The sequence below is a fragment of the Malania oleifera genome, chromosome 10 (assembly GCF_029873635.1).
Source record: "Malania oleifera isolate guangnan ecotype guangnan chromosome 10, ASM2987363v1, whole genome shotgun sequence".
Taxonomy (NCBI): domain Eukaryota; kingdom Viridiplantae; phylum Streptophyta; class Magnoliopsida; order Santalales; family Ximeniaceae; genus Malania; species Malania oleifera.
This window is the reverse complement of record NC_080426.1, coordinates 20,055,192-20,127,280: the sequence shown is the minus strand read 5'-3', so window position 1 is coordinate 20,127,280 and position 72,089 is coordinate 20,055,192. Positions and strand designations below refer to the sequence as shown.

Sequence of the window (72,089 nt, the reverse complement as noted above, 5' to 3'; positions counted from 1 at the left end):
TTATTATTTTTCTTAATCATTATTATCATTGTTATTATTTTTAAACTATTTTTAGTATTTATTTATTTATTATTTATTTTTGAACAAGAATTAAATTTAAATTTTAAAAACTCATGTGGGCCCCACATGGTCTTGTGGACCCCACGTAGTCTTGTAGGTCCCACACAACTTCGAGACCCAAATGGATCGTACGTAACTCCAATAATCCTCATACGATTTTATGAGCCCTACCTAGTTTCGAGACTCGTGTAAACCTTCATACGATTTTATGAGCCCTACCTAGTTTCGAGACTCGTGTAAACCTCCATACAGCTTCGGGACTCATGTGGGCCCCACACAGTCTTGTGGGCCCCACATAGGATATCTATATTATTATTATTTTATCATATATTTCTATAAATTATATCAGTCAAAACATTATTTTATGTACTTATTTGCGTATGTAAATAGTGTCTTGTGGCTCTGGGACTCATGTGGACCCCACATAGTCTTGTGGGCCCCACATATGATACCTATATTATTATCATCTTATTATGTATTTTTACAAATTATGTCTGTCAAAATACTTTTTTATGTATATATACTTATTTACGTGTACAAACAATGTCTATCCTGTTTATCCTATGAAATTCCATTTTGACCAGGCAGATCTCCAAGAAGCGACTGAGCCGCAATGGTCTCTGAGCACTCGCTAAGACAAGGTCTTTCTTAGGCATCAAACATGGAATCAAAGATCCTACAGAAAACACTTCTGTATTGATATTAACTTAATGACTATTTTTATTATTTTATTATTATTGTACTTTAATTATATATATATATATATATATATATATATTTTTGGGTCATCACACGATCTATTTGATTAGCTCCAGGGCACACAAGTGTATTCCAAGATTGACCTTAGATCAGGTTATCATCAAGTGAGGGTAAAACTAGAGGATGTCTCGAAAACAACCTTCAGGACCAGGTATAGGCTCTATGAATTACTTGTTATGTCATTTGGTTTGACGAATGCCCCAACTGTGTTCATGGACTTGATGAACAGAGTCTTTCATCAGTATTTAGACCGGTTTGTTGTGATTTTTATTGATGATATACTGGTCTATTCGAGGAGTTTTGAGGATCATGAAACACATTTGAGGCAGGTACTACAGATGCTCAAGGAGAAGAAGTTGTATGCCAAGTTTAGTAAATATGAATTTTGGCTAGAGAAAGTGTCGTTTTTGGGGCAAGTGATTTCAGGGGATGGTATTTCCGTGGATCCCAGTACAATTGATGCGGTGGTGAATTGGGTCAAGCCGAAGAACGTTCAGGAAATCTTTCTTAGGACTGACAGGTTATTACCGCCAATTTGTTGAGGGGTTTTCAGCCTTATCAGGGCCTCTCACGTGTTTGACCAGGAAAAATTCCAGATTTGCATAGGATGATGAATGCAAGCAGAGTTTTCAGGAATTAAAGCAGCGTCTCTACACTGCACCAGTACTGATGATTCCATCAAGAAGTGATGGTTATGAAATTTACAGTGACGTGTCTTTGAAAGGGCTAGGTTGTGTATTGATGCAGCATGGTAGGGTGGTAGCGTATGCTTCTAGGCAATTGAAAGAGTATGAAAAGAACTATCCTACTCACGATCTGGAATTGACTGTAGTGGTACATGCGCTAAAGATTTGGAGGCATTACTTGTATGGTGAGAGATGTGAAATATTTTCTAACCATAAAAGTTTAAAGTACTTCTTTACGCAAAAAAGTTGAATATGCGGCAAAGGAGATGGTTAGAACTCATCAAGAATTACGATTGCACCATCAGCTACCACCCAGGTAAAGCGAATGTGGTGGCTAATGCACTGAACTGTAAATCAGAGGGTACAGCGCACCCAATTCAGATGGACTTGGAGAGGCTCGATGTAGAGTTAGTGGAGGATGATCCTCAGGTATTTATTGCCAGCTTAGTTGTGCAGCCTATGTTATATGAAAAATTAAAGCCGTTCAGGGGAATAATCTAGAATTAGTAGAGGTAATAACCCGAGTACAGGATGGTTAGGGAGAGGAATTCAGCATTTCTGATGATGGGGCTTTTAGGTTTCGCACCAGGGTATGTGTGCTTGCGGATGACGATATTAGGAGAACGATTCTAGAGGAGGCTCACAAAATCTCTATATACGGTTCATCCTAGTAGTACTAAAATGTATAGGGATTTACGAGAGTACTTCTGGTGGAGTGGCATGAAAAGAGAGATTGTAGAATTTGTGCAGCAGTACTTGACATGTCAACAGGTTAAGGCTGAAAACCAGAGTCTGGCTGGGCAGTTGCAGCCACTCTACATTTCTGAGTGGAAGTAGGACCATATATCCATGTACTTTGTTACTGGGCTACCGCCAGTGCCGTATGGTCAAAATGTCATCTGGGTAGTGGTTGATCAGCTGACAAAAATAGCCCATTTTTTACCCATTAAAGTCAACTGCTCTATGAATAGATTGGCATAAATGTACATTCAGGATATTATTCGAGCCCATGGAGTACCAGTATCTATAGTCTTAGACCGTGATCCAAACTTTACATCACGATTCTGGAAGAGCTTGCAGGAAGCTTTGGGGTCTCAGTTAGCTTTCAGCACCACTTTTCATCCTCAGACAGATGGTCAGACAGAGAGAACGATCTAGATACTTGAGGATATGCTGCGAGTGTGTGTGTTGGATTTTAGGGGTAGTTAGACCCAGTATTTGCCATTGGTGGAATTTTCCTACAATAACAGTTATCAAGTTAGCATAGGCATAACACCTTATGAAGCCCTTTTATGGTAAGAGGTGTCGTTCTCCTTTATACTGGAGTGAGTTAGGTGAGAAGCGAGTTTTGGGGTCACAAATAGTGCAGCAGGTGTAACGACCTGCTATTTAAATGGTTTTTTTTTTTCCATACTATGACATTTAACATACTTTGATACCATACTGGATTAAATCCAATCATCAACCTAAGCAGCGAGAAGTAAAAATCAAATAAACATAACCATATATAATTATATACAATACCAGAGTGCTAACATGTTTTCCAAAATATACATATATGACTATTCCCCAAATATCCTCACTGGTGAGGGCTATACAAAAATACTCTCAAAAATATACTCACTCTTAACTGACAGGGCAGTACTGAGGCCCCTCTATCTACGAGTCTGATCTGCTCACCTACCTGGATCACCTGAAAAATGTTAAAATAATTGGGATGAACCAACGCTCAGTAAGACGAAATATGTTATCGCTAGTGTGTGGCAAATGAATTACAATATTATGAAAATATGTTGCTATATAATCACATATAACTAATTCTGTAAATGCAGTACAAGTAATAGAAACCATCCCCATTTCCATGTTACTTAACATATCTGTATTTTAAGTTTCTACTCAAAGTACTTCTAATATAAATAAGTATACTTTCTGTCTCTGTAAATCTGTACATACATAATAATAACTGAAAACTTTCTTGTGGATAACTGTGTGTCATGATTTAACTCTCATGACAGGGTTATGCGGCCCGTAGGCGGGATCTACCATGGCTGGTCGACTAGGGTAAGCCACTATACTCCCTCGGTTTGATCTGCCCTCCTCAACCCATATCTAATGGGGAGTCTGTCCATGTCTAGGGCACTATACGATTGACCTACTACCACGTATTATCTGAATAGGTGGTTGCACTCTGTAAACTGTATGTAGCTACAGTACTGTGTGTAGACACCCTATTTTTGCCCTAACCAGATTGAACAAGGGGTCTATTCTTATTTTCATTATTATTATTATTATTATTATTATTATTATTATTATTATTATTATTATTATTATTATTATCACTATTATTTTTAGTATTTATTATTTTATTATTATTATTATTAGTATTTTTATTATATTTATTTTATTATTACTTTCTTATAATTATTTTCATTATTTATTATTATTTATTACTAGTAGTATTATTATTATTACTTTACTATTATTATTTTGGATATATCTATTATTATTATTATTATTATTATCACTATTTTTTATCATTATTATTATTATTATTACTATTATTATTTTTTATTATTATTTTTAGTATTTTTTCTATTATTATTATTGTTATTATTTTCCTATATTATTATTTATACTTTATTATTATTATTATTATTATTATTATTATCATTTTGCTATTATTATTATTATTATTATTAATTATTGCTTTTAATATTAGTATTATTACTTTATTTACTAATTATTATTATTATTATTATCATTATTATTATTATTATCATCATCATTATTACTATATCTATTATTACCACAAAAATATAAAAAGAATAAGAAGAAAAAGGAAAAGAAAAGAAGGATTTTTAGGGTTTTGTTTTATAAATAGGAATGCACAGGGCAAAGGCCAAACAAAAAGAAGGGGGGGGGGGGGGGGGGGGCGGAGACCCAAAAGCTAAACAAAAAAAACCTAGCCACCCAAAGTTGCTCGCACTCACGCTGCCCCTCCTCAGCCCTCTCTCTGTTCTTCCCCTCAGTTCTCCCTTTCTCTTCTCTGTTCCTACATGGATCCTCCTCTATCTCTTCTCCTGCTCCTCCCTCTGCTCCAGCCTCCATCTGAGCCTTTCTTCAGCCTCTAGCAACACCATCACAGCCCAACTCCGGCAAAACCATCACAGCCCAGCTCCGGCAATACCATCACCGCCAGCTACGACCTCCATCACAGCAGCACCAGTAGATCCGTGGACTTCCCCCACGGTGGCACCCTACATCACAGCAACCAACCTTGCTGCCGTCGTCATCTCTCACTCTCACAAATCCGACCACCGTTTTGACACAGAGCAGCGTCCTCATATCTCCGTCCGTTCTCTAACTGTTTCCTTTGTACGCAGGGCAACAACCTCTATCCTCTCATAAACTAGCACCGACAGGCCTCCCCGACTCCTTCCCCTCCTCGCAGAACCTCGGCTCCATCCTAGCTGCCGTGAGCCGCTCCATCACCGACTAATTATCACCGCCGGGCCTTTGCTGCATAGCCCTATTAGCCGTGAACTCTCCGGCAGCAGTTCCTCTCTCTGGTAAGTCCCTTGCCCTTCTGCATGCAAACACGCAAACACACACACACACCGACATGCGATTCTATTTTATTTTATTTTACTTTATTTCTTTCTTCCGTTGCTGATTTTGGTTTATATTGATATATAATATTTGGGTTTTTCTTATGGAGATATATTTAATATTTTGAGTTTTCTTCTTATAATGTTTTATTTAGTGTAATATATATTTAGTTTTCATATTTAAATTCTTATTTTACACATTAAAGTATCTATAATATTGTTGTAGGATTCTTAACGTTTGTTAGTTGATATTTTTGTTTGTATTTTGGTTGTGCATATTATTTAATGATCATTATTATTATTGTAGAAGTGTAACAGTTAAAATTTGTTTTAATGTTCAAGTTTATATTTTTGTTGTATTTAGGGTATGTATTAAATTTCATATTCATTTTTAGGGTTTCCTTATTTGGATTTTTAGGGTTTCCATTTAATCACATATTGATTTCCATAGTTCGACTATTTCTATATTATCACATATTTGTATTTATTGTTTCCATATTACTACACATTGATTTTTTTTAGGGTTTGATTACTTCCTTATTATTGTATATTATTGTTTATGATCGGATTAAAGTTGTATAGGGCTTGTATTGTTATTAAAATTATAATGTATACACGTTATTATTCTAGCAGCATTTATTATTAGTAATTATGTGCTATGATATATATATATATATATATATATATATATATACATACATATTGGTAATGTTATTACTATAGTAGTATTATAAAATGTTATGGGTATTGTATTATTTTCTTTATTTATTTTTATACTTTTTTTTTTCAAGAAAACTATGAAAAGAACCATAAAAAGGAGGAAATTAGAAAAAAATTCGAAAAATATTTTTGACTTGACTTTCATTATTTGTCTTTTCGTTATTTAATTGTTCAAAATTTGGGATATATAGAAAAATATAAAATAAAATAGAAAAAGTTGGAAAAATATTTTGAGACATGAAACTTTTTTTTTAACTTTTCATCCCGAATAGCATCCAAAACCTCCCAAACTAGTATTTTCATACTTAGAAAAACCCTATAAGATTTCTAAATTTTGGGAGTGTATTTTGTATATTATTTTCGATTTTATCCCTATGATTTTAATGCGGGGGTATGAGCCTTCGGACTTCACATACCTTTAGCTCTGAGGGAATATGTAAATATTTATATATTACGTATATTTTTGTATTATTTATTTGTTTATTTTTCTTGTGTATCAGTAAATTCACTAGAGGAGTAATTTTAAAGAATTTTTAGATTAACTTAGGGATAATTCTAAATTAATTAGGTACCGTTCGTAAGAACGGGCGCGTAGGGGATACTCGTACCTTCCCCTCGCATAACCGAACTCCCGACCCCAGTTCTGGTAACGTAGACCCATTCTACCCCTAACGAGATAGTAATCATGTGTTTCAACCACACTAAAAGGTTAGTGGCGACTCCGACATTCTCTATTTTTCCTTGAAAATTAAAATTGATTTTTATTTCGCTGCTCAGGCAAGCGCGCCGGGACGTTGCGACACCGTGCTCTGTAACTGTATAGTCCAACAGTGTCTGATACTATATAATACATCTCTATATACAACTATCTGATTTACCAGGATTTTGAAATAACTGTATAAATCATGACAATGAAATAAACTGTAACTGTATCATCTGTATCTCTGAACTGAACTGTAATCTGTAAGTCATGGTCCTGAAAACTACATAATCATGATACTGAAAACTATATAATCATGAACTGTATAATCATGGTACTGAAAACTGTATAATCATGACATTCCGTAATTGTTATAAAACATAACCATTGGCTGTATATTCTGTAAAACTTATCCTGAAAATACTGTAAAACATGTTTCTTTACTATATCCATATTCTCAAGCCACATAGAAATTTTGAACATATTATACATAAATGGTAAATTGTATAAATTTCTATCGTGAATAATCATCTGATAAAAACGTATAGTTTATACTGAAACATAGTAAAATTGCCTAGCATACCCTTACCCGATTTCCGCTAAAATCCCTCTACTGTAATGGGTCCTACACCTGCAGGGTTTTCCACTCAACACCCTAAAAACCACATTTTTCAGAATAGAATATCAATATTTCTTGGCCTACATCATTTCCTACAACTGTTAGAAGGCCCAAAATTGAATAAAAGACCATACCCTGGATTTGGGATGAATTCCAACTTTGTTCCACCGAAGATTCGTTCCGGCAGACTTGTGGAGAACTTCGCCAGGAGCGTCGTGGTGGCCTCAGATCATCGATCCGGCGACTGACGGGGCCGAAATCAAAGAGAAAAGAGGGAGGAGCCGTAGGGGTAGAGAGAGAGAGTTTACGGCAAATTTCTGCAATTAAAAATCAGTTTAGGGCTATTTATACTGTGGGATTCGTCGATGAGCCACGTCATCTCTTTGATGAGTCCTTAAGTAATTTCGTCGAAAAACCTTACCCTTCGTCGACAAAATTTAGAGTAGCCCAATTCTTCTCTCGGTATTTTCTCGTTGACGAAGCTCGCCCTCTTGGACGAGGCCTTAGTAAATTTATTGGGGTATTTTTCCCAAAGTTCGATGTCGTCGACATCGACGAAGTCAACTGCCTCCTTTTGTTACTGTTTCCATTTCTCTCCCTCTTTATTATTTAAATACCATTATTCTTTGGGTCGTCACAGCGGGCGTATGACAAAGTCTGACTTATTCGAGATAGAATCAGTGCAGCACAGAGTCGGCAGAAAAGCTACGTAGATACTCGCTGCCGAGAATTGGAATTTGGAGTGGGTGGCCATGTGTTCCTGAAAATAGCTCCACTAAAGGGAGTCATGAGGTTTGGGAAGAAAGGTAAGTTGAGCCCTAGGTTTATCAGTCCATTTAAGATACTTGAGAAAATTGGGCCAGTTACTTATTGGCTAACTTTACCACCAGCTCTATACAGAATACATGATGTATTTCATGTTTCTATGCTAAGGAAATACGTCCCAGACCCTTCCTGTATTATCAGTTACGCAGAATTGGAATTCAGTGATGCTCTAGTATATGAGGAAGCTCCAATACAGATCTTGGATAGAAAGGAACAGGAACTGCGCAGTAAAAAGATACCACTAGTAAAAGTCCTGTGGAGGAATCACGCGATAGAAGAAGTTTCTTGAGAGCTTGAAGATAAGATCAAACAGAAATACCTCCATTTTGTTTAGTGGGGTATAGTTATGATTTGTAAGCTAAAGTAATGGCAATTTTATTTTGATTTAGTCCAGTGCAATTGTAATGTAGAGTATAGGATAGGTAGTCTATTCGGTTTTGGGAGAATTTTTTTTTTTTAATGGTATAATTGTAATCTCCCAGAACTACCTATGTAACCACAGTATTCCTTCGCCATAAGTGAGGGTGAGTAATAAAATAAGTAGACCGTTTATCTTAAAGGATGATGAATCATATGGATAGCAAATTTCGAGGACGAAATTTTTATAAGGAGGGGAGAATGTAAAGACTCGAATAATTATCATAATTTAATAACAGAAGAAAGAGAGGAAATAAAAATTAAAGAAAGAATATAGTAAGGTCTCGTTGAAAAACACAGGGGATTCATCAACGAGCACACATGAGGGGCTCGTCAATGAGGACGTGTCTCATTGATGAGAAGATACCGAGAGACTATATGTCAGATTCTAAACTTCGTCGACGAAGTGACGTGTCTTGTCGACGAAGCTCAGAGTATAAATAATCCTAAACTTGGATGTTTACGCAGAATTATTCAGCAAAATCCTCTCTCTCTCTCTCTCTCTCCTCTACGGTTTCCCTCTTCTCTCTTCGATCCCGACCTCGTTTCTCACCGGATCAACAATCTGAGGCCACCACGATGCTCCTAGGAAAGTTCTCTCCAAGTCTGCCAGAGCAGATCATTGGTGGCGTTAGGTTGAATTTCATCACAATCTCAGGGTAAGACATTTTATTCAGTATTTGCATTTTTCCACAGTTATAAGAAATGTAGCATACGAAGAAATAATGATATTTTGTTCTTGGAAAATGTTGTCTTCAAGGAGTTGAGTGGGGAACCCTACAAGTGTAGGACTAGTTACAGTAAGGGGCTTTTGCAGAAATCAAGTAAGGGGAATATGCTATGTTAGTTTAAATAGAAATTTTACCAGTAAAATATAGTATATATTCATGGGTTTTTTTTTTTTTTTTTCAGAGTAGGATCTTAGATAGTTTTATAAATTATGTTTAATGAATTTTAGTTTGTGTGGCATAAGAATATTGAAATAATACAAGACATTACACAGTACTTATAGAAGCATGTTTTACAGTATTTCCAGGATCATGTTTTTACAGTGTATATAGACAGGAAAATGTTTTTACAACTTTCATAGTACCATGATTTTATAGGTTTACAGAACCATGACATATAGATTTATAGTTTATTTCAGAAATATAGTTGATATAGATACAATTTATTACAGTGTCATGGTTAATATAGTTAATATAGAATCATGGTAAAACAGATAGATTGTATATAGAAATGTATTATATAGTATCAGACACTGATGGACCATTACAGATTAGGTTACAGAGCACGTACCATAGTTATTTACAGTTCAAAGTGCAACCACATAACTCAGATAGTATGTGGATTTATAGCAGTCGCTCGTGCCTATGAAGTGGACAGGCTCCCCGTCAGTTAGGGTTGAGGAGGCTGATCTAACTTTCGTAGAATAGTGATTTAACCTGGTAGGCCAGCCAGTGATAAGTCCCACCTAGGAGTCGCACAACCTTGTCATGAGGGGTTAAATCATGATATACAGTTATCCATTCAAGGAAGTTTTCTCAGTTATTATATGTATATACAAATTTACAGAAACAGTTGATGTATCTACGTATATTAGAAGTATTCAGAATAGAAAATTTATAAAGACTGTGATGACCCAAAAATATATATACGATTAAAGCACAATAATAATAAAATAATAAAAATGGTTATTAAGTTAATATCAATACAGAAGTGTTTTTCTGTAGGATCCTTGATTCCATGTTTGATGCCTAAGAAAAACCTTATCTTAGCGAGTGTTCAGAGACCATTGCGACTCAGTCGCTCCCTAAAGGTCGGCCTGATCAAAATGGAATTTCATAGGATAAACAAGATAGACACTATTTGTACACGTAAATAAATACATATACATAAAAGTGTTTTGATAGATATAATTTGTAGAAATACATAGTAAGATAATAATAATATAGGTATCATATGTGGGGCCCACAAGACTATGTGGGGCCCACATGAGTCCCGAAGTTGTGTGGGATTCACATGAGTCCTAGAGTTATGTAGGGCTCATAAAACCGTAGAAGGATTATTGGAGTTATATAGGACCCACTTGAGTCTCGAAGTTGTGTGGGGCCCATAAGACCATGTGGGACCCACATAAGTTTTTAAAATTCAAATTTAATTTTTTTTAAAAAAATAAATAAATAATAAATACTAAAACATAGCCTAAAAGTAATAATAATGATTTTAAAAAAATAAAATAATAAAATAATTAATTAATTAAGTAATTAATTAAAATTTTATTTAATGGGAATGGTGGCAAACACTCCCACATGGCCTCCATCCCCATCCCATACTCAACCCATACCTTGCCTGTAACAACCCGAAATTTTTGCACAGGGTTCGTCGACGAATACAGGGGATTCGTCGACAAGCGCATAAGGGACTTCGTCGACGAAACCATGTCTCGTCGACGAGAAAGTACCGAAAGAGGTTTTTGAGCAGACTGAATTTCGTCGACGAGGAGTGGATTTCGTCGACAAAATTATTGAAGGACTCGTCGACGAGATGACGTGGCTCGTCGACGAATCCAATCCTATAAATAGCTAAAACTAAGATTTTTATCCATTTTTAGTGCTCCTCTCCTCCCCTTTCTCTCTCTACGTCCCTCTCTCACTTCTCTCTTCTTTTCCAGGCCTATTTCTTGTCGGATCGAAGATCTGAGGCTACCACGACGCTTCTGGAGAAGTTCTTTGCAAGTCTGCTAAAGTTGATCGTTGGAAAAGTTGGGTTGGATTTCGTCCCAATCTCAGGGTAAGACATTTTATTCGGTATTTGTCTTTCCCTTAGTTATAAGAAATGTTGTAGGTAAGAAAATACTGATATTTTGTTCTGAAAAATTTTGTTTTTAGGATGTTGAGTTAGGAACACTGCGAGTATAGAGTCAGAATTTTATAAGGGCTTTTCAGAGTTAAAGTAAGGGAAATATGCTATGCTAAGAGTTTTAAGAATGTTAACAGAGATTTCATAGACATATATATATATATATATATATATATATATATATACCAGTTTATTATACAGTTTTTACAGAATATGACTTTAAATGCTTGTGTGACCTGAGTAGATTTTCATGTGATGAAGAATTTATACATCTTTTATAATATATCATACTATACTGAATGCCCAAATAAAGACAGTATATATAGTTTATATAGTTTTTCCTAGTATATGAAGTTATACAGAATATACATATATAGATATATATTCACAAAGATTATACAGAGAAATTTACATGCATATACAGCTTTTATATGAATAGTTTCATGAAACAGATATATATATATATATATATATATATATATATATATATATACATATACAATTATACATGTATACAGTTTTACTCAGATCAGTGTATATATATTACAGTTTTATACAGAACAATATATACAGTGTTATAACATGTCATGTTTCTTATTACCATAACATACAGAGTATACAGACATAGTATATAGAGTCATAGACAGAGTATACAGACAAATATATAGAGGTAGCATCAAGATGCTACAGATACAGTATGCAGAGATTACAATATTTAGAGTACAGAAAGATAGCGTTATGGTAATTTTGGAAACATGATGAAAACAATAAAAGAGTATATATGTATATAGTATCAGATCCCTTCGGAAAGATTACAGACAGATACAGTACAGATATAGATTACAGAGCACGGTACCGTTGCTATATACATATAGAGTGCAATCACATATTTCAGATAGTGTGTGGGTACTGTCAACTGTGCTTGAAGAGTATGCAGCTCCCTAGTTCACTAGGTGGTGGGGGCCGATTTGACGAGGTAGTAGCCAGTCCCGAGCCTAGGAGTGGATGCAGTTTGGCCGGACTGAGGTAGTGTAGAGTATATTGACTTATCTGGAGGACTGATCAGATGAAGTCCCGCCTACGGGCCGCACAACCCTGTCATAAGGGGTCAAATCATGACGTACAAAGTCTTAGAGATAAAGCACAGTTATGTATATGTATACAATTTTACAGTATATGATGAGTATAGTATGATATTATCAGTATGAAAAGTAGAAAGTACAGATGATACAATTATATTTTAAATTGTGAAAAGAAAGATATGTTTTACAGATTATTTATTGCATTACAGTTCAGTTGCTATTTAAAAAGTATTCTTAACTTAGTTGTCACACACTAGTAATAATATATTTCCACTTACTGAGCGTCGACTCACCCCATTACTTTAACATTTTTCAGGTGAGTCAATTAGGCGAGTAGATCAGGCTCGCCGATAGAGAATATTTTGATTACCCTGGTTATAGGGTGAGTTTTTAACAGAGTTGTGTACATTTTTGGGTAGATGATGCTAGAGGGGTATTTTTGTATGGCTATGGTCTGTGTATACTGAATTATGGTATTGTATAGTATATATATGTGAATGGTTGTATGATGTGTGTTTCCACTGCTTAGGTATGGATGTAGATACGCAAACATATAAATAAAAAAAATTTATTAGAATTATATAAGAGTTTTGAGGATGTTACATTTAACATCCCTTGCCCATTTTTTAATTTTAAAAAAATTATAATTTCACCCCTCTCCCCACACTTTTACAAATTCCACTTCTTCCCCAAAATTTTCCTATAAATAGGAAACTCTCAACCTTCATTTTTCACAAAAATTTTCAAAGGAAGAGAAGGATTAGTGAGTGAAAGAATTTATGGTAGAGAGAGAATTTTTGAGTAAGTTCTCACTCACCCACTCTTTCCGATCTCATTTCTTAGAGATAGTTACTGTGTTCGTAGTATAAGATAAAAGAAGAGGTAAGAAAATTTGATTATGTTAGTTTTTTTTTTTATTTAAAATTCATACCCGAGTTTATTTTGTAAGTAAATTTCAATTATGTTAGTTAGTTCCATAAAATTTCTATGAGTTTATTTTTACGTATATTTAATTATATCAGTTCTATCTTTAATATACTTGCATTTATTTTAGGGTTAAGAAATGTTCTAATCCCCTCGGGTAAATTTTCAGCATTTATTTCTATTCAAAAAAAAATTATATATATTTTTAACACAAAAATTGTGTGGCATGAGTTTATTTTTACGTTACATTTTTTTCATAAAAATATGAGTAAAAATGAGATTTTCACAATATTATTTTAAATCCCATAAATTATAAGAAGATGATTTTAAAACCCCTTATGGCAACGAAAGTTCAAAGTTATAGATGCTCGGTACCGCAGCTTAAAGTTTAAACGGATTAGTGTGCACTCACTGTAACGACTTGCTTCTCTTATCACATAATAAACATAAATAACAATAACATCAACCCGAACCCGTGGGTAGTGGGGATAGCCTGACATAAAACAACGGAAACCTAAGCAGCAGTAAGTATAAAATATCAATCATCCAACCATAAAACATAATACAAGAGTTTACTACATCATCAAAATATTGTATTTATATATAACCTCCAAAACATCAAAATAACCATAGGATCATTCAACGAAAATCTCCTGATCCTAGGTCAAAATCTTACCCTCCTAGTGGGGTAACTTAATAAGCTCAACGGCGGCCTTGACCTGCCGGTCTCTTTGGGTTTCTGAAAATCATTTAATATTCGGGGGTGAGACACTTCTCAGTAAGGGAAGATAAACTAAATACAGCTGTGTGATAACATAAATATTTAAGGAAATTATACATATACAGTACATTTCATATATTTGTAAACATTCATCATAACATACTGAATCATCATATACTTTCATATTTACTCATAAATCATATCGTACATAAAACATCTGTTATAACTGATAATATTGAAAACATACCCAGGATGAATAGTTAGCTGATGTCATGTATTATCCCCCATGATGGGTTGTGCAGCTCAAAGGCGGGACCCGACAATGGCTGGCCGACCACTACTGAGTCAAAAATGTCTGTAAGTACGATGGGCCCACCACACCCTGGTCCGGACTGTCAGGTGTCTACAACTCTACACTAAAAGCCACATCGACTATCCATCTCCCACCCCCTCGTGGGGTGGTTAGCATAAGTCTGAACATAGATATCTAATCTATATAGCTACAATACCGAGCTCCTGAAACTGAACTAAACTAACATCCGAATTCTGATAACATATAATACATGATAATATAGCATCTTTCATAATATCATAAATACGACCTCGCACCGAACATTTCATAAATACAACCTTGTGCCGATCGTTTCATAAATACGGTCTCACCCCGAAATCATACATAAATACGGCCTCACACCGAAATCATTTCATATATGTATATCATTCTGAAAATAATCAATTTATCATGTAATTTCAACATTATAATGTACTGTATTCTTTCATAATTTCTCAAAACATATTTCATTCATATCATTGTCATATCATGATATTTCCCCACATAAAATAATATTCATGCCATATATTTGCTGTATAAAACCATACATTGTATTCTAAAATCATAGTTTTTGACATCTCATACATACATATTCATTTCAACATATTAGTAGTATTTTCCCAAATGTATAATTCCTTCATAATATATAGATATAATACATGCTTCTTTTGAAAGTAAATTTGCTCATACAATATAATAATTTGCATGAAAAATAATTGCTTTAGTTTATTCCCTTACCTGACTACTGAGAAAAGCCCCTATAAATTCTAGACTCACACCCGTAGGATTTCCTGATCAATACCCTGAAATGAAAACTTGCATAACTAAATTTCAGTATTTTCACGTGTATATCATTTTCTATAACTATCGCAAAACTAAATTCGGCATAAAAAGTCTTACCTCAACTCAGGGATGATTTTCAACGGGGTTCCATCGACGATCCACTCTGGCAGATATGCAGAGAACTTCTCCAAGAGCATCGTGGTGGCTTCAGATCGTCGATCCGGTGAAAATTCGGCCCAAAATCGAAGGGAGAAGAGGAGGGAGCCGAAGGGTGAGAGAGAGAGAGAGAAAGAGAGAGAGAGAGAGAGAGAGAGAGAGAGAGAGAGAGAGAGAGAGAGAGAGAGAGAGAGAGAGAGAGAGATTTCTTAATTTTGAAGTAAAAATCTAGATTTTTGATATTTATAGGACTGGATTTGTCGACGAGCCATGTCATCTCATCGACGAGTCCTTTAATAATTTCGTCGATGAAATCCACTTCTCGTCGACGAAATTCAGACTGCTTCAAAACCTCTCTCGGTATTTCCTTGTTGACGAATCTTGCCTTCGTCGACAAGGTCCTCTTATACCCTCGTCGACGAATCTCCTATGTTTGTCGACGAGGCCCTGATAATTTCCCTTCCTCTTCATTTAAATTACATTATTATTACTCAGGTCCTCACACCCACACTGTTTACAGAGTAGTTATTTATGTTAGTGGATTTCTTCTGAGTGCACACTTGGTTTCGGACCAGAACTCAATAAGGAAAATATCACTTAATGTTTACGTACGTTGATTTAGTTTGGTCGGCCAGTCAGCTAAGTCCAGTTTTCGGATCGCACAAGTCAGTCATGAGGGTAAACATGCCTTACGGCAAACAGGCCTAAGTGTGGTTTTTACAATATATGTTTATACATATTTAATTACATGTACATAGTTATTAATGATTTGAAGGAAAAGTATAAGTTTATATGAAAATGGTCATTCTTGTGCCTAGATGACGATTTAAAGGAAACGTATAAGGAAAAGTATATGTATGTATATAATTAAATATTTTTTTTTATAGTTTTAAAGTTAAAAGTTTAATTTAACGGTCATAGTATATGGTTATTAAATTTTACTATTATAGTTGATGGTAAAAGTTTTATACAGAAAATTTTAAATTTACATTTATTTTAGCAGTAGTTTTGAAGTTATAGTATTAAATATTGTTTTACGGAATTTTTAAAAGCTCATTTTGGCCACACACTAATAATAATCTTATTTACTTACTGAGTGTCGTCTCACCCCAATCATATTTTTACATTTCAGATAACTCTGAAGGACATATCGAAAATCAGACATAGCAAGCATGCGGGTGGGAATAGAATAGAGAAAAATGAAGCTTGATTATAGATATTAGTATGATACAAGATATTTAGGCTTATGTAATTTTTCTTCTTTAAAATAAATGATTGTAAAATGGATAATTAGCGCTCTGGTTTAATAATAATTGAGTTTATTTACTTCCGCTATAAATCAATGGTAAAAAGTAAATATCCCAGACCCTTCGGGGTTGGGCTATTACAAAGACAGATATGTTAAGCAACGTAGATGAAAGCTATATTGTATGTTATTTATACATGTATTCTCCGATTTAGTTATTCATGATATTTTTAAATTAGATATTTATAGAAATGTAACTCATTTGTTATACACTAGTAATAGTATATTTCGTCTTACTGAGCGTTGTCTCATCCTAATAATTTAATATTTTTCAGGTGATCCAGTTAGGCGAGTAGATCAGGCTCGCAGATAGAGGAGGCTACTGTATTGCCCCATCAGTAGGGTGAGTATTTTGAGAGGTTATTTTTGTATTGCCCTTGTTTCAGTTGAGGGTATTTTTGGGAATAGTTGTATATGTATATTTTGGGAAATATTCTAGCACTCTGGTATTGTATATATATGGTTATGGTTATATGAATTTAGTTTCTTGCTGCTTAGGTTGATGATTTGATTTAAATTAAAAGGTATTGGAGCAATGGAATTTTATAGTATTTATTACAAGGAAAAAAAATAGCAGTAGAAATCAAGTCGTTACATATTTGGTGTGAGATTGAGGTTTATCTATATATGAAGTAAGATTTGTTTGATATTATTGTAATTGAATCATAATATTGGTTATATTGTTGTAATTTTGCAATATTTTATTACACGTGAAATTATTTTTTTCAACATTGAAAATATATTATAATGGAAATAATATTTTTAACTGACTTGAGAATAATTATTCATTGAAATTTTGTTAGAAATAATGTTCAATTGAAGCAAATATGAATTAATATTTGTTGAGAAGTTTTTATTCAGATATTTGTTTTGAATAGAAGTTAATATTTGTTCCAAATTTGTCACTAGCACCGAAATTTTGTTAAATAAGTAATTTCAATTAAAATTTTTTAAATAAAAATAATAATTTTAGGAAAAAATAATTCTTAAGTTGCAGTTAAAGTTTATTTAGTTGAAATTTCGAGTAATAAGAATTTGATTTGGAACTAGTTATTAGGTAAAATATATTAAGTTGAAAAATTAGTTGTTACATGGGAAATAATATTTTATTTTGTCAAATTGAAATAATATTTAAGCTTTCATTAATTTTTAGTTTTTCTGAGAAAAAAATATTTACATTAGTTTAGTTAAAAATTATAAATATCTTATTTTGTATTTGAATTATAGAGTAAAAATTTGTGATTTCAATTATGTAAAGCACAGTTAATATTATTACTATATTAAATTGTGACTTTGTGACAACATATATTTTTTTGAGTTATTGTTATAGCGATAGTTATTTATTATTTTAATTTTATAATAGTATCGACAAACAATGTTTGCGTTTGGTTAGATTAAATATTAGGTGATTTGAACATGTTATAAGTAAAAGTAATAATTTTGGCACTTACTAATTAATCATTAGAACTTAGTTATAGTGGTAGTCAATTAGTGTTTATAAATTGAAAAGTGACTGAGATTTAGAAGAGAAGAATCTATAACAGTAGATATTGGAGTAAGAATATATACATACATATATATATATATATATATATATATATATATATATATATATCAACACGATAGTAATCAACATATTGCGATTTTGAAGAGAAGAATCTGTTAGATACAATTGAGAAGTGATTGAGATTTGGTATTAAAAATTTAGAATGTTGTCAAATTTATTAGCTAACAAAATTACAATTTATTATACGTTGATCGTGAGATTATACATTGGTCGATTGGTATTGAGTATATAATACTGGGCTAACTAATGGAGTACTTTCAACACAATTCTTCGAAGAAAAATTATTTTCGATTGGGGAGAGATGATGAAAAATCAACATGCACCTCAATTATCTTTTGCAAAAATTGTGACAAATGGACAACTACCCGAAGCCTGCCATTGAATGTGAGCGTTATTTGTAGGTACTTTGAAGTCAAGCACAAATGATCACTTAATGAATTTTTACATTGGATGAGCTTGAATAATGAGATAAAGGGCTTAAGCTTGGAGCATGGAATTCAAGACCACTTGGAGGCCCATGAAATAATGGACTAACATCGCCCCTCCCTCCACCTTAAATTTGGCCACTTTGTCCCCCACCTTAAACTTTGGCCACTTTGTCTCCCACCTGTAGCCACTTTGTATCCCACCTTAAATTAGGTCACTTTGTCTCCTCCTTGAATTAGGCCACTAGCATGTTTTTAATATTTTTTTTTTAATTTAAGAAGTCATATTCATATAAGGCTTTAAATAAGCCATCACTTGTGTTGTATTGAGGATCAATTGCATTATCAATTGAAAGAAGTCTTTGCTTGAGCTTGTGAAACTTGTACCTCTCCTTGTGAGTGAGTAGCTCGAGGCTACCTTTTGTCTCCCCGGAGATAAAGTGGTGAGAGACCACGACAACATTAGTAGCGTGAGGCTACATTTCATCTCCCTGGAGATTGAGTGGTGAGAGATCACGACATCATCAACATCATCATCAACACCCTACGTCCGACACCACTTTCAAAGCTCATGACCACAACCTTTCTCAATATTCATTCTTGTCTCAAGATTCCTAAGGATCAACAAACTTCTTCATGGTGAGATCGAGTACTCGTGTGCCTTGGTGTTTGTCATTCCGAACCTCTTTGAAAGCTTGTTTCAATTCCTTATTTGTGACCATCTAAAGCAACCCCTAAAAATCCCTTATAAGCTTTGAAACCTTACTTGAATCTTGGATTGAAAACCTTTTTTTCATTCTCTTTGAATCTTCCTAGATTTTCAACATGAACATGCTTTCTAGTACCGTGCTTAGGAATATTTGATTTGTATGCTAGTACTTGTGATATAAGACTTATAATAGAACATCTTTTTTATTTTTGTGAACTTGATCACTTGAATGAAATGTGATACTAAGGACTTTTAACCAAATCATATACGTTTTCAAAATCTCAACAACTTGTGATCACTAGCATATATTTGTGATGTTCTTGCTTGGTTAATTCAATTCTCCCCTTAGATTGTGATTTTGTATGTGTGCTAAAAATAGGGTCAATCGTAGGACTAGGCTACTCAAAACCGTCCTACATCATATTGGTATTAGAGCCTAGGTTAGGTTCACATTTGACCCTACTTTGCGTGACCAAACACCATTCCAAAGGGCTGCCCTAGTGTTGGCCAAATCTTTCCCCAACCACTAGGATGTAGACTCGAGCCGGGAATGCTTACCGAGGTCATAGGACTGATGTTGAGAAAGATACCAGTAGATGAGTTTTCAAGTGAGTCTAATGAGAGTGCCCGGTTGAGTGTGATAAGACGCATTACGATCATTCCCAAGGATCAGGAGGATTGACGTCGCACTTCTATTTTTCATACTTACATCAAGTGTGGGAGTAAAAGTTGCAAGATGATCATAGATTGTGGAAGTTGTATGAATGTTGTGTCTAAATACGCAATTGAGAAGTTGGAATTGAAAGTTGAGCCACACCTACAACCATATAAGGTAGCTTTGGTTGACACCACTACCATGCCTGTTAGCCATATATGCCTAGTCCCCATTAAGACTGGTGATTATGAGGATGAGATTTGGTGTGATATCCTTCCCATGGATGTTGCCTATATTTTGTTAGGACGACCCTGGTTGTATGATTTGGATGTCTTACATAATGGGTGTGCCAACACTTATTCCTTTAGGCGTAATGGCAAAAGAATTATTTTGAGTCTACTAGAGCCAAAAGGTGAGAAAAAGAAGAAGGAAAAGATAGAAACTAGTGGAAAATCATTGAATATCATTAGTAAAAAGTTGTTTTGAGTTGGAAAGTCGAGATACATAGGTAGTGTATGTAGTTGTTACTAGGGAGACTGAGACACCCTTTCCTGAGCATGAAACACCATTGGAAGTATCACCTATACTCTCCGATTTTGAGGACGTCATCTCTGAACCACCTAGTGATTTAACTCTCACGAGAGACATTCAACATGTCATTAACCTTGTTCCTAGTTCATCTCTACCTAATTTACCACATCATATAATGAACTCGAGAGAACATGAGGAGTTGATGAAACAAGTGAATGAACTGAGGGAACATGACTTTATTCAGGAGAGCATAAGTCCATGTGTCTACCCTGCTCTCCTTACTCCCAAGAAAGATGACACTTGGAGCATGTGCATTAGTAGTAGAGCAATCTACAAGATTACCGTCAAGTATAGGTTTCCCAAAACCATTGTTTCTGATGGGGATATGAAGCTTGTAAGTTACTTTTGGAAAACCTTATGGGCATTACTAGGTACCAAACTCAAATTTTCTAGTGCCTATCATCCACAAACTGATTGGTAGATTGAAGTGGTAAATAGGAGTCTTGGCGACTTATTGTGAGATGTTGGTTAGGTGAGAACGTCACAATTTGGGATCTATGTTTTCTTGTGGCCTAGTTTGCATTCAGTAGTTTAGTGAATAGGACCACAAGCCTTAGTCCATTTCAGGTTGTGACTGGTATAGTCTTAAGAAACTTGTAGATCTTATCCCATTACACCCGAGTCTAGACTGAGTGAGCAGATAGATAAATTTGTAAGGCACATACATGATTTACACTCTTAGGTAAGAATGAAAATTAGTTTAAGCAATGAGCATTATAAATCTACTGATGTACATCGCAGGTTGTAGGAATTTTCAAAAGGTGATATGGTTTTGGTTCGAATTCGCCCCAAATGGATTCCTTCAGGAAAGGTAAGAAAGTTTCATGTGTAACGCCCCAACCTGGGTGTAACGACCTGCTATTTAACTTGGAATTTTTTTTTTATACTATAACATTTATAGTATTCTGATACCAAACTGGATTAAACCTCATCATCAACCTAAGTAGCAAGAAGCGGAAATCAAATAAACATATCCATATATAATTATATACAATACCAGAGTGCTAACAGGTTTTCCAAAATTTACATATATGACTGTTCCCCAAATATCCTCAACTGGTGAGGGTTATACAAAAATACTCCCAAAAATATATTCACTCTCTACGGACAAGGCAGTACTGTGGCCCCTCTATCTGCGAGCCTGGTCTGCTCGCCTACCTGGATCACCTAAAAAATGTTAAAGTAATTGGGATGAGTCAACGCTCAGTAAGACGAAATATATTATTGCTAGTGTGCGGCAAATGAGTTACAATACTATGAAAATATGTTACTATATAATCATGTATCACTGAATCTATAAAGTACAATACCAGTAATATTGTAATGTCCCTCAATAAAATATAACATAACAAATAAAAATGGTCAACTCGAACCCGTGGGTAACGGGGACACCTGTCAATCACAGCGAAAGCCTAAACAACAGTAAAATAAAATCTCAATCATTCAACCATGAAACATAATACCAGAGTTATTTACATTCCCAAAATACTGTATTTATTTACAATCTTTCAAAAAGTCAAAAATGACACTAGGACCTTACAACAAAAATCTCCTACTCCTAGTTCCACGTTTACCCTTCTAGTAGGGAAGCTCCACTCACTCAATGGCAGCCTTGTCCCGCCGGTTTCTCTGGGTTTCCTGAAAAATATGTTAATGTTGGGGGTGAAACACTTCTCAGTAAGGGAAAATAAACTAAATACAGTCGTGTGGCAACATGAACATTTAAAGTACTTATACATATACAGTACATTTCATAACTCTGGAAATAATCATAATAACATACTGGATAATCATGTACTTTCATATTTGTTAATAAATCATAACATACATAAGCATCTGTTATAACTGTAATACTGAAAATCTACCCAGGATGAATAGCTAGCTAGTGTCATGTATTACCCCCCATGACGGGTTGTGCAGCCTGAAGGCGGGACCCGACAATGGCTGGCCGACCACTGCCGAATCAAATATGTCTGTAAGTACGATGGACCCGCCACACCCTGGTCGGGACTGCCAGGTGGACGTCCACACTCTACTAAAAGCCATATCGACTATCCATCTCTCATCCCCTTGTGGGATGGTTAGCACTAATCTGACGTAGATATATGATCTACACATATAGCTACAGTACCAAGCCCTAAACTGAACTAAACTAACATCCTAGTTGTAATAACATATACTACATGAACATTCATAACATCATCACGGCCTCGTGCCGAAAACATAGATACGGCCTCGTGCCGAAATCATAAATACATGGTCTCGCGCCAATAACATAAATACGTTTCAGATATTGACATTCTAAAAATAACTCATTTTTCATATATTCGTCAAACTCAGTATAACATAACTCGTCTTTTCAAAACACCTGGAAATATGTTTGCTCGTAAAATCAATCATATCTTTGATTTACTTCACATAAAAATAATGTTCATGCCACACATATGCCGTTTAAAGTCATGCTTCATATTCTAAAAATCATCATTTCAGGCATCTCATACATACATATACATTTCTATCATAATAGCAGTATTTTCCAAATATACATTTCATATGTAATATACAAAGATAGCATAGGCTTTTATGAAAATAAAAGTGATCATAATTAATAATAACATGCATGGAAAATAACTGCTTTAGTTTATTCCTTTACCTAACTACTGAGATAGTCCCCAAAATATCCTAAGCTAACCCCCGTATGACTTCCTGATCAATACCTTGAAACTTAAAACTCCCAGTATTAAACATCAGTATTTTTATGCGTACATCAATTTTTATAACCACCATAAAGTCTAATTTGACTTAAAAAGTCTTACCTCAAACCAGGGATGATTTCCAACTTCGTTTTCCCAACAATCCGCTCCAGCAAACTCGTAGGGAACTTCGCCAGGAGCGTCGTGGTAGCCTCAGATCTTCGATCCGGCGTAAAACTAGCCCAAAATCGAAGAGAGAGAGTGAGAGGGCCGAAGAGGAGAGAGAGAGAGAGAGAGAGAGAGAGAGAGAGAGAGAGAGAGTGAGAGAGGAAGCTTCAAATGAAATAAAAATCGGATTTTTCATATATATATATAGACAGCAGAATTCGTCGACGAGCCCGATCTTCGTCGATGAGTTCTTCACAAATTTCGTCGACGAAATCCAGTCTTCGTCGACAAAATTCAGTCAGCTTAGAAACCTCCTCTCGGCATTTTTTTGTCGACGAAACCCTGTTTTCGTTGACGAAATCTTTGAAGCCTTCGTCGACGAAACCCTGTGTTCGTCGACGAAGCTTGGCAACTTCCTTCCGTTCCTTTTTCCAATTTCCTTTTCTCCTTTCTTTTATTATTCAAATTCCACTTTTAAAATTCGGGTCGTTACAAATATAATCTTCATTTTTATTTGAAAATGAAAATTTATTTTAATATGATTAAAATATAAAAAAATTCAAATATTAATGATGTATATAATTAAAATATTGTTCATAGATTTGTCTCTATGTTTGAGGCATTCTAAAAATGTCTGTAATTGAGTAAATAACTTTATGAACGGATGGATCAATACGAATTGAAAAATTAGTATATTTTTTTATTTTCTTTTTCATTTTTCTTGGAAACCAAACTTAAAAATATGAATTCTTTGATATATATTTTTTTTTAGTATTTTCTAAGTTCCAAATGGAGCCATAATAGAGAAGGAAAATATAAGAAAAATGGGTTTTCCCTCATTTTTTTTCTTTTCTTTTTTTCAAGTAAAATTCTTGATTCAAACAGATCCTAAGAGTTAAATTCTATTGAAATGGTTCTTTTTGAGAGAAAAAAAAAAAGAATAAATTTTAGCCTCAAATTATGCAGAGATAATTTTTATATTTGATGTTTCAAATTTAAAATAAATTATTGGTAAAAAATTCAAATGGGCGATATCGCTATAGCGTAACTCAATGTAGGCCTTCAATAAATTTTTAAAAAGAAAAAAAAAATCTACTAGTGCTAGATAAATAATACATTTATACAATAAGGTTTGACCTCCATTTAATAAAATTATGCAAGTCTTGAAGAAACTATTAAATACATTGGGGTTATACACCAAATTTAATTTAGTTTCATCATATGTATGTATTAAACTAATTATGTACTTTTTATAAATGTAGAAAAATATTTACCTAAAAACCCAATTAAGTTGGCTAATTAAATCCGTCACCTCAAGATCCGATGCATATCCCAAATATACCTAATACTTTTACGTAAAAGTTCAATTAAGTTGGTTAAAGTGATAAGAGTGATTTGTAAATTTTATGACTTTAAGGTGACGGATTTGATTTTTCATTTAGAGTTTATCAACGTTAAGAATTCGTGAATGGGCAGACTAACTTTACCTTAATATATATATATATATATATATATATATATATATATATATATATATATAAGAGTTAGTTAACTTTTTACCGACCGCACCACAACTAATGAAGGTGACGGGCTTGTACTCCAGTTAGTACTGTTGGTTGTACTACCTCTCGCAGGCATTTGTACTATTTGGTTATTAAAGGAATTTCAATATTAGAATAGGGGCATGTTGGTGATGCTCGTTTCTTATGGAAAAATAATTATATGGAACCATTTCTAGAAGTAACAATTAAAATTTACAAATTATATAATATTATATTAGCATTTGAAAATTTATATCAGTGAAAGATTTAGATTGGTATGAAATTTGATGATGTAAGTATTATAACATTTTATTGAATCTAAAAATTAATATTATATTTTGTGATGGATAGGGTTCAAATATTATGCACAAAAATTATTTTTTTTTAAAGTACTTTTGATGTGATAATAATACTCATGGCAAATGAAAATATGCAAGTGAATCAACAAATAAAATGAATGCAACTTGTGACTTTGGTGTCGTATCGTAGTATTCAAAGTGGTGCGATGGTGGTTGGAGTATTTGATTTTTTGAAAGATTGAATGAAATAAAAATGAAACAATTGTTATGTAAAATAATGATTTATGAAAAAAAACGTAATGTGATTTAAGTTAAATGATTATATAAAAATTGACATTATTTTAATGAATATGGGATGATTAAAGAACAAATATTTTTATTGTAATATTTTTCAACAATAATCTACTAACTCAGCCATCAAGTCTCCTTTCACCCATTTCTTTGTAAAAAGAAATTATTAAATAGTCTAATAACATCACATGTTGTTGCATGATAAAATTCAAAGATTTGGTTGATTGTCATGAGTAATGTCATTAGGTAATTTAATATAATAATTTTTTGCCAAGGCAAAATTATGGGGTGAACGAATTAAAATAGAAAATGCCATGCATGAATCACAAGAAAAATTTGGATATTAATAATTAATATCATGTTTGAGGATTGCAAATAACATAATCTAGAGTTCTAATTAAGTTTCAAGTAGAATTACTCTAAATTGGAGGCTTTGATGATGTATGAAATCAATGAGTATGAAATACCATATCGATTGCAAGTCAACAAAAGTTTTAGGGCATCTTTGGTGTCGTCGTTGTTTCTTGTTTTCATTTTTCCACGATGAAAAAACAAATTATAAAAACGCGTTTGTTTATATTATCAGTTTTTTGTTTCTATTGGCAGTTTTTTAGTTGTTTGAAAAGAAAAACTAAAAATTAGATTTTATAGTTTTAAGTTGTTTTAACAACTTATTGTCTGAAATTTTAATATTCAAAAATTATTGTTTTAGATTAAATGATTAATTTTATACACTTATAAATCAAAATTATATGATCATAAGATTTTAAATATATTTAAAATAAAAATATATATAAATTTCAAAAAATAATAATAAAGTCAATTACAAAATACCTTTACTATTTTTCAATTGTCAAGTCCGCCTGTGATACAATTAATGTCCTAATTTTTTCACACACAGTTGGTCCCAAGCCCGGGTAAAGGATAAGGGTTGCGTTAAGTAGCTGACAGTCAACATAAAATTTGTCAAATCACTATGATATGAATCCTTAGCAAATATTTGCTGGAGCGTCCCCAATGAGCGACGCGTTGCACTTGAACCACCTAGGTATAACGAAAAGTGGGCGAGGGTAGGTGTCACGGTCCGACTCTTTTCACACCGTTGTGAAGGGCCGTGCAGTGCTAGTTAAAGCACTCTTGCTTAACTAGCCAGCCTATTATTTTCCAACATTCATCCACAAAGCACTTTCACTAACACTCATTCAGATGGCAGCGAAAATAATAATCAATTCATGAAAGTCGTGACAACCAAGCAGTAAACATTGAAGCAAATGTAATTCATTAACAAATCCTCCGTTGACATGTTGTACTTAGCGAGGGAGGCAAGTAGGCTAAGCATGTTGACAATTGCTAGTAAGTTTTACAATGACTGATGAACACTCACCCTCCCCTAAAGAGGTTTTTATGTAATTATCATCCTGGCACTAGGAAACATCAAAGTGACCAAGGAGTCATACTGCCTTATTTGGCTTACAAAGACTCTACTAGCAGAAAATAACCCTACACTAGTATTTATATGATGGAAACTCATCCCAAGCACATGAGATAAGCGGTCATAGGCAAGCGTAATGCCCTAAACAAGCTTAGCTCATGACAGTAGGCTAGGTCGTCGCCCCAAAGCGATGCGCCATGTCGGTGCCCGTGTACGGTGTCAAATATGCGAGGGTTTTTGCATCGTTCTCGACGTGGGCAGATAAAGACATTAGTTCAGGAAACTAGGATTAGATTAGCAACTTGGAAAGAAATGCTTACGGGTAAAAACATGGAAATTGTGGATACAAGGATCGGAAGAAGAATTAATATAATTTGCATTCAAGAAACTAAGTGGGTGGGGGAGAAAGATAAAGAAATTGATAAATCAGGTTTTAAACTTTGGTACACTAGAAAAGAAAAACATAAGAAATTATAGATAAAAACTTAAAAGATAGTGTTGTGGATGTAACTAGAGTACGGGATATAGATTTATAAAAATCAAGATGGTATTAGGATAAAACATAATAAATATCATTAGTGCTTATACTCCTTATGTCGGCTTAGTAGAAAATCTTAAGAGAAAATTTTGGGAAGATATGAATAGTATTATACAAGGCATATCAGAGACTGAGAAAATATTTATAGGAAGAGATTTGAATGGACACATTGGAAGAGATAATAAAAATTATGAGATGATATATAGAGGATATGGATATGGAGACAAAAATGAGTTTGATAATATTAGATTTTGCTATGTCTTATGATTTTAGTATAATGAATACTTGTTTTAAGAAAAGAGAAGAACACTTAATAACCTTTAAAAGTGAATAAAATAGAAGTCAAATAGATTTTTTTTTTTAACTAGGAGGGTAGATCGTTTACCATGTAAGGATTGTAAAGTTATTTCAGGTGAAAGCCTAACTATATAACATAGAGTTTTAGTGTTTGATATATATATATATATATATATATATATATATATATATATATATATTAAAAAATAGAAAAAAAATGATAAAATAAACTAGTATAAAAAAACTAGATGGTAGAACCTAAAAAGAGAAAATATAATAAAATTTAAAGATAAAATGATCAAAATGGGGATTGGACCATAGAGGATGGGATAAATACAAATACTTTTTGGAATATATTAGCTAGTTCTATTAAAAAGATAGTAAAAAAGATTTTAGATAAATCAAGGGAAAGATTCTCGAATAGCAAAGAAAGTTGGTGGTGGGATAAAAATGTACAAAAAAATCATAAAGACAAAAAGAATTTGGTATAAAACGTGACAAAAATATAGAAACAAAGATAATTTTGAAAGATATGAGGAGGCAAGAAAAGATGCAAAAAAACCCGTTAGTGAAGTTAAATATAGATCATTTAATAGTTTGTATAATAGATTAGGTACAAAAGAAGGGGAAATAAATATATTTAAACTTGCTAAAGTTAGAAAAAGGAAGAGTAAGGACTTAGGAAATGTAAAATGTATAAAAAGTGAGGATGATATTGTCTTGGTTAAGGATGAAGACATTAAAGAAAGATGAAGTTACTTTAATAAGTTGTTTAATGAAAACCAAATAGAATGCTTAAACTTAGAATTGTCAAATGAGAAAAAGACTAAAAATATGAGATTTATTCTCAAAATTAGAGTTAACAAAATTAAGTTTGCACTAAAAAAAATAAAAAATGGGAAAATTATGAGACTAGATAACATCTTAATTGAAGTTTGGAAATGCTTAGGTGATAACAGAATTATATAGTTAACTAATTTATTTAATACAATTTTAAAAATTAAGAAAATGTCAGATGAATGGAGGAAAAACACTTTAATACGTATGTACAAAAATAAATGAGACATTCAAAATTATAATAACTATCGTGGAATTAAACTTATGAGTCATATAATGAAACTATGACAAATGATAGTTAAACAAAGATTAAGGTTAGAAATGAAGGACTTAGAAGAATCAATTTGGTTTTATGCATGTAAGATCTACCACATAAGTTATTTATCTTTTAAAAAGATTAATGGAAAAGTTTAGGAAAAAGAAGAGAGACTTGCATATAATATTTATTGACCTTGAGAAAGTATATGATAGGATACTTAAGGAAGTTTTGTGGTAGGTTTTAGAAAGAAAAAAAAAAAAAAAAAAGGTGTATGTAGTAGGTATATTGATGTCATTAAGGATATGTACAATGGAGTAATGACTAGTGTAAGGACTATAGATGGAGAAATTAGAGAATTTTCAATTACCATAGGTGTACATCAAGGATATGCTTTGAGTTTTATCTTTTTGCTTTAGTGATGGATCGACTGACTAAGAGTATTCAAAAGGAGGTTTCATGGTGTATGTTATTTGCAGATGATATTGTATTAATTGACGAAACTAGGGACGGAGTAGAGGCTAAGTTAGAATTATGGAGAGAAGTTTTGGAATCTAGAGACTTTAGGATAAGTAGAAATAAGATAGAATATATGAAATATAATTTTAATAATGATAAGAGAAATATTGAAGACAAAGTTAAACTTGATAATGAAAAAATAAATAGCACTTGTAGATTTCGGTACCTTGGATCTATCATGCAAGCTGAAAGAGAAATTGAAGATGATGTAATGCATAAAGTTAAAGTAGGTTGGGTAAAATGGAGAAGTGTTTCAAGTGTACTCTGTGATCGTAGAATACCTTTAAAATTGAAAGGGAAGTTTTATAGGACAACTATAAGACCAACTATACTATATGGATCGGAATGTTGGGCGAGGAAGAAACATAATATTCAAAAAGTAAAAGTTGTCGAAATAAGAATGCTTAGATGAATTAGTAGTATAACATTGAAAGATAAATTAAGGAGTGAACATACTCGTGGTAAGTTAGGTGTAACTCCTATAAAAGATAAGATAAGGGAGAGACGACTCAGATGGTATGAGCACTTGCAATGTAAGTCACATAGTACACGTATGAGGAATAGTGACTTAGTTACTATGGGGGGTAGTAGAAAGGGTAGAGGTAGACCTAAAATAACTTGGGAGGAGATAGTGAGTAAGAATTTAATATCCTTGAATATATCAAAAGAAATAGTTCACGATTGCATAAATTGACAGAAAATGATTTATATAACCAACCCCACCTAGTGGGACTAAAACTTGATTTTGTTGTTGCTGTTGTTGTTATATTTTTCAATTGTCATGTTCAATAAATATTTTTATTGTAAATTAAAATTCTAAAGTAAAACAATTAAGTAAAATAATTATAGTAAAATTTTTAATGTGTATTATTTAAAATATTATTATTTTAATTGTATTTCTATAACATTATTTTTATTTAAAGATGAAACTAAGTATTTTTTTTAGTTAAGTTTTAAATTTGTATTTGTTTTATAAATGTTAACCAAATAGGTTGTTGGTTTTTAGTTTTTAATTTCTATTTTTGTTTTTTGATTTTCATTTCTAATTTTTGACAGTGATACCAAACCACCACTTAGTTTACAAAGTCGAAGCTAATCCCACCTAGGGTTTATAATTTTATGACCGACGAATTGTAAATCCTAAATGGAGAAATCGCTCAATAAATGTATTTGCTAGAGATACTACTTTCATGAGATACAAAGTAATTTAATGAAAACTTTAACTCCACTTACAATACAAACACACCCTGAACCTAAAATCTAAAAACTATTTATTTGCAAAATAAGTGAAGAATATTGATATCGCTTACGATTAAGCAAAAAGTCGCAAATTTCTCTTGAGATTTTATAAATCTGTTCTCATTTTTATAAATTTTTAAAATTTCATATACTTCCTCTTAGCCCGAAGAGATGAGCTCATATTAAAAAAAAAAAAAATTAAAATACAAATATCTAAGGCAACATACAAACCTAAATATCTGTGTTTAAATGAATTTTAAAATTTGAATTTTGATTTATTTAAATTTAAATAATATATAACATTAAATTATATTATTTTAAAAAAAATTATTCAAATTTAAATCTAAATTAGAAAATTTAAAAACAATCTCTTGGAGGTCAATATATTTGCCCTAAAGTTATCTTATTAGTTAATCATACCATATTACCAAAGTACCCTTATGAACATTTGACTAATTTTACAGCCACCGAATAATTTGTAGTTGTTGACACCCTAAGCGACTATCATATTGTAGGGGTCAATCCATTACCCACCGACCGATCCCTCCCTCATCGTCTCCTCAACCTTTCTTCTATTTAAATACCAATCTAGTGTCGGCAAGTACGTATCTCTTCTGCAATTCAGCCAATTCTTGAGCTTTATTTCAACCTACAGACATGTCTCAGGTATTCATACTCTTTCTGTTCTTGAAATTAAATACCCGTCTTTGCCGTTCGATTTTTCTTCTTTTAATGACTGCTCTTGCTGGATTGATTTTACATGGGCATGTCAAGAAAAGGGGTTTTCTCCTTTTTGTCTGATTCTTGATTAACGTTGGAGTTTTATGGTTTTATTTATTTTTATTTTTTTAAGTTTTTTTGACTTGCTGGATTGATTTTACATGGGCATGTCAAGAATGATATGTTTGTTTGCTGCTGTAATTATACGCTTATGCAGTTTTTTTTTTCTCTTGGCGTTTTGGATTATCAATATAACTTTTTTGAATTTAGGTTGTTATTAAAATTGTGATTGTTGAATTGGGTTATCAGTTTCATTATTAATAATAAAGTTTTGCGATTACTTGTGTAAATTTGGCAGAATTGACGTTAAATTTGGGATGGAAAGTTCCTGTTGTGTATTTAGAAGTTGGCTGAGGAATGAACTTCTGTTAGGATTTGAGTTGGGAGATTGTGTTTAGACTTTAGAGTTGGATTTGGATTAAATGGTCTACAAAATTGTATTGGGTTTTGCTGAATTTCATGCAGTGCCAAATCCAATGTTTGAACTCCATGCTCCCAAATCAAACGTGGTTTTAGATAATTTAGCTGTTTCTATGTTCCTTAACTCCCTCGGCTGGACAGGTGGTGAAAAATTTTTGGAGGTTTTTTTGTGAAAGGGGGGAGGTTAAAAATAAAATTGGGACTACCTAACCAGCAACTTTTTGGAAAAAATGAGGGCGAAAATGAGGGAAGATCCTGCAAGTCATTTTTGGTATGTAATTTGTGGAAAGTGAGAACACTGGACTAATCATAAGATTGTTCTTTGCGGTTTTATATAGTGATCATTCTTTGGTAATTGTAAAAATCAAGTTGGTGTGTAGAATTTATAATTTTGTTTTTGTCCTTACATGTCAATGTTTTAAAAAGTAAAGTAAGGTGGTGTGTTTTAATCCTTAAGGGGTGAGGTGTAAGCCTTAAGGCATTGGGGGTAAGTCTTTTGAGAATTTAATTTTTAGATAAACTATGCAAATAAATTACATATATTTTAAAAATAAATAAAAATTAAGAATAACACAAATATTATGTAAAATAAAATCAAATATAATTTGCATATGATTTCTTGGCCATTCAAAAATTGCTAGTGTGAATTCATAATGTAAATCATGACAAGAGATAGCTATAACATTACAGAGTTCAATTGGTTTTCAAGATCTAAGCTACAACTCTCAATTATTTTGGAAAGGTTGATGTTTTTAGAGTTTTAGAAATCAACCCATATTATGACATTTTTTTTTTTTTTTTTTGTTAACATGGAGTTAAAATTTTCTAGCCAAATCTAACTTGAGAATCACACACTAAAAATGCGTAAGCTCAAGTAAAAAGGTGGAAAGGCGTGCCTTATTTTTATAAGCATTAGTGTGTAATGGGTGTTTTTTGGGATTTGATATTTTAGATTGAGTCTTAAGGCTTTTAGGCATGCCTTGCCTTGAGGCGAGCCTCATTTAAGCCTTTTAAAATGTTGTTACTTATAATGTAGTTTTATCTTGAATCACTTTCTAGTATTTGTGTGCATTGTGTTTGTTGAAAGAGTAATGCAGCTCACATGGCTGAGCAAAGAAAAAGGAAAAAAAATGCAGTGCACTTGCACATGTGAGGAGCATTGGTGGTAAAAAAAAAATGTTGATAAAAAAAGTGGGGTTTTGGAAAACATTGTAGATAGTGGAAAGTGGAATTTGATTATAACTATGATTTTTTTTTCAAAAAAAGAAAAATTTTAAAGTTTATTGCATGCCCATGAAGCTCTAAAAATAAATGGTTTTAATGAAAAACTCTTTTGTGAGATCCATGTTTATATGTAATCAAAACTTAGTTTAAAGTGGCTGATGACTTTCTATTCTGTGAAGTTTGTCTGTCCTCTTTTTTTTTTTTGGGTTTTTCACTTCGTTTTCTTTTTTTTTTTTTCTTCCAAGAAAGAGTTACTTTTCCCATAATTATTTACTTTGTCCATGGTTTAGTTGTCAGATATGTGACTTGAGGCCATCTTGATTGAATAGTGTTTTGGGAGGAACAATTGGCATCAGTTGAGTGAAAAGCATATTAGTTCTGCTGACCTTGTCATAAAGGATTCTTTTACTTTTAACATGAATTGCAGAATTTGTGTCTAGAAGATTAATTGTGAGTGTATTTGTGGTTGTCATCCGATTCTTGGATGCTCACCCTTAATAGTAGTCATAAATCATTAAATCAAATTGTCTGTTAGAGTTGCACCATTTGTGATTCTTAAATCTTCAACCAATAGGTTGGAAGAAATAGTCGGTGCACTTGAATGCTAAGCAAGCAACTTTTTTGTTTTAAAAATCTGTGTAAATGTTTTTCAATCCATTCATATGTGTAAATGCTTTCCAATCCATTTTCATCCCAAGAACTGGTCCAAGGTTGACAACAGCAATGAAAATTTTGACGAATAGATGAGTTGTTTTTTTGTGCGTTAATGTGTGGAAGAGATTCTGACATTCATGCTATTGTTGAGCACAGAATGGCAAAATAGTATGCACATATTTTCCTCATTTATGCTGGATGCTAGGTAACTTGCTGAAAATGTAGAGATGCCTTGATTTAATGTAGAGATGCATTGATCTGAGGGGTTACCTTATGTACATAGCTCTACTTATCTAAACTAGGAAATTGTGCACATGCTATGCATGTGATCATACCAATTGCAGCAAAATAAAAAAAATAAAAAATTGTGAATAGTCTATATAAATTATAACAAACATATACATCTTATCTTTCATATATATATATATATATATATATACTATATAAATAATTTATAATTAATGAAATAAAACAAAAATTAAAGGAACAATCTCTTGAAATCTGAGAAAGTAAAATAATAAATATGCATCCAGAGCCACTAAAAAATTTTAGATTAAAGAGCTTATGTAACGAAATTAATGATAGATGCCCAGGAACATAAATGTGTGCACAAGGGATCTCTGAAGCTAATCATTTAGATCCAAATCATCTGGAAGACTTTCTACTTACATTCCATGTAACTACAAAAAAATTGTTCCAAAGAAACAACAAAGAAGTTAGAAGCTAATGCCATGTAGGGAATATAAGGGAATGGACATGCCTATAATTCTACACATCCATAGCTCCGGATCAGTTCATTCTTGCTTATTTTCTCTCAATCTCTCTGCATCAAAATGAGAAAAGAAGAAATCAGAAAATATATAAAACATTAAGGGCCAATATAGATCAAAGATTTTGTTTGAGGAAGGGAAAAGAAAGGAAAATAAAAAGGAAATACATTTTCCATCATATTTTCTCTCCACATCAAATACAATTAAAAATGAAAATATGTTCTAATATGATTAAAAATTAAGAAAAATCAAATGTTAATCATGTATAAAATCAAAATTTTATTCATTGATTTACTATATATTTTTTCTTTCTTACTTTGCTCAATAACCAACATGAAAAAGTGGATTCCTTTATGTTTTCCTCTTCCCATCATAGTTTCTGAGTTCCAAACGAGGCCTAAGGAATTAGAGGATGATTGTGCAAATAAAAAAAACTTAGCCATTATGATAATGAACTTGTTTTTTTGTTCTCTCTCTGAGAAGCTAATCCTAATTCTACATCAACTTCCACCAAACCCCTATTTATTAATGCATCAAGCCATTATTTTAAAGACAATAAATATATTCTAAAAATGAAGGCGCACTTTAAATTCAGACGAAAGATAGCCCTGCAGAAAATATCTTTATTTGGTGCTAGAAATATTATAAATGAATTTGAAGAGACTATGTTCGAGAGTATCACACTTATCACTTAAAATAAGTACTTGTGAAAAAAAGTGTTATTTGCCTTTGTTCGAGAGTATAGCACTTATCACTTAAAATGAGTTCTTGTGAAAACAAAAAGTGTTATTTGCCACATTCCTAAAGAAGTGTTTATTCAAATCTAGGCTTATTGTGTCATGTCGCCTTCTCCTCCTTGTGAGCTCTTGCCGCCTCCTCATGCTGTCACCTCCACCTATTTCCCAATGAACCCTTGCCTCCTCTCCTCCTCCACTATCTGACACCTCTTGTGGTTCATCCTGCTCGTAAAACATGTAAATCCATTTATAATTCAATTGATAATGACTGAGATAAAACCAAAGTATAAGGAAATGAAAGTGTATTGAGAAACTTTTAATTGTTTGATTCTACTGATGAGTGTTCTCTCTTTTTGGAAACACATGCAAACATATCTTAAAAAAATGAAAAACAGTCACATATTATTAACATCATCCTATTTAAATCCAAAAGGGCAATTTACACATGTGACCTATTTTTTATTAAACTTTTTTTTTCTAAGAGAAATTCTTTAAAAAAACTGGGGAAGCTTCCAAGGGAAGCCCCCACTTCAGTGAAGGAAAGGGATCTCTCTCTCACCAAGTGCAACTATTGCAATTTGCAACCATGGGAGGGGGCTTTCTTTTAGCAGGAAACTGGTGATGTGATGGCGGTGCACAATCAAAATCTTTTTTTTTTTTAAATATATATATATATAATTTCCCTTTTCTTCTTCAAATATGACAGCCACTACATGTGGTCCCTGAAAATAGGCCCCCAACATCTCCGATGTTCAAGTTCAGACCCTGAAATGGCTGGTCTCTAGCATTGCCACCTAGGCTACTTCTGAGAAGATCATGAAGTGCTGTCCAAAGTGGAGTCTATGGCACCATTGCATGACTTCCAGGAAGAATGGAAGATCATGAAGCCAAGTAGGAGTGTTGTGCACACTTTATAGTCGGTGCCGGCTTGGTTAAGGATCTCAGTGCAAAGAGAGAAAATAGGCACACATACACACACACACACACACACATAGCAAGTTGGAGAGAAAGAGTTGAGCTTTCTGTACTAGAGGGGGGACGGAGGTTCAGCATATGAACCAATCACCGTCAGTGAAGGCGTGTGCAGATGACAACGAAATTGAACATCTGTGTGAACATCTGACTTTATATATATATAGATTAAAGAGAGAACATGTTAAAGAGTATTTGGTATATGCTCATGCTACTGATTCTGCTCTATAATTTTTTAGTGGGAGTTTGAAGTTTCTAGATATGCTTGTAGTTTGACACTGGAACATATAGTTTGCCTCTTGTTAAGTTTTTATGTCCGGTTAGAGTATCATATTCGTGTAGAACAAAATGTTGACTGTCTCTTGGTGATCTGTTTTTCATTAGAAAGGCTATCTTCTTATCTTGTTTGTTTTTATATGTCTCTTAAACCATTTAATTGAAGCACATGACTAATTTCTCTATTGGAGGACTTATCCGTAATTTGTCTTTGAAATCATCATCTGCATGTTGTAACATTGGTACAAATCAGTGTTTTAAAAGGCTTAATCGAGGCTTGCCTCAAGGCACAACATGCCTAAAATGCCTTGAGGCTCAATCTAAAATTCTAAATTCCAAAAAGGCTAATGTGTTATATGCTAAGGCTAACGCATTTTTACAAAAGGAACGCCTTTTGCACCTTTTTAGTTGAGGCTTATGCATTTTGGGTGTGTGATTCTCAAGTAAAAATTGGTTAAAAAATTTTAACTACATGTTTGTATAAAAGGAATCTCATAATATAAGTTGATTTCTAGAACTCTTGAACCTCAATCTTTCCAAAATAACAAAGAGTTGTATCTTAGATCATGAAAATAATTTGAACTTTGTAATAGTATAATAGCCATCTCTTGCCATGATTTATGTCATGTATTTAAGTTAGCAGTTTTTGAATGGCCACCAAATAGTTTGCAAAATATATATAAATTTTCTCTCTTACATTATAGTTGGGATTTTCTTAATTTTTTTTATTTTTAAAATATATAAAATCTATTTACATTTTTTTTTTTAATCTTAAAAATAAATTCTTAAAAGGCTTATGCCCCAATGCTTTAAGGCTTACGCCTCGCCTTACGCCTTCGCCTTTTAAAACATTGGTACAAATTGTAATTTATGCAATTGTGCATCAAAGGATTTGTGCATAATGAACTGATAATTATTGTTTTTAGGGAATGCATAAGCTTTTAGGCCAGGAGGCTTTCCCAGGGATGACGCTTCTGGTAGAGATATTATGTGCATTCCTGGTTTTTAACCGTAGGACTACATTACCTGGATCCTTAATAACTTGAGAAATTCCTTCTGTTTCTTTAGGCTTAGATGTGCCATCAGTAAAAGCATGGATAACTTATTGTGTGTGAACTAAGACGAGATTCTTTGGTCATATTTGTGCATCAGCTTCATCAGCCCAAGTATGCTGTTTCTCTTTGGTTGCATCTGTCTCTCTCTGTCTCTGAGCACTTCATTGCGATGTGTGACTGTTGACATTGTGTTAATTTTATTTTAAGTGAAAAAAAAAGAAAGATGTGTTGCTACAGTTAGGAATTTGATTTTCATTTATTTATTTGATTTTTTTAACCAAAATTTTTATTTCTTGTTGAGTTCAGACTGTTGTTCTCAAGGTGGGTATGTCATGTGAAGGCTGCGTTGGGGCTGTGAAAAGGGTTCTGGGAAAAATGGAAGGTATGTTTTGCTCGTTCTACAGACTTATTGTTGTGTCATTTTATCACTTTTCTGTATGTTTAGAATTCAATTTTACTTAGTTATAGCAGCAAATATATGTTTTTAGCATTTGTAGCATGGCCAGATGCACAATAGGAGGTTCTTGCAATTTGGCAATTTTCCATCGATTTATGGACATTGTCTAATTTTCATCCTAAAAAACTTTCACTTGATTGCGATGCATGATAACTATGGACATTGAAGCTGGAGCCCATGAGCTTTTGCATTTGGTTACCTAGGCTGCACTAGCACCCTTGGTTAGCTAGACACTCAAATTCTAAAGTTCTCACCATAGTTCAGTTGGCCAAATAATTTACAATTTGTACACATTGGACTGTTGGGATTTTTGGTTGTATATATGGACTAGGCGGTAACAAGAAGAGCTTGGCAACAGCTTGAAGCATATTTTGGTAGACCATTCTTCCAACATTTTCGAATGCCAAATACTCCTCAAGCTTAACTTAGCTTCCAAATCAAATGCCAGCTAATGTAGAAGAAGACTGTTAACAATAAACATAAAATCCATGTATCAAAACAAGCAAATACTTAATTAGTGGTCTTATTTTTCTTTTTTACACAACAGAAACTGGGTTAACTGCTATACTATATTTTATTTTTGGATTGATAGTGATTTGTTGGTCTTCTTTCTTAACCATGATCAGGTGTAGAGTCATATGACGTTGATCTGAAGGAGCAAAAAGTGACAGTCAAAGGCAATGTGCAGCCAGAAGCAGTTCTGCAGACCGTGTCCAAGACTGGCAAGAAGACTTCCTTCTGGGATGAAGCAGCAGCAGCAGCAGGAACCGAAGCAAAGCCCCAGGAACCCGTTTCTGTTGCTTAGTTATCTTTGCTCTTTTTTTATTTGTGGGAAGAAATGTGTCATTTGGTTAGGTTGGTAACCTTGCCAAAATAGGATTTCTGACTGTTTTAAGACTTCTATGTATGAAATAATTTCTTGGGTGCTTGTTATATTTTGTGGACTTACATGGAAGTAGAAAATACGCTTTGCTGCGAGTCTCATCTAGTTTTGTCTATTATCTGATGTTCCATTTGATTGCCTATAAGAAAATGTGTTTCCTATGAATAAAATGCTACCTGACCACTAGTACAGATAAAAGAACCTGAAATAGAATTTCATTTTGGGGTAAGTGGAAAGGCCCCAAGTGATTTTGGATAAAGCTGCAGATCCAAATTCCCTTGGAATGATTTCAGATCGTCATGGCAATTTGTTGGTCACAATTGACAGCTTTAGCTGGTTCTCTGAGACTTTTTTCCCTCGAAAGAAACTTATGGAATCCATTGGAAGTCTATTGGGGTGAACTATGAAATGACAGCGAATCGCATCTCCTCCTGTCTCTTCTAACATTAGAACTTGATATGAAGGTTATGGTTAATGGGGTTGAGCTATAAAATGACAGCAAGCCGGCATCCCCTCCCCTCTCTTCTTGCTCTCTTTGAAGGTCACAAGGCTACACTGTAAGACTCAAATGAGAAAGTTTTAAACTTTATGGTATGCTTAAGGATGCATTACATAAGAAAGAGAACTTTATGGCATGCTTAAGGATGCATTACATAGATAGATTCTTTCTTAGATGAGATCTATCCTAGATGCAATGGTCTTGTATTGCTCAGTCTCCCTATCTCAGTGGTTGAGGTTTGATTCTCCTCAATAGGAGAACAGCAATAAGGCAGTGATTGAGAGTATAATTTAGATATCTTTGTATGGATTTTGATGAAAATTGGCACATATTTTTTGGTGCTACATTTTATTCTATATTCTGCCTAATTCTAATTATCTGGTTTAAATTTAAACTCCCTTAATTTTTTGGTGCAACTGACCTCAGGCTTTAGCCTTCATATGCAGTCTTTATATTTTTAGTTGTATCAATTCTATTCTTGTATTTTCCATAAATTTTTAATTGATTTCTCTGTGTAATAATTCTAAGGACACCTGCATTTTGTACTAGCAAAACTAATTGAAAGGTAAATTTGTATTTTATTAAATCTTTACTGAGCATAATTTAAGTCAAAACAGTGAAGAGAAATTTTAAAAATAAATTCAATTTTAATAATTTTAAGAGAAATAATGGAGAAAATAGTAAACTTAATGGTCAAAAATCCTTAATAACAGTAGATCTTATGTCAATCACACAAGTTGAAAAAAAGAATTAAGGGAATTGATACGTAAACTTAAAACTAAAATTTTAAAAGATATAATACATACTAAACATCAACTCGACTCTCTGATTGTCTTTAAAATTAAATGAAAATATTATAATATTGTTGTAATACACACCAGGCATCGAGCGGGTTACGTGATTGCGTTTAAAATTAAATGAAAATATTATAATATTATTGTTGAACTAGTTTTGTTATTTGGGGTTAAGATGGCGGAGAACTAAAAAGCGAATCCATAATGTTAATGTAGCTAAAATAAGAATACTGATGTGGAGCCACAATTGATAAATTAATAAATGAATACATTAAGCACTTGTAAAAGATTAGAAAAGTGTAGTTAAGATGACTTACCACCACTCAATTACGATGAAAATAAAAAAATGTTATAATAAATAGGTAATGGTGTTGAGTTGGTAAGAGGGAGAAAGGTAGTAAATAAGAATTTTATCATATTTCAATATTATACATGATGGCAAAAAAAAAAAAGAATTCATAAAATAGACCCACCCTATCTATTAGCTTGCGAAAATTGAGGTTATCGTATCAATGACATGAACAATGATCTCAAACTATTCTTATTCCGACAAGAACGATATATAAAAGCTCAGTTTTTTTTTTCATCCAAAATATTTATTTAGGACTTAAAAGTATTGTTGTTCTTGCTATATTAAATTTTCTTTCTTCTTATAATTTTTATTATTAGATTATGGACAAAAAGAACCACAAGAGATTTACATTAATTGCTAGATAAAACTATAACAATTAAGAATTTCATGAAGACAATATATCACAATTTTGGTAGGTCTATACCTAGTCTCATCATTTGGAGACTCTGGACTCATCGATGTAGAGTCAGGATGGAATCAATTCATGATTTGGTGAGAATTGTGTGGCTTGATATTAAATATTGGCTGAGAACCATTTTAAACAAGTTAAATAAATGTGTACCTGCTTCTTGCACGGATATTGTAGTCCTTCGTCCTTTGGATATTCAAGTAAAAAATATGGGGGTTTGTCTTCCTTGTGTAGTCAGATGGTGTAAACTTGAGATAGGTTGGGTTAAATTGAATATGGATAAGAGCTGTAGAGGTAACCCAGAGAATTATGGTGGTGAAGGCATGATAAGAGATGAAAAAGATTTATTTAAAGTAGTTTTTTCTTCATTATTGGGTTATGGAACAAATAACATGGCTGAATTGAAGGCGATGATTTTAGGGATTAATCTATGTAAAGATCTCGGATTTGATCAAGTAGAGATTGCATGTGACTCTGCTTTGTTAGTTCAGTGGATAAATTCTGAGAAGTGCTTGGTTTAGAACTTATGAGATTTGTGGGAAGAACTTATAATAGCATTAAAAGGCATACAGTTCAAAGTGGAACATGTTTACAGGGAGGTGAATAAAAGTACAGATTTCTTTGCTAAACAAGGTGAATCTGGTATTTCTCGATCATATAGTTGTCAAGATGATCTTCCTCAGCAAGTCAGGGGAATGATTCGATTGGACTTGTTGGGTTTTCCTTCTTTGCGCTCATGATGTTTTGTGTCATTACACTTTTAGTGGTTTAGTTTCTTAGTTTTTTTGGTTGCTGGTGTTTGCTTTTTTGGTTTGGTTTATGTTGGTTAAGTTAGTTTTAGGGTCTTGGAATTTTCTTTTGTTGTCCCAAAGTCTCAAAATTGTAACCACGGTTTTCCTTCGCCATAAGTGAGGGGTTTTCTAATAAAATTAGGAGGTGCTGCCCTCTTTTTTTTTTTTTTTTTTAAAAGTTAGTTATTGAATGGGTAGGAATAGTATCACACAACTAAAATAAGAAATGAGAAAATAGGAATTGACACAAAAACTTTATGTGGAAAACCCCAAACAAATTGAGGGAAAAACCATGGGTTAGAGTAGAAGGAATCCACTATAAAAAAGGGTGTTACAACTTTTCTTTAATTACAAGAGAAGAACAATGATAACTCTCTCTTTCATTAGGAGTATACAAATTGTTTACCCTATGAGTCATATCCCGGTTTTAATAATGACAAATACTCAAGTATTTGATGACTTTCAAGTTTGTATGTAGGTTCTTATTAGCAAGTTCATATTTGATGGCACGTGAAAAACTTGAAGCCTGGAGATCCTGAAGATTCATTGATGTTGTAATTTATATTATCATTCAATTCAGGTCTGTAGTAGTAATTAGGAGAAAAAAGGTTTGTAATATTTAATGCATATCATGCATTTAGGAACTACAAAGTTCAAAGGCCTCAGAACGACTCTAGGGGTAGTGACCCGAAGAATAATATTATTTTAATAATAAAGAGGGAGGAAAATGGAAACAGGAACAGAAGGAGGCAATAGACTTCGTCGACAACATCGCATTTTGGAGATAATGATAATAATAATAACTTCAAGGAATTGCTAGAACTCGTCGACGAATACAGGGCTTCGTCGATAAGTGCATAAGGAAACTTGTCGACGAATACAGGGAGTTCGTCGACGAGTGCATAAGGGAATTCGTCGATGAATATACGCCTCATCGACGAGAAAATACCGAGAGAGGTTTTGGGGTAGCCTGAATTTCGTCGACGAGGGAGCAAGGTTTGTCAACGAAATTACTGAAAGATTCGTCGACGAGATGACGTGTTTTGTCAACAAAGGGCACAATATAAATAGTTTAAAACCTAGATTTTAAACCATTTTCAATGCTTCTCTCTCTCTCCTCTCTCTCTCTCTCTCTCTCTCTCTCTCTCTCTACGTCCCTCTCTCACTTCTCTCTTTGTTTCCGGGCCTATTTCTCGCCGGATCGAAGATTTGAGGCTACCACGATGCTCCTAACGAAATTCTTTACAAGTTTGTCGGAGCTGATCGCTGGAAAAGTTGGGTTGGATTTCATCCCAATCTCAGGGTAAGACATTTTATTCAGTATCGGCCTTTCCCTCAGTTATAAGAAATGTTGTAGGTAAGAAAATACTGATATTTTGTTATGGGGTATTGTGTTTTTAGGATGTTGAGTTAGGAACCCTGCGGATATAGATCCAAAATTTTATAGGGGCTTTTCAAAGTTAAGGTAAGGGAAATATACTATGTTAGGAGTTTTCATAATGCCATCAAAGATTTCATAGACACATATTTATACCAGTTTATTATACAGTATTTACAGAATATGAGTTTAAAATGCTTGTGTGGCTTGAGTAGATTTTCATGTGATGAAGAATTTATATAGCTTTTATAATGTATCATACTATACTGATTACACAGAGATAGCTAGTATATACAGTTTATATAGTTTTTCCCAATTTATGAAGTTATACAAAATATACAGATATATATATATATATATATATATATATATATTCACAGAGATTATATAAAGAGATTTACATGCATATACAACTTTTATATGAATAGTTTCATGATACAAACATATACATATATATTCATATACATGTATACAGTTTTATTCAGATAAGTATATATATATCACAGCTTTATATAGAACAGTATATACAGAGTTATAGTATGCCATGTTTCCTATTACTATAACATACAGAGTATACAGATAGAGTATACAGAGGTAGTATCAAGATGTTACAGATACAGTATACAGAGAATACAATATTTACAGTATAGAAAGATAGCGTTATGGTAATTTTGGAAACATGATGAACACAGTAAAAGAGTATATATGTATATATATATACAGTATCAGATCCCTGTGGAAAGATTACAGACAGATACAATACAGATATAGATTATAGAGCATGGTACCATTGCTATATACAGATATAGTGCAACCACATATCTCAGATAGTGTGTGGGTACCGTAAGCCGTGCTCGGAGAGGATGCAGCTCCCCAATTCATTGGGTGGAGGGAGCCGGTTTTGACGAGGTAGTAGCCAGTCCCGAGCCTAGGAGTGGATGCAGTTTGGCTGGACTGAGGTAGTGTAGAGTATATTGACTTATTTAGAGGGCTGACCAGATGAAGTTCTGCCTACAACCCTGTCATGAGGGGTCAAATCATAACGTACAAAGTCCTAGGGATAAAGCACAGTTATGTATATGTATATAGTTGTACAGTATATAATGAGTATAGTATGATATTATCAGTATGAAAAGTAGAAAATACAAATGATATAGTATATTTTAAATTGTGAAAGAAAGATATGCTTTACAAATTACTTATTGCATTACAGTTCAATTACTATTTAAAAGTATCCTTAACTTAGTTGCCACACACTAGTAATAGCATATTTTCACTTACTGAGCGTCGACTCACCCCATTACTTTAACATTTTTCAAGTGAGCCAGCTAAGTGAGCAGATCAGGCTCGTGGATAGAGAGTAGTTTGATTACCCTAGTTATAGGGTGAGTTTTGACAGAGTTGTGTATATTTTTTAATAGATGATGCTGGAGGGGTATTTTTGTATGGCTATGGTCTATATATACCGGATTCTGGTATTGTATAATATATATGTGAATGGTTGTATGATATGTGTTTCCGCTGCTTACGTATGGATGTGGATATATATATATATATAATGGTAAGAATTTTGAGGGTGTTACATTTTGGTATTAGAGCGTAGGTTGTTAGGTTCTGTAGACTCTAGAGTGCAGCGGAAAACAATACCAGAATATAGGGAAAAGATTTGATATTTTATTTTGTGATCTGGATACAAGATTTCGTGATTGTTTGTGTGTTTTTCCTGGGGTGACGATTTTAGGAAAACCATAGTAAACTGTTGACGAGTCATGTGTTTGGGTGTCAAGAGTGGATTTTGGGGTTAAGAGTAGGGGGGATAGTTAATAGAGGATTTGGAGTTTTAGTTGAATAATTTGGGTCTGTAGGAAGATAGAATTTTGAAACGATGTTCTATGTGTTTGTAGGATGGACCTAGGAGGTAATAGCGCTCACGCCAGTGGGGATGATGGAGCGGGTCCTTTTGGGGTAGTAGGTGGGGATTCAGATGCTATGCTATGCAGTGTGGCTCAGCAAGTCATGACTGAGATAGCGCGGAATTCTAAAAAGCAGGGAGGTCCATCTTCAGCTCAGGGATGTACCATAGAAAAATTCATGAAGATGAATCCGCCAGCTTTTTCTGGAGCGACTGACCCTGCAATTGCTGAGAATTGGGTGCAGGAGGTAGAAATGATTCTGGCAATACTTCACTGCACCAATGAGCAGAGGGTCTTCTATGCCACGTATAGGTTGGCGGGGGAGGTCGAGAGATGGTGGGTAGCCACCAGATTGTTGGAAGAACAGAGGACTATACCAGTGCAGATGACCTAGGCCCGATTCAGGGACATGTTCTTTGATAGATATTATCCTACTTCAGTCAGAGATGCTCGAGTACAGGAGTTTCTGAGTCTGTCCCAGGGGTCATTGACTGTCCCACAATATGCGACGAGATTTATTGAGCCCTTTCATTTCTGTCCCTATGTTGTCCCCGATGAAGCAAAGAAGGCTAGAATGTTTGAGAGAAACTTGAGGCGTGATATTTACCGGTAGGTGGCAGTACTTAGGATCCAAGATTTTGCAGAATTGGTTGATAGGGCCACTATAGCGGAGGAGAGTCTATCTAAAGAGACGGAGGCACAGAGTCAGAAGAAGAGGACTGCACCCTCGAGTTTTCAGGCGGGTCCTAGCTAATGCCCTTGGAGAGGAGGTAGATTTGGCGGAGGTCAGAGACAAATGTTAGAGCATAGTAGATTTCAGGGCGGACAACTTCATGCCATTTGTCCTAGATGCAGACGGAGACATCCTGGTAAGTGCCGATTGGGGGAAAATGTGTGTTATCGATGCGGGAGGCTTGAACATATGGCTTGATCATGTCAGATGCCGTCGAATTATGCACAGGCTCCCAGACTATTTCGAGGTGGATATCAGGCACCCCGTGGTGGTTAACATAGGAACACTGCGCTGGCGAGGGTTTATGCGTTGACACCAGGAGACGCTGAGACGTGATAACAGGTACTCTTACTACTTTACCATATAGAATGATTGTTTTGTTTGATACAGGTGCCACTTACTCTTTTATATCAGCAGGATATGTGAAAATAACTGGAATAGAAACACAACAATTAGATATAGAATTGTCTATGAGTACACCGATGGGATCTGTGATTAGATGCAGGAATGTACTTCGGAATTTTACAATAAGTATTCAGGAGAGAGTGCTTTTAACCGATCTTGTGGTCCTGGATATGTAGGGATTTGATGTGATACTGGGTATGGATTAGTTAGCCATTTATCACGCTCATATAGATTGCCATCAGAAAGAAGTAATTTTCAGACCCTCGGGTGAGTCAAAATTTAGATTTACAGGTTCACGTGTGTGTGTCTTGCCACAGTTGGTGTCAGCTATTTAGGTGAGGATACTGTTACAAGATGGTTGTCAGGGGTATGTTGCATACATAAAAGAATTGCCAAAGGAAGCATTGAAATAAGCTGATACACTAGCAGTGAGGGAATTCTCATATGTATTTCTAGAAGAATTGCCTAGTTTGCCACCAAATCATGCGGTTGAGTTTATGATAGATTTGTTGCTGGGATCTGTACCAGTATCTAAAGCACCGTACCATATGGCTCCATTCAAGTTGAAAGAACTGAAAGATCAGTTACAGGAATTGCTGGATAAAGGTTTCATCAGACCCAGTGTGTCGCCCTAAGGTGCGCCAGTTCTGTTTGTGAAAAAGAAGGATGGAACCACGAGATTATGCATTGATTATAGGAAGATAAACAAACTGACAGTCAAGAATAAATACCTTCTCCCGAGGATTGATGATTTATTTGATCAGTTTCAGGGGACCCCGGTTTATTCTAAGATTGAACTGCGGTTAGGATACCATCATGTGAAAGTTAAAGTAGAGGACATTTCGAAGACCGCTTTTTGTACCAGATATGGGCATTACGAGTTCTTAGTGATGCCATTTGGGTTGACTAATGCACCAGTGGTTTTCATGGACTTGATGAATCGGGTGTTCCACCAGTATTTGGACCAGTTTGTGGTTGTGTTTATTGATGATATACTGGTCTACTCGAGGAGTTGTGAGGAGTACGAGCATCATTTGAGGCTGGTATTGCAGGTATTAAGGGAAAGGAAATTATATGCAAAATTCAAGAAATGTGAGTTCTGGTTAATGTAAGAACCTGAAATATTTAAAATGGATTTTTGCAGATTTCGTCGACGAAGCCAGATTTCATCGATGAAGGCAGAAGACTTTTTGTCGACGAAATTCATAGGTTCGTCGACGAGGAGAAGCCGAGGGTTTTGGAGAAATTGAAATATCAGACTTCGTCGACGAGGCTACCAATATGCTTGATGAAATCCTTGACTTTTCGTTGACGAAGGCACATTTCATCGATGAAATCCGATTGGGTCAAAGGGGTATAAAAGGGATTTTTCTCTTTCTTCTTCATTAAGTTTTCTAAAAATCTCTCTACACACACACACACTCTCTCTCTCTCTCTCTCTCTCTAAACTCTCTCTACACTCTCTCTCTCTCTCTAGATTTCCTCACCAGTTGTTGATAGAATCGAAAATTCGAGGTTACTATGAGGATTGTGGAAGGATTCTCTACAACTTCTGCGGATTGGAATCTCGTTTCGAAGATTTTCGGGTTTCGGCGAAAAATCGAGGTAAGACTCGGTTTTCAATTATGATTTAGTAGTTTTGTAGGTATCAGTCTTGTGAGTATTTTCTGTACTATTGATTGTAGGTTTTGGAACTCGGTTCGTTGTTTAGGAGCCTTGGCGTTCGGGATTTGGAAACGGGGTTAAGGTAAGGGGAAATTGTGTTATTTTGGTTATTTTTGAAATCGGATTCGGTGGAACTATGATCCATAGTCCTGTGTGTGTTTTGGCTACTCATTTGGGGGGATCTAAAGAGGAAAATATGGGTTTTTCATTTATTACAGTTTTTGGGAAAAAGGGGGCGACGGGCTACATCCTTGGTTTTGATGAAAACCTATGTATATGTTGATTTATACTGCGTGATTGGGATGGCCGTGCCTTGACTGGTTTAAACTGTATTTGTTTGAAAAACCATGATTTAGATTACTAAATGGGTTTGGTTTGTTTGGTTATATGAGCATGCATGTGTGTGTGATATGTTGAAATGTTAGTAGGAACGCGGTTCCGAAATTGTTCCAGGTATTGAGAGTGGCTGGCTTTATATCCGAGGGTGTGTGTATCGCTAGCCACGTTGGTAAGAGTGATCGGCTCTATATCCGAAGGGTGAGCCTATCCCGGCAGATCAGGCCGAAGGGTGTGGATCCACTAGTTAGTGCCGGTACGATGCCATGGGAGTCGAGGACTAGTCATGTGCCGGTGGCGCCGTGCTTCGCGGGTTGGGTATAAGCCAACACTGGAATGCCAGATCGGCTTCGGGCCAAAGGGTGTGATGACACCGGGTTGCTGATCATGTGTGTGTGGATGACGAGACTGAGCCGATGGGATCGCCAGTTCTTGTACCGAATTTGACGACCATATATGTGAGGATGATGAGACTGAGCTGATGGGATCGCCAATTCTTGTACCGGATCCGACGACCATATGTGTGAGGATGACGAGACTAAGCTGATGGGATCGCCAATTCTTGTACCAGATCCGACGACCATATGTGTGAGGATGACGAGACTGAGCTGATGGGATCACCAGTACTTGTACCAGATCCGATGTTCATGTGTTGTGTGTGCGTGTATGCACTGTGTAAACTAGTACTAGACTACATTTAACTGCGTGTATGTTTTTTTCATGATAACAATCAAATGCCACACACTGATATAACTTGTGTTCTTTCTTACTGAGAGGTGTCTCACCCCTATTGTACGTACATTTTTTTCTACAGGTCCTTCGAGTAACCGGAACTAGCGTCCTAGTGTAAGGAGCATAGTGGTCGGTGTACTGTGTTAGTGCTTGGGTAAGTGCTAAGACTGTGTTGTATTGGGTTGCCATTTTGAGTTGTATTTGGGCACCCAGTTTGTATGTTTTGTTAGAGCCATGTTTTGCTCTTGTATAGACTCTGGTATGGTACTACATATGTTGATATAGTATGACTTTTTCTGTTACGTATATGATTGTGTTTGGATGCGTCTAGGGTGCCTGGGAACCCCACGGGGTCCGACCCTTATCCATTATACTGTATCTTTTGATTATTGTATGATACAGGGATAGGTTAGTTTACATTCTCACCTCTGGGTCCCATTTCGGGGCGTGAAAGTTAAGGCAGGTTACTTTTCTCGGCCATGTGATTTCTGAAGTAGGTGTATCAGTTGATCTAAGTAAATAGAGGCAATGGTGAATTGGAAGAGGCTGGGAAATGTTCAGGAAGTCAGGAGTTTTCTGGGATTAGCAGGTTATTACAGACGCTTTGTGGATGGTTTCTCCAGGCTATCAGGTCCATTAACACGACTTTCAAGGAAAAATGTAAAATTTGAATGGACTGATGACTGTGAGCAGAGTTTCCAAGAATTAAAGTAGCGGTTAGTTTCTACTCCAGTACTGGCTATCCCTTTAGGGGAGGATGGGTTCGTAATATTTAGTGACGCCTCTTTGAAGGGTCTTGGATGCGTGTTGATGCAGCACGGCAGAGTCATTGCTTATGCGTCCAGACAGCTTAAAAAATATAAGAAGAATTATCCTGTCCATGATTTAGAGCTTGTTGTAGTGGTGTGTGCTCTCAAGATTTGGAGGCATTATTTATATGGTGGAAGGTGCGAGATTTTCATGGATTATAACAATTTGAAATATTTATTTACTCAGAAAGAATTGAATATGAAGCAAAGAAGGTGGCTATAACTTATTAAAGACTATGATTGCACGAGCAGTTACCACCCAGGAAAAGCAAATGTAGTGGCAGATGCTCTGAGCAGGAAACTAGGGGGATCCGTACTGGCAGTTATGGAAATTCCGCACTCAATTCTAGTGGATTTGGAGAGGCTTAGTATAGAATTGGTGGAGGAGAGTTCTCAGGAAGTTATTGCCAGCCTAGTGGTTCAGCCTACACTTTACGAGAGGATAAAAGCAGCTCAGGGTGATGATGCAGAGTTGGCAACGGTGATGGCTAGAGTACGTGATGGTCAAGGTGAGGAGTTCAACATATCAGATGATGGAGCTCTGCGATTTCGTACTAGACTATGTGTTCCTACAGATACTGAGATCAGGAGAACTATACTAGAGGAGGCTCACAGATCCTTATACACGATCCATCCCGACAGTACTAAAATGTACAGGGACCTGCGAGAGTATTTCTAGTGAAGTGGAATGAAGAGGGAGATAGCCGAATTTGTTCAGCAATTCTTGACGTGTCAGCAGGATAGTTGCAGCCATTGTTATTCCAAAGTGGAAGTGGGACCACGTTTCTATGGATTTTGTTATGGGGTTATCACCAGTGCGGCAGGGATTGAATGCAATTTGGGTAGTTGTTGATCATGTGACGAAGACTGCTCATTTTATCCCTATTAAAATCAGTTATTCAATGGACAAACTGGTAGAGATATATGTTCAGGAGATAGTTCGTGTTCATGGAATACTAGTATCCATAGTCTCAGACCGAGATCCTTGGTTTACTTCACGATTCTAGAAAAGTTTTCAGGAGGCTATGGGTACACAGTTAGCTTTTAGCACTACTTTTCATCCCCAGATAGATGGTTAGACTGAGAGAACAATTTAGACACTAGAGGATATGCTTTGTGCTTGTGTGTGCTTGATTTTGGGGGCAATTGGATCTAGTTTATGCCGTTAGTTGAGTTTGCTTACAATAATAGCTATTAGGCTAGTATAGGCATGGCTCCCTACGAGGCATTATATGGCAGGAGATGTTGTTCTCCTATTTTCTAGGATGAAGTAGGTGAAAGGCGAATTTTGGTTCTCGAGATAATACAACAAGCGTCCGATTAATTAAAGAAAGAATCAATACAGTACAGAGTTGGCAGAAAAGCTATGCAGACACTCGCCACCGAGAGTTGGAATTTGATGTGGGAGATCGAGTATTTTTGAAGATAACTCCTCTGAAAGGAGTTATGAGATTTGGAAAGAAGGGCAAGTTGAGCCCTAGGTTTATTGGTCCTTTTGAGATACTTGAGAAAATAGGGTCAGTTGCCTACAGGCTAGCTTTGTCGCCAGCTTTGGCTTGTATCCATGACGTGTTTCACGTTACCAAGTTAAGGAAATTCATCCCAAACTCATCCCACATCATTAGTTATGTAGAGATAAAGCTTAAGGATTCATTGGCATATGAAGAAGTACCAATACAAATTTTGGATAGAAAGATACATACTTTACGTACTAAAGAAATATAGTTAGTTAAAGTTTTGTGGTGGAATCACGCTATAGAGGAAGCTTCTTGGGAGCTTGAGGAGCAGATTAGATAGAGATACCCGCAGTTGTTCCAAGAGGTATAGAGGTACTCGGGTAAAGTATAATAGTTAGATAAGTTTTCTTGTAGGTACATGCACTGATTTTAGTTAGTAGATAGTTTTATTTTGTTTTATATGGGTAATCTCCTAGGACGTAAATGTAACCACGGTATTCCTCCGCCACAAGTGAGGGCAAGTAATAAAATAAGTAGACCCTTTACCTTTACTAAATAATGGAGAGTATTGATAAAGATACAGATAGTAAATTTCGATGACGAAATTTTATAAGGAGGGGAGAATGTAGTGACATGAAGAATAATATTATTTTAATAATAAAGAGGGAGGAAAATGGAAACAGGAATAGAAGGAGGCAGTAGAATTTGTTGTTCAATGTGGAGCGTTCGTCGATGACATCGCATTTTGGAGATAATGATAATAATAATAATAATAATTTCAAGGAATTTCCAGAACTCGTCGACGAATACAGGGCTTCATCAACGAGTGCATAAGGAAACTCATCGACGAATACAAGGAGTTCGTCGATGAGTGCATAAGGGAATTCATCAACGAAGATATGCCTCGTTGATGAGAAAATACCGAGAGAGGTTTTGGGGTAGCCTGAATTTCGTCGACGAGGGAGCAAGGTTCATCGGCGAAATTACTGAAAGAGTCATTGACAAGATGACGTGTCTCGTTGACGAAGGCTACATTATAAATAGTGGGAAACCCGTATTTTTAACCATTTTCAACTCTCCTCTCTCTCTCTCTTCTCTCTGTCTCTACGTCCCTCTCTCACTTCTATTTTTGTTTCAGGGCCTGTTTCTCACTAGATCAAAGATTTGAGGCTACCACGATGCTCCTGACGAAGTTCTTTGCAAGTCTGCCGGAGCTGACTGCTGGAAAAGTTGGGTTGGATTTAGTCCCAATCTCAGGGTAAGGCATTTTATTCAGTATCTGCCTTTCCCTTAGTTATAAGAAATGTTGTAGGTAAGAAAATACTGATATTTTATTATGGGGTATTGTGTTTTTAGGATGTTGAGTTAGGAACCCTGCGGGTATAGATCCAGAATTTTATAGCGGCTTTTCAAAGTTAAGGTAAGGAAAATATGCTATGTTAGGAGTTTTCATAATGCCATCAGAGATTTCATAGACACATATTTATACCAGTTTATTATACAGTATTTATAGAATATGAGTTTAAAATGCTTGTGTGGCTTGAGTAGATTTTCATGTGATGAAGAATTTATATAGCTTTTATAATGTATCATACTATACTGATTACATAGAGATAGATAGTATATACAGTTTATATAGTTTTTCCCAGTAGATGGAGTTATACAGAATATACAGATATAGATATATATATTCATAGAGATTATACAGAGAGATTTACATGCATATACAGCTTTTATATGAATAGTTTTATGATACAGACATATACATATATATACATATACATGTATATAGTTTTATTCAGATAAGTATATATATCACAGCTTTATATAGAACAGTATATACAGAGTTATAGTATGCCATGTTTCCTATTACCATAACATACAAAGTATACATACAGAGTATACAAATAGAGTATATAGACAGAGTATACCGACAGATATACAGAGGTAGCATCAAGATGCTACAGATATAGTATACAGAGAATACAATATTTATAGTATAGAAAGATAGCGTTATAGTAATTTTGAAAACATGATGAACACAGTAAAAGAGTATATATATGTATACAATATTAGATCTATGTGGAAAGATTACAGACAGATACAGTACAGATATAGATTACAGAGCACGGTACTGTTGCTATATACAGATAGAGTGCAACCACATATCTCAGATAGTGTGTGGATACCATCAGCCGTGCTCAGAGAGGATGTAGCTCCCCAGTTCACTGGGTGGAGGGGGCCGGTTTTGACGAGGTAGTAGCCAGTCCCAAGCCTAGGAGAGGATGCAGCTCCCTAGTTCATTGGGTGGAGGGGGCCTGTTTTGACGAGGTAGTAGCCAGTCCTGAGCTTAGGAGTGGATGTAGTTTTGCTGGGTTAAGGTAGTGTAGAGTATATTGACTTATCTAGAAGGCCGACCAGATGAAATCCCGCCTACGGGCCGCACAACCCTGTCATGAGGGGTCAAATCATGACGTGTAGAATCCTAGGGATAAAGCACAGTTATGTATATGTATACAGTTTTACAGTATATGATGAGTATAGTATGATATTATCAGTATGAAAAGTAGAAAATACAAATGATATAGTATATTTTAAATTGTGAAAAAAAGATATGCTTTACAGATTACTTATTGCATTACAATTCAGTTACTATTTAAAAGTATCATTAACTTAGTTGCCACACACTAGTAATAGCATATTTCCACTTACTGAGCGTCGACTCACCTCATTACATTAACATTTTTCAAGTGAGTCAGCTAGGTGAGCAGATCAGGCTCGCGGATAGAGAGTAGTTTGATTACCTTGGTTATAGGGTGAGTTTTGACAGAGTTATGTATAATTTTTAATAGATGATGCTGGAGGGGTATTTTTGTATGGCTATGGCCTGTATATACTGGATTCTGGTATTGTATAATATATATGTGAATGGTTGTATGATATGTGTTCCCACTGCTTAGGTATGGCTGTGGATATACATATATATATATATATATATATATATATATATATATAATGGTAAGAATTATAAGGGTGTTACACTAGGCCCTACAGATCACTTGAAAATCAAATGACATTAGGTATTCGGTCGACCGACGCCGGATTTTTTCGGTGTTTTAAAGAAGACCTAGATTGACCTTAGGACTCCCTATAATTTATGAAAATATGGCCTATAGTCTTAAACATTAATCATTATATGAATAGGGTGAATGTATAAGGGAGTTGGAACTAAAATGCATTAAAAATGCATGTTCGGTCAACCGAACTTTCACATTGTAAATCATTCGGTCGACCGAACCAGTCAAGTGGTCAATAATTTGATCATAGCTCGGTCGACCGTACTATGCCAAGTTCATATGACTTGGTTGACCGAACTCCCATCGAGTCAACCTTTGACTCTTCGGTCGATCGACCAAATTTAGATGGGCAATGCCCTAGTCGATCGAACCCCCACGTGGGAAAATCCAATGTCCTGGTCAACCGAACTACCCAGTTCAAAATCACTTGGTCGACCGAACCGCGCGAAAATGAAAAATCGCCTTTGGCAGCCTTAGTTAGGTCGACCACACATGGAATTCAAATTTTACCTGGTCAACCAAACTTGGTCACTTGGTCAACCGAACCTCACCTTCGGTCGACCGGTGCTCTCGGGTGGTTGCCCTATTATTTTTACCCCGGTTAAAATTTTTAAATAGGGTTAATTGGGTTAAAATGGTTTAAAACAATTCTAATAATACCCTCTATGTCCCCAACGACTATAATTCTTCTCATTTCTATATATAGCCTTTCATTTGCAAAATTAAAGAGTGATTAGGGTTTTAGATTAGCAAAAAAATTATTTGAAATTTTTTGTAACATCCTCAAAATTGCTACATTTTTTTTTTATATCCATATAATCATACCTAAATAGCGGAAGCATAAGTCTTACCACCACATATACTATACAATACAAGAAATCTATATTTCCAACATATAGCCATATAATGCATGTGTAATGACCCGAATAATAATAATGTAATTTAAATAAAGAGAATGGGAAATTATCAGCTCCTCGTCGATGAACACAGGGGATTCATCGACGAGGGTATAAGAGGACCTCGTCGACGAAGAAAGGATTCGTCAACAAGGAAATATCGAGAGAGGTTTTGAGTTGTCTGAATTTCATCGACGAGGAGTGGGTTTCGTTGACGAAATTATTAAAGGACTCGTTGATGAGATGACGTGGCTCGTCGACGAATCCAGTCCTATAAATATCCAAAAACCGGATTTAAATGTCAAAATTTACAAAAAAACTCACACTCTCTCTCTCCATTCGGTTTCTCTCCCTTCTCTCTTAGATTCTGGCTTCGTCGCTCGCCGGATCGACGATTTGAAGCCACCACAACGCTTCTAGGGAATTTCTCTGCATATCTACCGGAGCGGATCGTTGGTGGAACTCCGTTGAAAATCATCCCTGAATTGAGGTAAGGCTTTTTAAGCCAAATTTGGTCTAACGGTAGTTATAGGAAATGATATACACATGAAAATACTGAAGTTTAGTACTGAAAGTTTTCATTTTCAAGGTATTGATTAGGAAATCCTACGGGTGCGAGACCAGAATTTATAGGGGCTTTTCTAAGTAGTCAGGTAAGGGAATAAACTAAAGCAGTTATTTTCCATGTAAATTAGTATTATGTATGAGTAAATTTATTTTCAGAAAAGCATGTATTATATCTGTATATTACGAAGAAATTGCACATTGGAGAAAATACTACTAATATGTTGAAATGAATATGTATATATGAGATGTCAAAAACTATGATTTTAGAATACAATGTATGGTTTTATACAGCAAATGTGTGGCATGAATATTATTTTACGTGAAAAAACATCATGATATGACAATGATATGAATGAAGTATGTTTTGAGAAATTATGAAAGAATACAGTACATTATATGATGTTGAAAATACATGATAAATTGATTATTTTCAGAATGATATACATATATGAAATGATTTCGGCGCAAGGTCGTATATGTGTATGAAATGATTTCGGCACGAGGCCGTATTTATGTATAATTTCAGCGCGAGGCCGTATTTATGTATGATTTTGGCACAAGGCTGTATTTATGAAATGTTCAGCACGAGGCCGTATTTATAAAACAATCGGCACGAGGTCGTATTTATGAAATGTTCGGCGCGAGACTGTATTTATGAAATTATGAGAGATGCTATATTATCATGTATTATATTATCAAAATCCGGATGTTAGTTTAGTTCAGTTCAGGAGCTCGGTACCGTAGCTTATGAATCAGATATCTATGATCAGATTGGCGCTAACCACCCCACTAGGGGGTGGGAGATGGATAGTCGATGTGGTTTTCAGTAGAATGTAGACGTCCACCTGGAGTCCGGACCAGGGTGTGGCAGACCTATTGTACTTATAGACATTTTTTACTCGGTAGTGGTCAGCCAGCCATTGTCGGGTCCTGCTTTCAGGGTGTACAACCCGTCATGGGGGGTAATACATGACATCAGCTAGCTATTCATCCTAGGTATGTTTTCAGTATTATCAGATATAACAGACGATTTATGAATAATATGAGTTAGTAGCAAAATATGAAAGTATATGATGATTCAGTATATTATGATGAATGTCTACAGATATATGAAATATACTGTATATGTATAATTGTATTAAATGTTCATGTTGCCACACAACTGTATTTAGTTTATTTTCCCTTACTGAAAAGTGTCTCACCCCCGAACATTAAATGATTTTCAAGAAATCCAAAAGAACGGCGGGTCAAAGCTGACGTTGAGTGAGTTGAGCTTCCTTACTAGAAGGGTAAGCATTGATTTAGGATTAGGAGATTTTTGTTGTATGATCCTAGGGATTATTTTGATATTTTGGAGATTGTATATAAATACAGTATTTTGGTGATGTAGTAAACTCTGGTATTATGTATATTACAGTTTTGAGAATGTGATTTATATTTACTGCTGCGTAGATTTTCGCTGTGAATGACAGGTGTCCCTATTACCCATGAGTTTGGGTTGACTATTGTATTTATTATGTTTCATTTTATATTAAGATTTTTGTGGTCGTTACAGTTTGGTATCAGAGCCTAGGATACTAGGTTCTATAGACTCTAGAGTGTAGTAATAATAATACTAGAGTATAGGATAAGGAAATTTGAGGTCTGATTTTGTAGTCTAAATGCAGGACTTCTATGGTGGTTTGTGTGATTTTCCTGGAGTGACGATTTTAGGAAAGTCATGGTAAACTATCGTCGGGTTGGGTATCTAAGTTGCAAAATTGAACCTTGAATTAAGATCAGGAGAGATGAATTAATTAAGACAATATATTATATGAGTTGGATGATATGTATAGAGAAGGGGGGTTCTGAGTTAAGTTATTTGCTTTTCAGGATGGACTCTAGTGGCAGTTGTGCCCACGCTAGTAGGAGTGAGGGTGTTGGATCCTCAGGCGATGTGGGTACTGATTTAGAGGTCATCTTACGCAGCATGGCACAACAGGTTATGGCAGAAATTGCTAGGAGTTCGAAGGAATAGGGTGGTCCATCGGCAGGCCATGGTAGTTCGATAGAGAAATTCATAAAGATGAATCCTCTAGCTTTTTCAGGGGGAACAGATCCTGCAGTCGCTGAAAATTGGGCATAGGAGATCGAGAAAATATTTGCAGTGTTGCAGTGTTCTGAGGACCAAAGGGTACTATTTGCCACATATAAACTAACTGGAGAGGTTGAGAGATGGTGGTCGGCGATGAGATTATTAAAGCAGCAAAGGACTTTACCTATGGAGATGATGTGGGAGCAGTTTAAAGAAATATTCTTCGACAGGTGTTTTCCAGCCTCATCCAAAGAGGCTAAGATTGAGGAGTTCCTAAATCTGAAGTAGGGACAGCTGTCAGTGCAGCAGTACGCAGCGAGGTTAATCGATCTATCTCGCTTCGCCCCGTACATCATTCCAGATGAGGTGAAGAAGGTACGATAGCTTGAAAGGGGCCTGAGGAGAGAAATATACAAGCAGGTATCGATACCTGTATATATATAGTATAATATCTGGTATACATGCATATACCAGGTATCGATACTGTATATATTGTATAATATCTAGTATACAAGCATATACCAGGTATCGATACATGCATATCCTGTATTGTATCTAGTATACAAGTAGGTATCGATACTGAAGTTGCAGGACTTCGCCGAGCTAGTTGATCGAGCCACTATAGCAGAAATTGGTGGTTGGTTGGAGGCCGCGGAGCAGAGACAGAAGAAGAGATCTACACCTTTCGGTTCCCAGTAGGGAGTTGGCCATGCTTCGTAGAAGAGAGGTGGCTATTATAGAGACCGGAGACAAGAGACCGGGAATCGTGGTTTCTAAGGTGTGCAGCCATCTCTAGCTTGCCCATCTTGCGGTAAGAGACACTTGGGGGAGTGTCGTGCTGGGCGAGGTGTCTGCTATAGGTGTGGGGAGCCAAGACATATAATGAGGGAGTGCCCGACACAGATTGGTGCTACTCATGCTCCTAGACCTACTCGAGGAGGCTACCAGGCTCCACGTGGAGGCCAGCAGAGGAATATGGACCTAGCTAGGGTTTTCGCTTTGACGCCGGGTGATGTTGAGGTAGCTGGCGACGTAGTGACAGGTACAGTTAATATGTTTTCATTTAAAGTTATTACACTTTTTGATTCTGGTGCCATACACTCGTTTGTGCCCTTGGGATGTGTTAAATTGTGTGGCGTTGAAACACAATCACTAGACGTCAAGTTATTAGTGGCTATACCGACCGGGTCAGCAGTGAGATGTAGTAGGATGCTCCATGGTTGTCCAGTTGATGTTCAGGGGAGAATTTTATTTGCTGATTTGGTGGTGCTGGATATGCACGGGTTTGATATCATCTTCGGCATGGATTGGCTAGCAGCTAATTCTTCTATTATAGACTATCGTGCAAGGGAAGTGATATTCAGATCTCTAGGGAAACCAGAATTCAAATTTACTGGGTCACGAGTGCAATCTTTACCTCAGATGGTCTCAGCTGTTCAGGCAAGAAGGCTGCTCCAGAATGGTTGTCTGGGATTTGGGGCTTTTGTGAAGGAAATGTCAGAAAATGAATTGAAACTTATCAATAGGCTTGTGGTAAAATAATTTACAGATGTGTTCCCAGATGAATTACTGGATTTGCCGCCTGATCATGAGGTAAATTTCCCTATTGATCTACTTTCAGGTACAGCGCCGATCTCTAAAGTACTGTATTGAATGGCGCCAGCAGAGTTGGCAGAACTGAAAGATCAGTTGTAGGATTTTCTTAATAAGGGCTTCATACGACCTAGTGTATCTCCATGGGGAGCTCTAATGCTCTTTGTGAAGAAGAAGGACGGGTCTATGAGGATGTGTATAGATTACAGAGAGATTAATAAAGTGACAATCAAGAACAAGTATCCTCTACCCCGTATCAATGATTTATTTGACCAGCTCCAGGATACACGGGTGTATTCCAAGATCGATCTCAGGTGAGGCTACCATCAAGTAAAGGGAAGAGTAGAAGATGTATCGAAGACGACTTTTAGGACTAGGTATGGGCATTATGAATTCCTGGTTATGTCATTTGGTCTGACGAATGCTCCTGCGATATTTATGAATTTGACGAATAGGATTTTTCATCCATATTTAGATTAGTTTGTGGTTGTTTTTATTGATGATGTACTGGTCTATTCAAGGAACTATGAGGAGCACGATATACATTTGAGGCAGGTTTTGCAGATGCTCAAGGAGAAGAAGTTGTATGCAAAGTTCAGCAAATGCGACTTCTAGCTCGAGAAAGTTATGTTTTTGGGGCGTGTTATCTCAGGAGACGGAATTTATATAGATCCCAGTAAGATTGAGGTAGTAGTGAATTGGGCTAGGCTGAGGAACGTCTAGGAGATCAAGAGTTTCTTGGGGTTAGCTAGTTATTACCATCCTTTCGTTGAGGGGTTCTCAGGTTTATTAGGGCCTCTAACACAACTGACTAGAAAGAATGTCAAATTTGAATGGGACGAGAGCTGTAAGTAAAGTTTTCAAGAATTGAAGTAGAGGCTAGTCTAGTATTAGTCATCCCATCAGGGGGTGAGGGCTATACTATCTATAGTCATGTGTCCTTGAAAGGACTTGGCTGTGTATTGATGCAGCATGGCAGGGTGGTGGCGTATGCGTCCAGACAGTTGAAAGAATATGAAAAGGACTACCCTACCCATGATCTTGAATTGGGTGCAGTGATACACGCATTGAAAATTCGGAGGCATTACCTATATGACGAGCAGTGCGAGATTTTCTCTGACCATAAGAGATTAAAGTATTTCTTCACCCAGAAAGAATTGAATATGAGACAGAGAAGGTGGTTAGAGTTAATTAAATATTTTGATTGTACTATCAGTTACCACCCAGGGAAAGCAAACGTGGTAGATAATGCATTGAGTAGGAAATCTAGGGAATCAGCGTTGGCAGCTATGGAGATCCAGCGTCCGATCATGATGGATCTAGAGAGACTCGGCATTGAATTGATAGAGAGTAATACTCCAGTATGTATCTCCAGCCTAGTGATACAATCTACTCTGCAAGAAAGAATTAAAGCCGCCCAAAAAGAAGATCCAGAATTGGTAAAGGTAATGGACAGAGTGCAGAGTGGTCAGGGAGAGGAATTCTGCATTTCAGATGACGGGGCTTTGCGGTTCCATTCTAGACTATGTGTTCCTGCTGATGTTGACATTAGGAGGACTATTTTAGAGAATTCTCACAGATCCTTGTATACGATTCATCTCGGCAGTATGAAAATGTACAGGGATCTGCGAGGGTTTTATTGGTGGAGTGGTATGAAAAAAGAGATTGTCAAGTATGTAGCCCAGTGCTTGACATGCTAGCAGGTAAAAGCTGAGCACCAAAGGCTAGTGGGTCAGTTGTAGTAACTATTTATCCCAGAGTGGAAGTGGGATCATATATCCATGGACTTCAATTCAAGACTGCCGTCAACATCGCTTGGCTAGAGTGCGATTTGGGTTATAGTAGACCGGTTGACTAAGACCGCCCATTTTCCCCCTACCAAGATCTGTTATTCCCTCAACCATTTAGCGGAGATTTACATTCAGGAGATAGTTTGTTCTCATAGGGTGCTAGTATCTATTGTGTCAGATCGAGACCTGCGTTTCACGTCACGGTTTTGGAGAAACTTGTAGGAAGCTTTAGGGTCTCAGCTATCTTTCAGCACGACATTCCATCCTCAATCAGATGGATAGACTGAGAGGACGATACAGATACTAGAAGATATGCTCTATGCGTGTGTATTAGACTTTGGGGGTAGCTGGACTCAGTTCATGCTACTGGTAGAGTTCATGTATAATAACAATTACCAGTCTAGTATTGGCATGGCACCGTTTGAGGCACTATACGGTAGGAGATGTCGATATCCTTTGTATTGGGATGAGATGGGTGAGCGGCGAGTTGTGGGGCCAGAACTGGTGCAACAGGTGTATGATAAAGTTCGGCTTATCAGGGAGAGAATTTATGCAGCTCAGAGCCGACAGAAAAGTTATGCCGACAATCGTTGTAGGAATTTGGAATTCGATGTGGGTGACCACATATTTTTAAAGATAGCTCCGTTAAAAGGAGTTATGAGGTTTAGTTGGAAGGGTAAACTTAGCCCTAAGTTTATTAGTCCGTTTGAGATTTTAGAGAAAGTGGGGTCGGTGGCCTACAAGCTAGCTTTGCCACCTACACTATCCAGAATGCACGACATATTCCATGTATCTATGTTGAGGAAATACGTCCCAGATCCTTCTTATATTATCAGCTATGGTGAGTTAGAACTCAGTGATTCGCTAGTCTATGAGGAGGTACCAGTGCAGATTCTGAATAGAAAGGAACATGAACTATGCAATAAGAAAATTCCTCTAGTAAAGGTTCTATGGAGGAATCATGCAGTAGAAGAGGTTTCTTAGGAGCTCGAGGAACAAAGCAGACAGAAATACTAGCAATTATTCCAAGAAGTCCATATGTGATTAAGGAATGTGAGTAAATATGTAATGTTTCTTTTGCAGGTACATGTAATGTTTTAGGTAGTATGTGATATTTTTAGTTTTGGGGGAAATTTTCTTTTGGTATATGTGATCTCTGAAGACTTGAAATGTAACCATGATATTCCTTCACCATAGGTAAGGGTAAGTAATAAAATAAGTAAACCATTTTGCCTAATAAAGGATGATGAATTATATGAATAGTAAATTTCGAGGACAAAATTTTATAAGGAGGGGAGAATGTAATGACCCGAATAATAATAATGTAATTTAAGCAAAGGGAATGGGAAATTATCAGGGCTTTGTTGACAAACACAAAGGATTCGTCGAAGAGGAAATACCGAAAGAGGTTTTGAGTAGTCTGAATTTCGTCAACGAGGAGTGGGTTTCATCGACGAAATTATTAGAGGACTCATCAATGAGATGACATGGCTCGTCGACGAATTCAGTCCTATAAATATCAAAAATCCGGATTTAAATGTCAAAATTTACAAAAACTCTCTCTCTATCTCTCTCTCTCTCTCCTCTCTCTCTCTCTCTCTCTCTCTCTCTCTCTCTCTCTCTCTCCATTTGGTTTCTCTCCTTTCTCTCTTCGATTTCGGCTTCGTCGCTTGCCGAATCGACAATCTGAAGCCACCACGATACTCCTGGGGAAGTTCTCTGCATATCTGCCGGAGTGGATCATTGGTGGAATTCCGTTGAAAATCATCCCTGAATTGAGGTAAGGCTTTTTAAGTCAAATTTGTTCTTACAATAGTTATAGGAAATGATATACACGTGAAAATAATGAAGTTTAGTACCGAGAGTTTTCATTTTCAAGGTATTGATTAGGAAATCCTATGGGTGCGAGACCAGAATTTATAGGGGTTTTTCTCAGTAGCCGGGTAAGGGAATAAACTAAAGCAGTTATTTTCCATGCAAATTATTATTACGTATGAGAAAATTTATTTTCAGAAAAGCATATATTATATCTGTATATTACGAAGGAATTGCACATTTGGAAAAATACTGTTAATATGTTGAAATGAATATGTATGTATGAGATGTCAAAAACAATGATTTTAGAATACAATGTATGGTTTTATACAGCAAATGTGTAGCATGAATATTATTTTACGTGGAAAAATATCATGATATGACAATGATATGAATGAAGTATGTTTTGAGAAATTAAAAAAGAATACAGTACATTATGATGTTGAAAATACATGATAAATTGATTATTTTCAGAATGATATACATATATGAAATGATTTCGGCGCGAGGCCGTATATGTGTATGAAATGATTTCGGTGCGAAGCCGTATTTATGTATGATTTCGGTACGAGACCGTATTTATGAAATGTTCAGCGTGAAGTCGTATTTATGAAACGATTGGCATGAGGCCGTATTTATGAAATGTTCGGCGCGAGGCCGTATTTATGAAATTATAAAAGATGCTATATTATCATGTATTATATGTTATCAGAACCCGTATGTTAGTTTAGTTCAGTTCAGGAGCTCGGTACCGTAGCTTATAGATCATATATCTATAATGAGATTGGTGCTAACCACCCCATGAGGGGGTGGGAGATGGATAGTCGATGTGGCTTTCAGTAGAGTGTGGACGTTCACCTGGCAATCTGGACCAGGGTGTGGCGGGCCCATCGTACTTACAGACATTTTTTGTAGAGACCCAAACGTTCAAATAAGCAGGGTTTGTCGACGAAGGTCACCTTCATCGACGAGGATGTCGACAGCCTTGTCGACCAAGGCACCGCCTCTTCGACGAAGTTGACTCAGTCAACAACGTTTTAAAGGTGTTCTTGAGGTTGCTTAGAGATTAAGAATTCATAAAATATCTCTCTCTTTCTCTACCACCGAGCTCTCTCTCTCTCTCTCTCTCTCTCTCTCTCTCTCTCTCTCTCTCTCTCTCTCTCTTTCTCTCTCTAAGATTCTTCGCTATTCGTCATCCGTTTCCAAAAACGAAGGGTATTGCATGGATCAGAAGAGGAAACTCTACCATTCTAGCGGATTAGATCGTCGTTTCGGAGTTTTTCGGGTTCTCCCAAAAATCGAGGTAAGAATCTAATTTTAGTTTTGAATGGATATTTGGATAGTGGTAGAAAATATAGTAAGATTATATTCTGTGACTTTAGGTTTTCGGGATTCTGGGTTGTCCGTTTGGATTGTTTCCGAACGTAGTTTCATTTCGAGTGTAAGGTAAGAGAAATTTGATTACAACAGCATTTTTGGAAAAACCAAACTGCTAAAAAGCTAGTTTATGTTATTATGTATGATTTAACTGTTTAATTGCTAAATTCTACCGAGTAGAAATGTCGGTTTTACAATTTTACGATTTTTGGTAAAAACGAAGATTTCGGCGTATGATCTCCAAACTTTACAAAAATCATTTATTTGTATTTATACTATAGTAGGAGGTGCACAAATCCATTACTTATTCATTTAAATGATGTTTACTGAATTTCTATCATTTAGCGGGTTTTTGGAATTAAACTTTTGTGATATATGTTGAAATGGAAACGTATGAATTTTCTATACTATTGATATAGATTATGGGAACGGAGTTCCAATTTGTTATATTGAATATGTTGAAACGGAAATGCATGAATTTTCTATACTATTGATATAGATATGGGAACGAAGTTCCAATTTGTTATACTGAGTATATGCAAAAACGGAGGCCGGTGATACACCGATCTGAATCAGTAAACAAAGAGGGGTAAACTGAGTTAAAAGGCGCTGGTTTGAACCCAAAGTGATTATCTAAATTTGTGAAAAATACTTGAATTGCATAGGTTACAGTTTTTCTATAAATTGTATATATGATACTGGAACCACAGCTTGTGACCAAAAGAGGTTGAAAGAAACTTCAGTAAAAGGAGTTGAAAAATACTCCAGTTCGGGGGCTGAAATAAACTCCTAGGGCTAGGTACCAATGCTGGTAGTGCAACCATACATGTGTAAAATCAGTATGGATATATTGGATGGTCGACCTGCGAGGAGTTAGTAAGCTACTGGTAAAAGTAAACCAGGGGGCGGTCGGATCATAAAAGATGCTCGGCTTTTTCTGCACAAACATGACACTGTTAGAAGCAATCAGTGCACAACCCGTGCCACGGGGTAAATAGGCAAATTGTCATACCAAGATGGAGGTGTTCTAATAATCATATGCATAATTTAAATACTTTATGTGCAAATAAATGTTATATGATACAGTATTATAAACAAATATTTTAAATGCATGAGTTCTTATGAAAATGTGCATATATGCAGTCACACACTGTTGCAATTCTTTCTTCCTTATTGAGAGGTGTCTCACCCTATCATACAACCTTTGTTTTTAGGTCCATCAGAACATCGGTCCTAGTAGCTAAAGGTACCGGGGAGATAAGATTTTTGGTTTAGCTTACATAAGCATTTGGATCTTGTATTAAACCTAGGTGAAGTTCCTTTTTGGAGGGTTGTAACAACTAGATTTATTCTAAGTTTGAATTTATGTAATTGTGGATGTATTAGTAAGCTCTGGTATAAGTCTAGTAGAAATCCCAATGAATGTTTATGTTTTTCTGCAACATTTACATTATTATTATGTATGAGTTACACTTGTATATCCCTGTTTAGGGTGGGTTGTCTATGTATTTGGAACAGGTACAGGTATTATGTATGAGTGAGTGACACCTGGGTTCATATAAAAGGCGGCTGCTACAGTTGGTATCAGAGCCCATAGCCAGTCGGAAGTATGATTTGTTTCATGCTGCCTGGTTAGGGATATGTGCGGAACTAGGATTTCCTAGTTTTGATAGTCTAGAATATACCAGAGTATAGGACATGGATAAAACCTTGAGTTTTGTTTTGTATACCTGGAGACGTAAATTCATTGATAGACTTCTGTGTTTTTCTGGATCAATCAAAAGGTTCAAGAAAATCACGACAATCCATTGACGGTTTTGTTTCCTAGTAAAAGAGTGGAACTTGAGTTAGAATAAGGATGTCAAATTTATGGAGTATGTCAATATTAAGAATGTGAACTTGGTGAATGGAGTCTATTATATAATAGTAGTAGTGACGGGTAGGCTATTACTTTCTAATGGATTCTCGTAATTATTTTCATGATGGAATCCAGGGATATCACTGCCAACGTGGGTGGCAGTAGTAGTGAGGGTACCGGCCTTGAGGCTGGTAATGACTCTACTAGTGTGTTGTGTAACTTTGCACAACAGCTTATGGTTGAGGTAGTACGGACAAGCAGGGGGCAAGATCGTCCTACGACTGAATTGGGTTGCTCTATTGAGCAGTTCACCTGGTTGAAGCCCTCTGCTTTTATGGGTAGTACAGATCCAGTTCATGTCGAGAATTGGATCCAGGAGATCGAGAAGATCCTTGATGTGTTCAAGTGCACTTAGAGGCAGAAAGTCACCTTCGCCATGTTCAAGTTGGCAGGGGAGGCTGAGAGATGGTGGGTATCTGTAAAGCATATGGAAAAGCACCGACCAATACCAATAGCATTGACGTGGGCCTGATTCAAAGAGCTCTTCTTTGAATGTTATTTTTTTGCCACAATTAGAAACGCGAAAATGAAGGAATTCATGAATTTGATGCAGGGATCGTTAACAATGCAGCAATACGCTACCAAATTCCAGGAACTATCCCAATTTTCTCCATTCGTGATTCCTGATGAAGCGAAGAAAACCTGGAAGTTTCAAAGGGGTCTGAGGAACGAGATCCGTAAGCAGACAGTGATCTTACAGTTGCAGGACTTTGCTACGTTGGTTGATAAAGTCACGGTAGTAAAAGAATGTTTGCTTGAGGATGCAGAGGTTCAAGTTACGAAGAAAAGGCCAGTGCCTCTTAATTCTTCGTCTAGGGTAGGACAGGATAAGTGGAAGAAGAACAGTGGTGGTATGTCGCAAGATACCGCGCATGTTCCACGTTGCTCTTTATGCAGTAAGAAACACCATGGGCAGTGTTGATTGTCTACGGGAGCCTGTATGCGGTGTGGTAGACAAGGACATCATATGAGAGACTGTCAGATGTAGAGAAAAAGTGGAGCCTCGCAGTAGCAATATAGAGGGAATGCTCTGACACAGCGTGGCGGTCAGCCGGGGGGTACGGCCCAGGCTAGGGTGTATTCTCTGACTTCTGGTGATGCTGAGAACGCTGGTGACGTAGTCATAGGTATCATTTACATGCTTCCTCATAAAGCTGTAGTATTATTTGATTCCGGGGCAACACGTTCTTTTATTTCCCAAGGTTTTGTTAAATTGTGTGGATTAGAAGTGCAATTGTTAGATTATGAATTGGTGGTGGCTACACTGTTTGGATCTATGGTCGGGTGTAGCAAGGTAGTTCAGGACTTCCTGATTGAAATACAGGGGAGGATACTACTAGTGGATTTTGTGGTATACGACATGTATGGCTTTGATATCATTCTAGGGATGGACTGGTTGTTTGCCAGTTATGCCAGTATTGATTGCCACAGGAGGGAGGTGTTGTTCAGACCACCAGGAAAGCAGGAATTTTAGTTCCTTGGATCGTATGTGCATTCTACACCACGTATCCTTTCTGCTATGCAAGCTAGGAAGCTACTTCTTAAGGGGTGCCAAGGATATCTGGCATCTGTGAAAGACACGCCAGTAAAAGAATGGGAATTGGAGATGATTACTATGGTGCACGAGTTCCCTGACGTGTTTCCAGAGGACTTACCAAGATTAGCTCCAGATCATGAGGTGAAACTTGCCATAGAATTAGCTCCAGGTACGGCGCCGATATTGAAAGCTCCGTATCGTATCACTCTAGCTGAGCTAAGAGAGTTAAAGGAACAGCTTCAAAAGTTGCTTGACAAGGGGTACATTTAATCTAGTGTTTCTCCGTGGGGAGCACCGGTGTTATTTGTGAAGAAGAAGGATGGGTCGATGAGGATGTGCATCGATTACCGAGAACTGAATAAGGTGACGATAAATAATAAATATCTGCTACCCAGGATCGACGATTTGTTTGACCAACTTCAGGGCATGCAGGTTTTCTCTAAAAATGGCTTACGGTCTAGGTATCACCAGCTGAAGGTGAAAGCGGAGGATGTTTCGAAAACTGCATTTCGAACTCGGTATGGCCATTTTGAATTTATGGTTATGCCTTTTGGTTTGACTAATGCACTTACAGTATTTATGGATTTGATGAACAGGGTCTTCTATGAATATTTAGACTAGTTCGTTGTGGTATTTATTGATGATATCCTAGTGTATTCTAGGAGTGCTGCAGAACATGAAGTTCATTTGCTAGTATTGCAAATGCTTAGGGATAAGAGGTTGTATGCTAAACTGAAGAAGTGCGACATCTAGTTGGAACAGATTGCGTTTCTGGGGCACGTGGTGTCTAAGGAAGGTGTATCGGTAGACCTGAGTAAGATAGAAGCAGTAGTGGACTGGGCGAGACAGAAGAATGTTTAGGAAATCAGAAGTTTTCTAGGTCTTGCAGGTTATTACCGACGGTTTGTTGAAGGGTTCTCCAGCTTAGCAGGTCCTTTGAAGAAACACACGCAGAAGAACGTGAGATATGATTGGACAGATGAGTGCGAGCTAAGTTTTCAGGAGCTAAAGCAACGACTAGTCACTGCTCCAGTTCTGACTCTTCCATCCAATACTGGTGGTTTTGTTATTTATAATGACGCTTCAAAAAAGGGTCTTGGCTGTGTTCTAATGCAGTAGGGCAAAGTAGTTGCTTATGCTTCTCGTCAACTCAAAGAATATGAGAAGAACTACCCAATACATGATTCGAAATTAGCAGCGGTAGTGTTTGCACTGAAAATTTGGAGGCACTACTTGTACGGTGAAAGGTGTGAGATTTTTACCGACCATAAAAGTCTTAAATACTTTTTCACCCAGAAGGAGCTTAACATGAGACAACGCAGGTGGCTTGAGTTAATTAAAGACTACAACTGTATTATAAGCTATCACCCAGGAAAAGCTAATGTGGTAGCTGATGCCCTGAGTTGGAAATCAGTTGATGCGACAGTCTCAGCAGTGCAAGTTCAGCATTAGATCTGTATGGACCTTGAGAGGTTGATTTTGGAGATAGTAGGAGGAAACCATCAAGTTTTCCTTGCTAGTTTGGTGGTACAGCTAACTTTATAGGAGAGGATTCGTGTGGCTCAGAAGGAGGATCCTGAGTTGGTTAAGGTTATGAAAGGAGTTCAAAAGGGGTTAAAGTCGGATTTCAGTATCACTGGTGATAGGGTATTGAGATTTCGTGACAGGGTTTGTGTACTAAATGATGTCGTAATTAAATGAGTCATTCTAAAGGAGGCACACCGTTCACTTTACACTGTACATCCTAGTAGTACGAAAATGTACCAAGATTTGAGGGAATCTTTCTGGTGGTCTAATATGAAAAGAGAGATTGCCCGATTTGTAGAATAGTGCCTAACATGTCAGCGGATCAAAGCAGAACATCAGAAGTCGGCAGGACCACTTTAGCCACTTGACGTCCCAGAGTTGAAGTGGGAACATGTCTCGATGGATTTTGTGATAGGTTTACCTGCGGCGGTGCATGGGCAGAATGCTATCTGGGTTATAGTAGATCGGTTGACGAAGACTGCACATTTCATTCCAATCAGAGTCAGCTACTCTCTGAATAGGCTGGCAAAACTTTATGTGCAGGACGTGGTACGACTCCATGGTGTCCCTATATCTATTGTTTCAAATCAGGATCCGCGTTTTACATCTCGTTTCTAGAAGAGTTTACAGAATGCCTTGAGTTCACGATTGATGTTCGGTACGTCCTTTCACCCACAGACAGATGGGCAGTCGGAGAGGACTATAGAGGATATGTTGCGGGCTTGTATACTAGATTTTGGTGATAGTTGGATACGATATCTACCGCTTGTTAAATTTGCATATAACAACAGTTACCAAGTGAGCATAGAGATGGCACCTTACGAGGCTTTGTATGATCGTCAGTGTCGATCTCCGTTATACTGGGATCAGGTAGGTGAGCAGCAGATACTAGGTTTAGAAATGGTTCAGCAGAACTCTACAAAGGTCGCATTGATCAGGGAAAGAATTAAAGCAGCTCAAAATCGATAGAAGAGTTATGCTGATACTCGTCGACAAGAGTTGGAATTCGAGGTAGGAGATATAGTATTCTTGAAAATCGCTCCGATGAAAGGGGTGATGGGATTTGGGAAGAAGGGGAAGCTAAGTCCTCGGTATGTTGGGCCTTTTTAAATCCTTGAGAGGATAGGTTCGATTGCGTATCGAGTGGCTTTACCTCCAACGTTATCCAAAGTGCATGATGTATTTCACGTGTCTGTACTGAGGAGGTACGTACTAGATCCATCACACGTACTGAGTTATGATGTGACGACCTGCTTAATTTCCACATTTTTTTTTATATATAGTCAATATCATAAACCCTAGCTCAGCAGATCATAATATACCTGGACCCGTGGGTACCAGAGATAAATCAGAACACAACACGGAAGCCTAAGCAGCAGGAAGCATATAATTACAATATTGTAATACAAAAACTTTCATCACATTACTACAAATACCAGAGTCACTCTACCACTATATTTCAGTATATACATATCTCAACAAAATCTAGGGACATTTTCCCTAAAAATCCAATTGTCTTAATTCAGCAGGGCTTCTCCCGTTCTCCTATCCGGGGCTCCTGAAAAGTTTATAAAATTTAAGGGTGAGACACCTCTCAGTAAGGGAAATAAACTAATACTAGTGTGTGGCAACATGAGTATTCCGTGTTGTACTTATACCATACATAACATATTCAATAACTGCTTTGTCAAATCTAGAAAAACATGTATATATATCAAATCATAGCAGAACATATTGCATTTTCATAAGTATGTTTCATCTCATATAATAATAATAACATAAAAATATTCCTAGTGGGTTAGCTGACTGTTGTCATGTATTACCCTCACATGACTGGGTTGTGTGGCACGAAGGCGGGACCTGATAATGGTTGACAGACTACTGCCAAGTCAATAGTACAGTATGTAAGTCCGATGGGTCTGCCTGACCCGGTCCGTACACCAGGAGCAATCACACACTTCTTAAAAATAACCACATCAACTATCCAATCTCACACCATTCCGTACAGTGGCGTAACATAAATATAATGATCACGAGGACCATGGACACATAGCAACGGTACCGCGCAAGTGCTAGCTTAGACCAAGCCAACCAGGTTCTGATATCATATAGCATATACTGAAACTGTGATACATGGATATTTCATATCATTAATTATCATATCAATAATATCATTTTGCATATATACGTATATAATGAAAATCATTGGCATGTACGCCGGTATTATACATTTTATCATAACTCAGCCTGTGCACTGGCAAATCACATCATAGCACGGCCCGTACGCTAGCAAACATATCATAGCACCGCCCATGCGCTAGAAAATGACATTATAGCACGGCCCGTACGCCGGCAAACATATCATAGCACAGCCCGTACGCTGGCAAATCACATTATAGCACAGCCCGTACACCGGCAACCATATATATAAAAATCTTGGTCCATACACTGGTTTTCCCATTATAAAAACCCGTATCATAATCTCATTTTGGAAGAACAGTATTTCAAACATTTTATACTCATGCCACACTTAATAGATTTTCCGCATATTTAACATACCATCATTTTAACCATATTTTCCCAAATGTAAATCATATATAAATACAGTCATTTTCCTAAAATCAATCTTTATAATAATATACATACATTTTTCATAAAATACTAATTTAGTTTATCCCCTTACCTGGCTACTGAGAAAGTCCCCAAAATAATCTAGTCTAACTCCCGTAGGATTTCCTGACCAAAACCCTGAAAATGAAAACTCCTAGTATTAAACTTCAGTATTTCCACGTGTATATCAT

General features: G+C 35.8%; 1 protein-coding gene across 1 annotated transcript; it reads left to right on the top strand.

The window, feature by feature from the left end:
• The first annotated feature begins 31,028 nt into the window (after positions 1–31,028).
• Positions 31,029–38,949, top strand: LOC131166045 (copper transport protein ATX1). The gene is made up of 3 exons (XM_058124271.1): positions 31,029–31,282; positions 37,811–37,886; positions 38,588–38,949. The coding sequence occupies exons 1-3, from the start codon at positions 31,274–31,276 to the stop codon at positions 38,764–38,766; spliced, it is 264 nt and encodes an 87-aa protein (XP_057980254.1). The 5' UTR covers positions 31,029–31,273; the 3' UTR covers positions 38,767–38,949.
• Positions 38,950–72,089: the final 33,140 nt, after the last annotated feature.

Bases quoted from the DNA above. Each gene is read 5' to 3' on its own strand.
- LOC131166045 (XM_058124271.1), top strand. The intron at 37,887-38,587 runs GTATGTTTTGCT...AACCATGATCAG, and splicing joins GGTTCTGGGAAAAATGGAAG to GTGTAGAGTCATATGACGTT.